This window comes from Prosopis cineraria, unplaced genomic scaffold (genome assembly GCF_029017545.1).
Source record: "Prosopis cineraria cultivar Desert tree isolate PC_DT_omini unplaced genomic scaffold, ASM2901754v1 PC6, whole genome shotgun sequence".
NCBI lineage: Eukaryota > Viridiplantae > Streptophyta > Magnoliopsida > Fabales > Fabaceae > Prosopis > Prosopis cineraria.
In genome coordinates this window covers 4400358-4472446 of record NW_026555337.1, presented here as the reverse complement: position 1 = coordinate 4472446, position 72089 = coordinate 4400358, and the positions used below count along the sequence as shown (strand labels likewise).

The 72089-nt window shown below is 32.9% G+C and overlaps 4 protein-coding genes across 6 annotated transcripts; 1 reads left to right on the top strand and 3 right to left on the bottom strand.

Moving 5' to 3' along the window:
* Nucleotides 1-27139: 27139 nt before the first annotated feature.
* LOC129314388 (E3 ubiquitin-protein ligase PUB23-like) lies at nt 27140-28629 on the bottom strand. Its single transcript, XM_054957823.1, has one exon. The coding sequence runs from the start codon at nt 28523-28525 to the stop codon at nt 27302-27304; it is 1224 nt and encodes a 407-aa protein (XP_054813798.1). The 5' UTR covers nt 28526-28629; the 3' UTR covers nt 27140-27301.
* A 3919-nt stretch (nt 28630-32548) lies between these two features.
* Nucleotides 32549-34804, top strand: LOC129314615 (probable RNA 3'-terminal phosphate cyclase-like protein). Of its 2 annotated transcripts, none has more exons than XM_054958094.1 (6): nt 32549-33117; nt 33228-33377; nt 33596-33774; nt 33840-34018; nt 34118-34334; nt 34443-34804. In XM_054958094.1, the coding sequence occupies exons 1-6, from the start codon at nt 32919-32921 to the stop codon at nt 34650-34652; spliced, it is 1134 nt and encodes a 377-aa protein (XP_054814069.1). In that variant the 5' UTR covers nt 32549-32918; the 3' UTR covers nt 34653-34804. The 2 variants fall into 2 exon arrangements, with proteins under 2 accessions (XP_054814069.1, XP_054814070.1); XM_054958095.1 differs by having other exon boundaries at nt 33843-34018; nt 34443-34799.
* Nucleotides 34805-35584: 780 nt separating this feature from the next.
* Nucleotides 35585-39402, bottom strand: LOC129312477 (uncharacterized). The gene is made up of 7 exons (XM_054955115.1): nt 38987-39402; nt 38649-38731; nt 38477-38542; nt 37793-38041; nt 37327-37488; nt 36591-36680; nt 35585-35931 (listed from the first exon to the last, which is right to left on the bottom strand). The coding sequence occupies exons 1-7, from the start codon at nt 39259-39261 to the stop codon at nt 35741-35743; spliced, it is 1116 nt and encodes a 371-aa protein (XP_054811090.1). The 5' UTR covers nt 39262-39402; the 3' UTR covers nt 35585-35740.
* Nucleotides 39403-44918: 5516 nt separating this feature from the next.
* On the bottom strand, nt 44919-49499 carry LOC129313430 (BEL1-like homeodomain protein 1). Of its 2 annotated transcripts, XM_054956520.1 has the most exons (5): nt 49242-49499; nt 48073-49093; nt 47109-47482; nt 46912-46972; nt 44919-46123 (listed from the first exon to the last, which is right to left on the bottom strand). In XM_054956520.1, the coding sequence occupies exons 2-5, from the start codon at nt 48976-48978 to the stop codon at nt 45407-45409; spliced, it is 2058 nt and encodes a 685-aa protein (XP_054812495.1). In that variant the 5' UTR covers nt 48979-49093; nt 49242-49499; the 3' UTR covers nt 44919-45406. The 2 variants fall into 2 exon arrangements, with proteins under 2 accessions (XP_054812495.1, XP_054812494.1); XM_054956519.1 differs by having other exon boundaries at nt 48073-49499.
* Between the last annotated feature and the right edge of the window lie 22590 nt (nt 49500-72089).

The window sequence follows — 72089 nt, the reverse complement described above, 5'->3', positions numbered from 1 at the left end:
CTCATATTAGTATAAGTTGTAGATATCAATATGATAGAGGAAGATGTGGATGATGGGAAGCTACTAACATGAATATTCATTGGGGTATAAGCATCACTTACCAATATGATAGTTATGTTTTCTTATATCTCATCTTCAATCTCTGTTGTTTATTTTAAATTCTTTTTAATGGTTTCTTATATCTCATCACTTTCACATATCATTCATTTTTACCCTTGTTATTAAACCCTACGAGTACGATATCCATCCTCTCTCAACTCAATAATCTTTACTCGATCGCCAAATCAAATTCCTTCTAAGTCTCGGTTAAGGAAGATTCTTGGGTAGGAACCCTAACAATAGAGGTGTCACTGATCTTCAAACACCCTAGCTCAAGTCTTGGAGAGAAGCTTAGGAAGCTTCGCTACATGCATTATCTGTCTTCTACATGTTTGCATTATCGGTTTAGCCAATTGACCATTTTTTTCTTTTTTTCCCCTTTCAATGAGGGGTAGTATTGCCATTTCTTTGTGAAGTTTAATATCAAATCAATATCCCTGTCTTACAATGACACGTTAGAAGTTCAAAAGCCTACTTTTTTAATAAGTCTGGTCCAAGGATTTTCAGTGAAATTTTCCCATTTTCCTCCCTACTTCCTCCTTTATCTATTTGTGTCTCTCTACTTTTCCTCCCTCCTCTCCCTCTCTCTCTGTGTCTTCACACCACCATCATTGTCCAAGAAGCAGCTTTACTCCAGGATTAGCACTTGGTGTTCCTCTGACTCTAATGCCTTCTAGATGGATCATGTATGCCCAACTAGCCATATGGCTGCAACTAACAAAACTCAAGGCTAGGTTATCAGCAGTATCAATAGCCTCGATCATATTAATCCAATCAAAACTTTCATGGTTAGCATTTACATAATAGGTCAAGTAGAGTTCCTCATAGGAGAACGTCAAGAATTGCTAACATCATTGAAGCCATGTAAAATGTAGATTTCCTAGTTGTTGACTCTAAACTCGAGAACCATGAAGAGATCTTCAACACAGTGTGTGGGTAGTTGAGCGACTAGACAAGGACAACAAGAATGAGCACAAGCGATGGACAATAAGCACTTGTAGGAAGTCTAAAGGAGAGCTAAATGACAAGTCAATGATCAAGAGCAAAGCAAGACTGCACAAGTTGAGCTGGGGCGCTGCAGAGAATATGAAGAAAGGGGTCAGAGCTTAATTGATCAATGATAAAGGAGAGCACAACTTTAGCAACATAGCAATAAGGGGTCATCAATTGAGCTGGCTCATCTTGGCAAAACTAATTTCTGGAGAAGAGGAGGAGGAGGAAGATGAAGAGGGAGACCTAAGAATTAGGGCCTACTTAAACTTAAAGTTATGTTTTGTTAGGAAAAATAAAAAAGGGTGTCGCAAGACGTGTCAGGGACACATGGTTTCAAAAGGATGGAACAACCTGACTTTTAATCAAACGGAGGGAATTAAGGCTTCCTTACAATAGTTCACCCGGATGTGAGAATGTGAAATGAAGAAAAATTAATGTAGATATAGGAAAACAGAGATACATTAATTAAAGAAAGAGATGGCAGGCTAAGCTGGCTATACAACAAAAAAATAAAGATTAAAACTACATAATAAAAGGAAAAATAAAATAAAGCAACAGACATAGAGTCTGAGACTGATAGTTTGTTGATGCTGATAATAATTATTGAGAGAGGGCTCATCTATTTATAGATGATATTGACTTAGTGCCTAAACCTCATGATCACCAGTTCCTTGAATTTAGGAACCACTTCTTCCATCATGGTTACTTATCATAAGTGAAATGTGAATGGTCTTGACTTAGTGGAAAAGCTTCATTAGTATTTTCTTTTAATTATTTTAAAGCCAATTAAGTTGAGTTGAGCATTCAAATTCACAATTTGGATGCAAATATAGTTTTACTTTAAATTAACTATGGGAGTGAAGATGCTCTGAGTTGGATTGGTCAAAGTTTAAAATATACTAATTATAAGTAAATGGTTCAAATTGCCCCTAGACTTATAGTTTAATCTAGAGTTTAAATTGCACATTAACACATAAAAAAATAAACAATTGAAAATCCTAAGTGCTCTCTTGAAAATATCACATGATCTTTAAAGGAGCCGCAATTACATGTTCACAATTCACTGTATTTTTATAGTTATGAGACTATGACCTCATATTTTATGAGGTCTAAGGTAAACCACACAATTTTTCTCTTATTAATAGTGCAATTTTCTAAAAATTTAAAAAGATTCCTAGGTAACGAAAACTGAATGAGACAATTGATTTTGCAGTATAAATTTGTAAATTGAAAAGGATCATATTTGGAAGCTTCGTTCCATTAAAGCCCAACATAACGACTCAAATTAAATTAGTTGCTCTATTAGATGTCGGAGTATTATTAAAAAGAGTTAAAAGGTAAACTTGTCTCTAAAATATATATTTGGGAGCGTTTTTGAGTCTAAATTCATTCTTGCTGGCCGATGCAATATTTACATTTAACTTTTAAAAATGGTATAAGCTTATCCCCATCACTAATAAATGTTAATTTTGATCACTAATTGATTATAGAATTATAGAAAAAGACAATAAAAATTACAAAAAAGGACCAAGAATTATTGTCTACAATTTTGGGTCATTTTTTATAATTCTTCGTACTGTTTTATAACAATTAATAGTTTAAGTTAACTTTTGTTAATAATATAAGTTATATTGTACAATTTTTAAAAGTTGAAGAGAAATGTTGTACCAAAAATAAGTTTAGGAGTCAAGACATTTCTAAATCTATAGTTTAGAGTAAAATTTCCTTTAACGCTATTAAAAACATTATATCTATAATTGATGAACATTTTTTAACTTAATAATAATTTAGTCGATATTTTATATTTTTGTTGTAATGTTTGGTGACTCGAGTCTCCACATTTCTTTAGATGTACCGCGGCCAGTATCTGCCACACCGAATAAAAAGTTTGACATTATTTTAAGCATCTCAAAGTCAATGGCCCTTTAGGCTAGCGAGTGACACCCAAATCGATCAAATTGTGGAATACAGATCAGGGAAGAAACTCTGGTGCATACTTTATTCTCCATAAAAAAAATCTAATAACTAATGTTAATTATAAGAATTGAGACTCTAAACACGAAATCAAAAGAATTTAGAGGCCTAAAAATTCAATTATTATACTATTAGAATCACTTACTGTTTATAATTAATTCGATTTGTTTGCCCTCTAACTGGATGGATCTATTCGAAGTTGACTCAACAATTTGTAACCTCTTACATTCGAGAATCCGAATTTTGCTTTTATGTGTTCGGTTCTTTGCTCGCCAATCACATATAAACGTTTAACAATTTAAACAATATTATGAATGAATTGGGTAGCTACTGTCTTTGGATGATCGACTAGCTATTGCTAGCCTTTAATTACTTCATGTTCTTTTGGCCCTACTCATACCTACGCCATATAATATTTAAATATTCACAAACTATACAAGCATAAAAACATATGTGTGGTAATGAGTGATCTGATGAATTAAAAATTAAATTTAGCAATCAAAGACATTGGTTTATATGGTATAATACTTTAAATTAAATAATATTGTAATGACGATGTTGGTTATTTTTTAGGATTCCGTCAACCTACGAGCTAAATGTTTCTCAAGTCATAAAAGTATTGGATTAGCACGCATCATTAGTGGACCTAATTTAGAAACACGGAAGCTAAATTGACAGTGGGAAACTTTTTGACAATTATTTTTTAATTAAGCTTTGAAATAGCTTAGTATGGTGTTTGATGACCTACACATTTGGATTAACAATAAATTTAGGAAAGGAACAAATGCTATATAGTGGTCTCGCTCTTGGGTACTATATGTACATTTATTTACAAGCATGAGCCAGATAATTAATTAAATATTGATAAACATAATTCATTTATAGTGTCTTTTTTTTTTTTCAATTCATTTATAGTGCCTTTTCACTTTCTCTTTCAATTTCTTTATTTTGTTCCTTTTTAAATGTCAGGGAGGCTTCGTTTAATTTATATAATCACTCTTCGGCCAAGAAAAATTATGTAGTAACTCTCCTATTAATTTAATGGATTTGTAATTAAAAACAAGTGTAGTATTATATTTGATCTGTCACCGTCCAAAAAGACAATGGAAGATTGCGTAAGAGTGCATTCAAGTTAATTACATTGGTTTAATATAGATGTGAGATTCTAGCCATGATGAATTTGTTCTTCGGATATACCCGCAGTCCACAGAAACAATTTTTTTTTTTTTAAAAAAGAGAGAATAAGCGTTACTTTTCATTCTGAGAATTTCGAAATTACATATGTAGTTTATAAATTTATTCTGTGTCAAGGAATTTTTACTCTGCGAGCACCATTAAGCTCCCTTAATTTACTTTCATTCCCGACAAATATATTCTCTCTAGTACTCGCTTAATAATCACAAGTTTACAAAATAAATTGTCTCGTACTATACTACTATTCTATAATTTTAATTTGTTTAGAACTTTAATATTTGATATGAAAATTAGTAAACACATTTAATATGGCAGCCCCAGCAATATAGAAATGATGCTAAACGCGTTTCATGACTCCTAAGAATTTGAATTATGCACTAAAAATTTTCGTCGTTTATGCATGCGCATAAATTACGCACAGCTCAGCGCTCTCTCTCTCTCTCTGACGCTAAAAAATGACTAAATTACTCTCTCCAGTCTCTTTTAAAAATAAATATTAATGACTTTATAAAAATTAAGAAATTAAAAAAGTTAGTTAATATTTTCAAAATTTTAAAATTACTCTCAATTTTTTTTCCTAAAATATCTATAGAGCCAACAACCATAAGATTAATCTCTCAAAAAATTTAAGGTTTATTTAAAGGATTGTCTTTTCTTAAACAATTCTCTTCATATACATCTCCAATAATTGAACTTTGACGTGGTGCTTAAGGGGCAAATTACTCTTAATGTTTATTACGTTGTTTATATATGTTGATAAAAAAGAAAAAGAGATGAGATTGTTTTAATTTATCGTGTTTTAAAATATCAAAGCAAAAGATAATTAGTGAAAAAATAATTTATTAGATAAATAATTTCATAATAAAAACCCTGAAGAAAGTTGGCCTCATGCTGTAACGGGGTATTGGGAACCTATGAATGTGGGAAACAATGTTCAAAATGACACATAAAACATATTTGTTACTATTATGTTTTAAATTGAGCTCAAATTTTTTGGGTTTGCAATAAGTTTAAATTACTTGATTTTGGACTATTTTACTATGATAAAATTTATTCTACCAAAGTAGTAGGTAGTTAAGTTATAAATTATTGGTTTTAAACATTTTAACCACAGCAAAGACATTTACACTAGTCTTTTTTTTTTTTCTACTATGATTAATCCTTTTATAACTGTAGTTAAAGAATTTAGTGATTGTATGGTAATTAAGGAATTATTCCTTAATCACCATCAATGTTTTTTTTATGTGTTGAGATGATAGGAGCAATATCACACATTATCATTGCTAGTAGCTGAAGGGAGCATAGTACTCTTAACCAATATTTTATCATCACATTTAGCTAAGTCATTGCTAAAGGCATTAGTTGCCTTGCACTTGCTCTTTTTGTAGTTGTGGGGTAGACATTATATATATTGCAGTATGTTATTGCCATTAAAGTCCAAAAAACATACTAAATTACTCACAAACCAAAGCAAAACTAAACACCCAGGCAAAATACAAAATGTTAAGACACAATAGCACAAAATGCGTTGAACAAATATTGAAGGACTAGGATCTATGACTTGGAGATCAACAAAAACAAGAAGCAAAAGTAAGATTGAGGACTAGATAATGCCAACGGGGAGTAGATTGAGTTTGCAGCCTCAGGCACACAATGAGTGAAGGTTGAAGTGTGCTATCATAGAATCATAGTTGGATTTGATAAAGTAGAGGGCTTTGTCCTTTAAGATCGATCTTAGAGTACATGATGACCGATAAAGCAAGGGAACACTACCACTATCATAGCCTTGGAGTCAAAATCAACTAGGGTTATAGAAGGTATTGCGGTGAGCAAATAGTAGAGTGAAGGTTGAAGATTAAAGAATGAAAGAGTTGTGAATGTCTCAATCTCAAATTATAAAATTTGAAGTAAATTAAGAAATTTAAGATTGTATATATTTTTTCCTTCCCGCTCCTTAGCAAATGTGGGCTACATGTCATGTGGATTAGGTTTAATTTGTTAGTCCAAGTCTTGTCCAAGTTTGGAAGAGGAGTCACGGTCAATCATAAACTCTTTTAAATGAGATTGTTTGAGATTGATTTATCATTTTAGAGACCTAGAATTGCAAGCTCAACCTTTCAATTACACAAGCTCAAATGGATTGATTTGATGAGCTCTGCCCATTTTAGAAAAAGGTAAGAAGGGGAAAACAAGGACAGAGACAGAGGACAGGAAGAGAGCAGCCAATAAGAGGGAGACACGTCTAGGGGAGTGGGGAAAGGGTTGGGAAGCGTTTGAATAGGGAAAATAAAAAAGAAACTGCCAAAAAAAGGGAGACCAATGGTAATGGGAGACGAGGGCATATGGTGCTGTCTCTAATAGCCCATTGCCCCATGATCACCTATATCTCTATCCACTATTACTCAAATTCAAGATGCCCCTCCATATATTAATCACCTTTTAAAATTATAATTTAATAAAAATTATTTTATTTTAAATTAAATTTTTAAAAATATTCTTGAAAAGTAAGAGAAAAATAAAAATAATATTATATTATTTTTTTACTTTTTACTTAAGAATTATGTTTAAAATTTCACTTATTTTTATTTTTTATATTTTTATTATATTAATATTAATAAAATTGATAATAAATAATTTATAAATAAAATTGGAGGGTGAAGATGTCCACGAGCATGAGGTTGTTTTCCTCTGGGGTCCGTCTCATCATTAGGTCCAGGACTAGGCCATAGAGCAATCCCATTTCTTAATTTGAGGTCATGCATTTCCTATCTGCATTGCCAGAAAAAGCGAGCTACTCTCTTCCACCATATCTACTGCTCTCCTCTCCTGCACTGTTGACAGTTCATTTTTTATGATTATAAATTCGAGGACTTTAATTATACCAAAATATTTATTAAAAACCTAATTTTCCTTGATTTTCTGTTTTAAAACTATACTATTATTCTCCTTGGATTCAAATTAGTTTGAAGTTTATCTGCCCATTAATATAACAACTATTGTTATTGGAAAAAATCTATTAGTTTCTATCAAGTGCCTTGTACCTTCAGTTTGGAATTTGTGCGATCTCCTGCAACTGCTGCTTTCAATAGTACCACGTTACAGCTGCAAACCATACTCGTGTCCATCTTACTTTTCCTGACTACATGATGAAAGTCACTAAAGCTAACAGTTAATTGTCGTATTATTTATATGATCTTATGTTTCCCGACTATATGATTTTAATTTGTCTTGATCAATTGGATTATGACAAATATATTGCTATATTTAGTTAATTCAAAGGTGATTGCATCAAAATGGGCCCCAAATACATTGGAATCAAATACGCCTGCGATCTTTTTTGACCCACCTGTGAGCTTTGATATATATTTCATCTCTGGATCTCCCCACACACTCACATTTCCTTCTTCGCTAATCAACATTTCTCAATCGAGCACTGCCACATTTGTTTTAATACAAAATAATATATTCCAAAAAAAATCATGAAGTGGGCCACATGCATGCATGAATAGTGGAAATTTCAGAACCCCACGAGCCGAAGAAAAGGAAATGCGATAGCGGAAAATCTCAACGAATTTATACAAAGGCTAGCAATCCAACGAGTATACAAGCTTTTTCTTTTTATTTATCAATCAAACAAAAAAGTACAGCATCACCCTGCTGCTTATCAATTATGAAACTTTGAAAAGCACAAAACCGACCAAGGACAGGAATAATTTATCCTTTCAAATCCACATAAAAGAACGTAGTCACGTACACACTTGAGCCATTTGAGATGTAAATTTTATATTTATAAAAAAAAATAAAAATACTCATAAAATGACTGTTTAAAAATAATGTTCAGTAACCTTTAAGTGTGAAAAGAAATAAAAATACTTATAACATTATTTAAATTAATATAAAAATGGCTAATTCATAAAATATCTTTAACTTTAATTGTTTAGCTATATTTAAACATATGATTAGCTTATTTTAAGCTAACATGGAAACTAAAAGATACATGGCTTCTTTGTCACCGAGATCAAGAACCTCGCCGAGAAGCAGAACATGACTAGCTAGAATCAAAGCAGAGGAATTGACCAAAAAAAAAAATTCATACAACGTTATCTCTAACAAAACGTCTATATTCGTTTACTGGAATTTCGATCACCCAAATGCTCCAGCCAGTTTTAGAGCTAAAAGAAAGAGCCAAAGGGTTGAAAGGAATCACTCAGAAGTGAACCCCAAGTGTTTATAACACCATCACTTCCAAAGTTAACGCAGCCAAGTGGTGAATCAGGACATTTATTTCGAGTTCAAGGGCTGCTTTCAAAACCATACTGAATCTATTCTCAATAAAAGGAAAATATAATGTTCACCAGAATCCCACCTGAGAGGCAACAAATCATAATGCTTGCGAATATTGGACATGCGCTTCTCCGGCAACTGGCTACCTGGATGAAGCTGAGTAAGGTTCCGGTTGACACTTCGCCGCACAACTTTCTGAGAATTATCGATGGACCTAAAAAAATCGAGTATTAGGGGTAAAAAAAGTTTCTCAAGATAAATATTAATTATTTTTTAAAATGTTTAAAATTTAAATATTTATTTTTTAAATTATTACCCCTCCATTAATTTAAGATTATAACATATACATAAAATTGATTATTTTTTAAAATACTTAAAATTTAAATATTTATTGTTTAAATTATTACCCCCTCCATTAATTCAAGATTATAACATATACATAAGATTTGAATTAAATAAATTTTCTAAGGGAATAAGTGAGCTCTTTTGAGGAGAAAACTGAATTTTTTTTTTCCTTTAGGAGTGGGGGCAGTTAAAATATTTAGAGTTATTATTTGAAATTTTTTTCTAGTCTTGCGGGGGCAGGTGCCCCCATAGGCTCTGACCTTGGTACGTCCCTACTAGAAAGGAGGTATTGGGTCATGAGAAGAATCCAAATTAAGCGAGTTCGTGAATGGGGTTTTTGCTTTGGTGACATTCCGACTTAGCCTCTGCAATTTCTTTTGCATTTGTGAGGTCTCCTTTGGTCCCCCAGTAGTGAAAGAGCTCTCCAATGTCATTTTGCCCTCAGGTATATCCTGTGTCCTCCTCCACCATTTCCTCGTTTGTACTGGCACGGCTTGATTGGCCACTCTCGATGAAGACGAAGAAGCAAATGTGGGTCAGATCCAGCTGTGTGGGAGCCGAAGAGTGAAGAGATTAAAAAATCACTGCCTTCTTGTTCTAGTTTTTCCTCTTCCCTTGTTCCGTCGTCAGGTTCCTTCTTCTTCTCTCTTCAAGCAGCAACGTTGCCCAAATTTCTTCCCTATGCATGTCCTCGCCCTTTCTGCTCCTTCGTCTCTGTCCCAACCAAATTTCTTCCCCGTGCATGCTGTCGCCCCTTTTTAGTTCCTTCTTCTTCTCTCTTCAAGCAGCAGTGTTGAATGATGTGAAAAGATCGAGAGGCGGCAACATGGATGGATAAAAGCCACCTGGCATGAACTGTGAGGCAAATTAACCGACATCAATGGCATTTTACGAATTAATCGCTTTTGTACCAACTTACGTAATATTATAAGTTATTTTTTTTATTTTAAACTACTAAATGTTTTTAACTAACAACTTTGTAGATATTTTTTTTCTCATTTTTCCTATATTTATATGTACATATTTATGAAGTAGCTCACCTATGACCTGATCCCCATACAACCACATTTTTTTATAATTGTTAACACACAACTTTTACATTTAAAATCACATAAAAATATTCAAGACACTTTGTTTTTTGAATTCAAAAAGAAATTTTTTTTTTTATGAAAATAGTTGAATAGCAATATTATATGGAATGGCGCTATTGCTCATAAGCTAATTGCTGAGAGAAGTGAGTGAAAAATAGAGGGGATACTTAACTCAAAATGGCGCCTCACATTTGTGGGTCTCCCATTTTATTATATATTAATTATTAAGTTAATTTTATTCAATATGAGACTTAACTTCCGACATTGACTCAAATCCACTCACATTTATACTTCTCAACAATTACCACTTTGCATTAATTAGTTTAATCCTTGTTTGGTACAAATCATTGAGTTTTAAAGGAATGAGAAACAAGGGATGGGGTAGAGGGCAAGGGAGAGAGAAGGGACGAGAGAAAGGAGATGATAGAGGGCAATTTGATTTAAAAATAATTAATTTCAAGATTGATTTTTCTATATCAAGACACAGTGGTAGTATTGAATAATTCCATGTAGATGGGATTGGAATTAAATTTCCTACTACCATATACCAAACATAAAAAACTGGTACTAACCAATCCTAATCCTACTTACTCAATTCTTCATACCAAACAAGAGATTTGGATCCTCTCAAAAGCTGTTCCCTCAGTGTCCCTCAGGCGGTGGGAAATTCTAGCCCTACAATTTATGTTTAATATCTCATATTTTATCACATCATCTTATATTAAAATAATTTAATTTAAAAAATAATTATTTCACAATTTATTTTGCTACTTTAGATTCATATTTTATGCTAATGAGTCAAAACTTATTCTAAAAAATTACTCTGCAAATTTTTTTAAATAGGCTTTTATTAAATAAGTTAAGTTAGAGTTTGAATAAAATAGACGATAGATCCCTACAGTTAGTCTAAATAATCCTAAAAGCTTGTAAGAACTTAGGCTATGTTGGTACATAGCATTAAGGGCTTAGGTCTAGGACTGGCATTGGGAATGGCCCAATTTAGTATGTTTGGTATAAGGCATTGATTCTCACTTGGGTTTAAGCAAACCTACTTAGGAAGGATTACTTAAACCCACCTCCCTTTTAGTATTGAGAAACCAGTCCTAGGATTGAAGAATTATTGGACAAAACTATCCTTGTTCAAAGTAATTTCAGACAAAATTGCCCTTCTAAATTTTGTCCAGATCTCCATTACTGTGCATCACAAAAAACTCAATCTTCATCGTTGGTGATGACCTTACTCCATCAATCTCCATCATTCCATCATTCTACATCATTGACAAAGTCCCCAGTTTGTCAATCTTCTTCGATCTCCATCATTCATTTAACATCCAAGAGATTCTACCACACAGCAGTAACAATAACAAAAGCATGATTAAAAATTAGAAGAGCAGCAAGGAGAAGAAGAGGGGGAGGAGGAAGCAGAAGAGGGAGCAAGGGCATTTGATTTGACAGGTTGAAGAGGAAGAAGATGACGATGAGAAGTGGTGAAAGAGAGTGGCGAAGAGTAGAGGCAGAGGTAAGGGGAGACGATGGTGAGGAGCAGTGAAGGAGAGTGGCCAAAAACCAAAGGCAGAGGCAAGATAAGAAACGGTAAAGAAGATGAAAACTTGGGTTAGATGAGGGTTGGGTTATAATTTTTTATTTTTATTATTTTAAAGGGTATCATTGTCTTTTGCTAGTTTATGTTTAATTATAAAATAAAATAAAAATAAGTATTCTCTGCGAATATTATTCCATACCAAACATAATTTTAAAGCCTCATTCTTGTTTTCACTCTCAGTACCAATCTCAATTCCAATCCCTCTAAATTGAGGTATGTGTATCAAATAAGGCTTTATAGTCTAGCTTATTTAAACTTTGACTTGACTTATTTAACACATATCTGTTTTTTTAAAAAAATTGCAGAGTAGTTTTACAGAATAATTTTTTTAAAATTATTATTTTTTAAAATTAAATTATTTTAATTTGATATAATCTGGTAAAATATGAGACATCAGACATAAATTGTAAAGCCAACATTTCTTGCCGCCTAGGTACACTAAGAGAACGGCTTCTGAGAGGGTCCAAATCCACCAAACAAGACCTTACAGAGTTTTGTGGTGGGCTGGTGCCCAATCTAATTTGCAGAACGTTTAATTAGGAGTTTAGCTTAAATCATTAGGTTTTAAGAATTTTAAATACAAAAGCAGTACGTGATAGTTAAATTAGGATACGAGTCATTCGTTTTGGGCACCGTGTGTGATTAAACTAGTTTGGAGATAATTATAACTAACGAGACAATGCTAATTTCTTTGACTAAGACCAGTTGGTAAACTGGATTTCCCCTTGAGACCTCCCGATTAAGAAAATTATCATTAACGAGGAAACTCTACACAGAACATGATTAAAATTCGTAATTATCAGCAGAACTGTGTGGCTTTCATGTTTCAGAGAAAGAAATAACTAAATCGAGAACAAAAGTCAGCAGAAGCACCTCTGCTTTGCAATATACTTTGTTGAACACTAAATTCCAAATAAAAATGAAAGAGAAGCCACAGCCGCCGGGAAAAGGTTCATTTGATGCAAAAGTTAAGGGGAAAAAAAATAAAAGGGAGATATTCTCTGCAAAAGTGCTGCTTTATATTAAAAAGACCTTTACTTATTTAATTTTATTACAACACACAAATATTATAGACACTCACACGTGTACGTATATTATTCTCACCAGTGACAAGATTTTTGGCCATTAATAACACAGTGATCGGAAGATCCGTTACGGCGATGAAAAGATAGATAGTGGGGAGAATGCCAGAATATGTTTTTAACTATCCAGTTTATTTCTCCCTTCCTTTGCATTTACATCAAATTGAGATGATGGATACTTTAGAAATAGAATAAACTCACGTACTATAACAAACGTATTTGCGAGTGTTTATTCATATATTTGTTGATTAAATTATGATATATGCATGAAAGAATACTTTCAAGTACCAATAATGTGTTGCTGATGACGCAAAAGAATTATATATCTGTTTTGAATTTTCTTTTGATTGATCTCTTTTCCGCTGTCATCTTTTCAGGATTACGGGATCAATCTATTTGATAGGTGAACCAGGGAATTAAACTCTAAGCTAGTCCATTTCAAAAAAGTTTTTAAAATCAATCAAAAACCAATAAAATAGATCTAGAGACGGATATTTATAACAGCGTGTAAAAAAAAAAAAAGTTTTCTAGATTCATCATGGGAAATGTTGTATATAAATTCAAAACATGTCAATATAATTTCAATATGTATCTTATTACAGCCAGAACAATGAATCTTAAACTAACGTTAATATATTTTATAATATTACATGTGGAGTTTAAAAACAAAGTGGCATTCGAATTAATTTCATTCAAAATAGTATTGTATGCTTGAAAGAATCTACTGTGAGTTGAGAGCCGCCACCCCTCGTAGCAAATGAAAGAATGCTACGTGGAGGTATGGTGGCGGTTGGATTTTGGACACACATGGTGAGGCCGAGCTCGGGTTATCGCTTTATCTGAGTCGTGGTCCAAGCCATGTTGAGCCTGATCGTTAGCCAGACAGCACCAGCGGTGGCTATAGGTTCGTGTTTTCAATCACGGGTGTGAACCGCCGCTAGAGCTATTGCCAGCCAGCCTAGCAGAATTTTGGTTTATTCTCACGGCTAATATCAACTAACCCCAAACTGACACGTACGCAAAAGGATCACCATCTTCACTTTTTCCTCTCATCTGCTCACTCTGTTTTTTTTTTTTTTTTTTTTTCTATTGCAAGGCCACCACAAAGTCATAGAGACTGAAAAGAATTAAGTAAGATCATTAGATTTCAAGTGTCTGTATTCAAGATTATGTACCTGATGAACAAGCTAATCGTCACAATTATTTGTTTATCAATAAACATGATTTAAAATTACAATTCAATCTTTAATAATATAATCTTTTATTCTTGTAACACACAACATTCTAATACATATAATAATATAGTCCGTCGCTATCTTAGGTCGAGGGGTGAAGTTAGGACCTTAATATAAGGAAAATTTTTTAATCTTTTCAAAATTCACCAAATCTCTTTCTTTTTTTTCTTTTGTTTTTATTTTTTCATTCAACTTTCAGTCGTAGACTTGCAAATAAAGTGAGTCAGTGAAAGACATTCAACAAGTTTACTCTTAATTATTGAATCTTCATTCTTTGTTATCTTTTTTTTATTTGTATTTTCAGAATGAGGATGATGCGAGTTTAATTTAATTAAATTAGTTTTTTTCTATTTCTTGAAGGATTAATAAATAATATTAATGTTTAGCTATAATAAAATTATGAGCTAATATTTATTAGGCTAAATTAAAAAATTAAATTTTATATTTGAGTTAAATGTAAGACTGAAATGAATTTAAAATTTAAAATATTAAAATAAAAAAGTATAAAGTACCAAAAAAAAGAGAGAGCAAACTGCAAAATATAAAAACATATACCTCCATACATGTTATTTTTTTAAGTGAGGGGGCATACTGATGAGAGATAGGTTAATTATATTTCAGAGATGGATACACACACTCCACAGAGGCATGCAAGTCGCACGATCGAAGTGCAGAATTCCACGTGAGAGGATTACACTGTGAGATTATAGCCTTTCAATTCAATGACTCTTATCCTCCCAGACTGTCTCTCATCAACTGTTTTCCCTTTAATTTATTCTCTTCACCGCCCTCCTTTCTTTTTCTTGTCTCTGCTTCCGAGCCCAGAATTAATTCCTTCTATATTTAGCTTTAATGTTTGTCTCCATCACTTTCTTTCTTTTACAGTGCCAATTACGAATTAATCCCCCCCTAATAACAATGAATTAGCTGGCATAAGAAATCCTCTCATTAACATATGCTATATTATCTTATTTAAAGCTTCCTTCAAATAACTTTTCGCCACTTCTTTTTTTAATTGGTATTTAATTTATGCTCTCGTTCAAATTCAACTTACACTATAGTTTATTCAAAGTTTTTGTGTGCGGTTTTGTAGTTATTATTCGATGATCTCATACTTATGCTACCTGCTGTTGGCTTAGCATAAAGAATTTGAGAATGGGATGGAGTGGAGGTTAATGAGATTTAACGTCCCTTAGATTAGAGCTGGAAAATAAGCGGAGTGACTGTGAGGAATTTCATGAACACGAAGACTGTGAAATCATGTGTGTAGAGATTATATAATATGAATATGTCACCCAATAGTCCAACATGCAAGCATGTGCAATGATACGCAAAAATCCCACTCGTTCACAAGAGATCAGAGATAGAGAGATGGAGTTTTTGGTAAGTATCACGGGAAACACCATAATTATGCTGCCATGGATGTAGGGGATTGATTTACTTGCGGCAGTTTTGCATTTCCCATATGCTATAGCTGTAATCTTTAATCTTTATATATATATATATATATATATATTCAAAAAGTGGCCGACATTTCGAATAAGACCACCCCTTTGCATTGCCTTTATTTCATTGTCACCCACATAAATATATGTTTTATTATGTAGCTAGCTACTATCAGAAGTACTCTCTCTATTTTTATTTATAAAAAAAATATAACTTTTAATTTATTTTTTAAATAAATAAAATTATATTTTTCAATAAGCATTTATTACAAACTCCTAAATTACTTGTCATAATTGTATTATTTATAGTTATAAGAAATAATTAATGAAAGCTTGATTAACAAAACTAATAAAGAGTATTTTAACCAAATTCTTTTATTTTCACACATAATTAATATAATTAATTAATTTTTTAAACTATGTAATACAATGTTTTTCTCCTCCAAATAAAAACGTGGGGAGTAGTATGTGAAATTAAATTACCACTTCATCTGTTCATTATTACTGGCCACTTTTTCTGAATTAAAATTCTAAATGAATTATTTATTTTTAAAATAAAATACTCTTTTCATATTTATTCTTTGTTAATGGGTACCTCAATTAGAAAATTTTATCAATTACCCTCCTTAATAAAAAGTATTTTTAAAAAATCTTATTAATTGCACGTTAAAGATACTCAAAATACATTATATTTTTAATATGATATCTAAAAAGTATCTTATAGTATTAAATAGGGAGGTAGTATATTACTCCCTCAACCTTAGTTATTTTGTAAGATTTTCTTTTGGAGTGATTTGATATTTCATATATAACATATTTTGAGAGTCATTCTAAAATTATTTCCTATTTCACTCACTAGATATCTTTCTTTCCCCCTGTTAAATGAATGATGTTTTTATTTTTTTGAGAAATGGAGTCCAAACTATATCTAATTGATTGTATCAATATTTGCAATTTTACTTAAAAAGCGTTTTATAAAATTGGACGGAGGGAGCATGAGGGATTGAAAACGAATAATGAATATTAGCGGTTGAAAATTAAATACCCTGGCTACGCATGCATGCATGTGTTGAGATATACTCCAATAATATAAACTTGGTGCTATTTCCAACGAACTGATGCTACTTGCCTAAATTGGCCATGAAAATGACTAGTTTCCGGTGGCAAAATGCTTGCGAAATCTCGGGCAACCTTGTGGGGGAAAAAGAACAGGACAGAAAAGACAGGACATGTGATATTCTTGGAATTGTTGGAAATTTAAGTCAGACAATAACGCAAAAGATATGGCGAAAGTTATGTAGTAATGGTGCTGTGAATTCGGGGAAACAAAATACTTAATTTAGGAGATATTATTATTATTATGGTCGAATTATTGTCCTCTTAACATTGGCCAATCATAATTAATTACTCGCAATGCTTTTGTCCTCTGGAGTCTTAACATTGCCGGATTATTTGTACTTCCCCAATGATTAATGTCTGTTTGGATGACATTGGCTTCACACGCTCCTCTCCAGTCATTTACAAATTACAACAGCAGGAGGAGAGCGGGATGGCTTAATTGCAGGATTATACTTCCAATAAATCAATTAATTATGTTTAAATTAATATCATTTTTTTATATTTGCTCATATTCAATTGAGTTTCCAGTTTAAAAGTAAAGGGTTGAGTAGTTACTCCCTTGATTCTATTTATAAATCACTTTCAGCATGTTTACAATAAGTTTTTACTTCTACCCTCTAATAATAACAAAAAAGAATTATTTGTAATAATTTTTTCTATAATTAAGAAGGGAAAAAAATAAAGATATATATAAAAAATAGTAAAGTATCCTATAAACAGGGTGAAAATTATTTTTCTTTCTCTACCCTATAAATAAGATTGAAGGAGTATCCATTAAAGATTTTTTTTAAAAAAAAGGTTAAAGAATAAAAATACTTTTAAATTTTTTTTCTAGAGACGCATGATATTTTAAAATTTTGTTTAAAGTGATTTTACCATAGAACTTTCAAAAAGGGTGCTTTTTCACCTTATTGTTAAAAATTGAAATTGTTGTGGGGTTTGACTTGGGGCATTGTTGACTCTCCTCCTTCTTATTCCGCTTCTCTGCAGAGACCCCATTACTGTTGAAGCTTAATGTCTATCTCAATTTTAGTTCTCCTTTTGACATTCTTCATGCCCCGCGCGATCTCCCTCTTTGCCATAAAGTCCATCGAAGAATCCTGATATTGGCTGGTGAAAGGCATCGTGTTCCACCTTGTCTTCCACTCCGATAGGCTCTTTGACTTTCAGATGGAGATGACAAGAATCCTAAGAACATTTCGGCTACTTGCTCCGGGAATGAGTGAGCACCACACAGGTCTGAGAAAGTAGAACATGTTCTCCGGTGGAAGTTTGAGGAGTACTCGAAGGGGAAGTACAATTAAGAGATTACGAGCTAGCGATCTATTCGAATAGGGGCTTGTTGTGATGGACCGAATTATGTGGAGAGAATAAAGGAAGCTGACGAGCTTTGAGTTCTTGACCAAAGTTCTTATGGATTTTAGTTGCTATACTTTCAAAAGCAATGCCAATAAATTGGTCCGACTTTTCTCGGAGTTTTTATCTTCTTTCCCTGAAAATTTCACACTGTCTTGGTTTGAATTGAGGTTCAAAACATTGCAATCTAATATATCTGTGATGGATCTTCTCATTGATTTGCAACTTTTTTTTTTCATCATACTTGATCTTCTGGGTATTGGGGTCACAAGCGGAGCTAGGTGCAATTGAGAGGGGCAAAAGCAACCCCTCAAATTTTGAAACCGCGGGTACTGAAACCATAATTTAAATTAGAATTACTTACTTATTCTACTTTTATACAATACATGTATTTAAAATATAAGAGAAAATTGTTATTATAGAAGCAACAATATTGACCTAAAACGTAGGTTTGAAATCCTTTATTTTCTTGACATGATGTATCAAATTTCGAATCATAACAAATTATGATTAATATAAAATATTTACTATAAGACCTTTTAAGTTATAAGCCATATATATTTGTACAATTTTTATATAATTATTTATTTTAAAAAATATATTGCACCTCCTAATCTCAGTCCCGGCTACGCCACTTACTGGGATATGTGGAAAATTTATCAAGAAATTTCTTCAGGATATTGCAAATTCAAGACAACCGGAAAAGTTTGGAAACGAATAGAATGATCAAAGCCCAAATGGGAAATCACTTTAACTTGTGGGTTCTCAAGATGAAAAGTATAAGAATTCAAACTTGTGAAGCTAGTTGAATTTCGAAAGAAGAAGAAGGATCTAGTTTTTGATAATGGGCTTGAGAATGTTGGAGAATGAAAAGGAGGAAGCCTGTGAAAGACGTGAGAGAATTCAGGGGAGGAAAAGGCAGAAGATGCTATAGTAAAAAATATCCTAATCAAACCTCATTTTTAACTGTCAATATTCTCATATGTAATTGTGGGCACCTTTTTTAAAAATTTTAAGATGACCTTGCTTCAAAAAAATTTAAAATATTAAGCATTTTTCGTGAAAAAGTTTCATGGTATTTTTTGTCCTTTGATCCTTTGAAAAAAAAAACTTATTACTTATACATTAAAAAGCTAAAAATATTATTTCTATCTTAAATTATAAAATATTTTTAGATAAAATTATATGTATCAATAAAGCTCATTAAATACACTTTCCAACATTTTATTTTTTTCAAAATAAAAAAATAAACTTTAAAAAATGTCCTACATTTGATACATCATTTGTGAAAAAATATTGAAGAGAGAAAGAGTATAATAGAAAGGGTAATGAATGTTGAAAAACCATTAATTATTAATAAAACTTTATTCTTATTAAAGTGTCTAACATTTTAAAACATTGCTTCCATAAAATGTGTTTTATAATATGAGATGGAGAGAGTATTTTTAAACATAGAATTTTAGAAAAAATATTTTATAATTTTAAATGAAGGGAATGCTAATTTATTTTTAAAAACTTCAGTTTATGAATTCAAGTAAAAACTTTAAAATATGTATAATAAACAATACATTGAGATTTGAAAATTTTATGAGCCTCAAATTTTCATGGAACTATTATGATTTTTAATTGCTGAACCTTTTTTAAAACTCTCACAGGGTGAATGATTCTTGCAGGTAAAAAAAAAATGCATAATACGAATTGGGATTATTCAACTTATTAGCAGAATACGCTTTCCGAAGAATAATGATTCATTTTGGTGACAACTAGCATTAATCTGGACAAGGGATCGGAATCCAGTGCACCCCATATTGCAATGATAAGCACGAATTCAATATGATCGATGTGCACACTACCCAGGTATAATTGGATATATTTTGGCTCTGGAATTCATAATTCACAATACAGTGCACATATGCCCGATGCGCATGTGGCATATGTGCATTGTATTGTGCGTCCTTTCCCATTTTCTCGATGGACTTCATGAGTCCATTGATTCATGTTTGTTTCTTAAATCCAACACTCTCCCAAAATAAAAAGAAGCCCTTATATTCCTTTTCCTGTTCACTCGCGCCATCAACATCATAGGCTTATCATCGGTTGAATTTCCAGCTTAATTGAAACATATGCACGTCCTTACGTTGTACTCTCTTCATTTTTATTCATAAGAGCAAATATTACTTTTTATTTATTTTTTATATAAATAAAATCACCTATTTCAATAAGCATTTATTGTAAATTTTTTAAATCGTCCCTCATAATTCACATTAACAAAAAATAATCAATGCATGCTTATGTTAATTAACATAAGGCATTTTTGTCTAATTTTTTTTACTTTTAAATATAATTATTATGATTAACTAACTTTTTAAAACTGTGTAATATAATATGTGTGTGTGTATGTATAGAAGTAGAGGTAGTAATAATTAAGTTTGAAAAATAAATTATACAGTTTATGAATTATGAACAATACTTGTTCTTATAAGAAGCGTTTATAAGCAAATACTAGCTACTGCATCACTGAGGTACACAAAAAAATATCTATCCATCACTGAGGTATACAAAAAATATCCACCCATAAGTCCATTGAACATGGGGGCATTGGAAATCGCGTGGTTCCATTCATTGAGAAGCACGCGAAGAATAGAAGCGTTACATGAAGTGATGACTGATGAAGGCGCAAGTGGAGAAGCGTGCGTGTGTCTCAAATAGTAAGCCAATATTTATATTTATACCACACACCCACCCACACGTGGCACTTGTACGGACAGATGAAAGGGCATTCAAATACAATTATGGCCAGCAAGCAAACGAGTTGATTCATGGCTTCGCTATTTTCCAACACGTAAGTTTACATCCCTTCATTGAATCTTCTGGGCATGGCCTGCAGGCTGCAGGCTCTGATACCTTCAGAACTTGATACGTGGATCTCCTGTTCATATCGCAGCTGTCTTTCCAGTTTTTGCTCAGCCGAAGTTCTCGTTTTCGCCTGGTCTACATGTGGATTGCATATATCTTCAAAGTTGGCTCCTTCTTCACAAAGTGAGCTAGCCTCTTCATCGCTTGTGTGTATGTACATTTCTTGGCCAGCCAAAATACATGGGATTTTATTTTTGAAACCTAGCTGGTACTGATATAGACAAAAGTTTTTTTTCATGTTACATGGCCAAGCTACCGACTACAACCGATCAGCTTCAAGTTCTCATTAAGTCAAAGCTGTTGGATATTATAAAATAATATTCATGAGTATTTTAAAAAATTATTATAAATTAATAATATTAATTGTTATTTAATTAGTTTATTTTGCAACCTGTATATTTAACCCCATCATCATCATCATCTAACCGATTTTTAATGTGCCAGCCACAGGTATGTGCCAGCCACAGGTACTAGCTTCGGAGCCCTTTCTCCTCGTCTATAATATTCATCTGTATTGTTGTCTACGTACTTTATGCTAGTTTTTGTTGTTTGTGTCCTTGTTAATTTTTGTAAGAAGAGTCTAATTTAATTTTAAAGAACTGCCACATGATTAACCTTGTGTGACGAAATAGCTTTTATAGATAGTATCTTTAACCACAACTCAAACTATAATTTTATGAGCTAATGCCAGCAAAAGCTATGTAAATGAATACTAATTTTAACTGTGAAGCACGTGGCGATCTGCTTCGAATCGTCACAGTAAATATGAAATATGTATATATATACACGCGTAGAAATCTACTAATCAATTAAAATAGTCCACAGCCAGTTAAATGCTAATTTGATTAAAGAAAGGTAGAGAAGGAAATGTGTTGGAAATTTCCGACTTTGTCAACACAGAATTTCGAGTAGAGCTATTGTTAAGTCCTTTTAATTGGCTGTGATTATATTGTATAAATGAATGTCAAAGCAAGATCAAGCAATTCAAATAAGTTGCGTTTCGAATTTGGTACAAACCTTCGAAATCAGCAGTGGTTTGGTTCCAACCAAACCCGTGTTAGCTAATAATAATTATTTCACGATGCCTTTGTGTCTAAAGCATGGGCGAGCTTTTAATGTTCTATATGTGTAATATATATTTTTTAACATGCCTCTTAATCAAGGGTGAATGACAATTAAGTCACAAGGGGCCATTTTATTCAACTTAAGTCCCAACAAATTTCTACATGTAAAGTAAGTTTTTTGGTCCATAAATGATATTTTGATAATTTGCAACTTTGTCTTCAAAATTTTATTTTTTTATTGATTTTGTAACTCATTTTCCTAATTTTAATAAGAAATGCAAATATAAATTATTAAATTTAAAAAGAACTATGTCATTATTTGATCATTTTCACAAATTTGCAACTTTGTTTTTCAAATTTGTAATTTTATCATCTTAAATTTGCACCTGGCTTTCTTGATTTTAATAGATTACACAAATAATCTTAATGATTCAACTTGAAAGATAACATGTTATTATTTGAATACTTCTAGGAATTTACAACTTTACTTTTAAAATTTGTAATTTCATCTTGTAGAATTTACCACTTATTTTTTCAATCTTAATAAATAACACGTACAAATTTTAGTGATTAAATTCTAACAAGTAATTTGGAATTTTGGCTTCCAAATTTGTAACCTTGGCCAACTAAATTTGTAACACATGATCTCCCTTTCTTATTGACATAAGTATATTGCATTATGTGAAATTATTAGTTAAGGAATTAGGGATATATTTTATATTTTAAAATTTATTGAAACTTTACCTGAAGAAAATGATCTCGTTGAGACTTAATTGTCATTGTTTTTTGATCAAACCCAGGTAACAAGCATTTTTCATATGTAACAAGTGACATTTCAAAACAAATAAAGAAAAACTCCAACGTTGAACATGGCATATCTTTCTGTAATGGTAATTGAAGTTTAATAAGAAGGAAAAAAGATCTATTAATTTAGCAATGCAAATGAGAAATATAGTACAAAATGTTATGAGTACATGGAAGATGAATCTTTTTATCAAGATTTATTAAATGATCCTTACAAGGTTATTTAATCTCTATCTTAATAACGTATAAAATGATGGAAGTCAACAAGTATATATGGTGCATTTTCGTTATATGTTGTTGGGCTATTCAAGGCCCAACCTTGATGCGGGCGAAAACCAAGCCCGTGATCTAACGAAAAAACAATGAGTTTAATGAAATTTCCGCACTTGTCTCCCTAAAAGGTTTCATTATTTGCTGGGGAAGCATGAATTGCAGTAGTTCCCTCCGAGGTTTAATTTGTCCGATGAGATGGGCCAGAGAAGGCAAAAAAGCAAGACATACATATGTGTGTGTGGGGTAAATTAGGAAAGCAAGACATGCAATACTTTGTTTAATTTGGATGAGATGAGGACCAAGGTACTTAGTGTCATGTTGTAATTTGGGGATTTTGACCGTTAAAGTGTTGTGTAATCTAAAAGAAAAAAATTTAAATGAGTTATTGTTAATCTAAAATGAATTATCGTTAAAACCTAAATAGATACTTGTTGATAAAAGATTAACTTAAATCAAGAAGTGTCCATTATAGCTTTAACAACAAATAACCCTTGATTGATATAAATTTTCTCCAATGTTTCTTAATTGATATTTTTTGAAGAAAAAAAAAAGAAAAAATTGCATACAGAATGGTTATATTTAATTTCTTGCCTAATTAGTCAAGGTAAGCTCATCATTTAAAGAATCTATATCAAAGACTCTGCAAACAAGAATAGAAGCTGGATGCAGAACTCTGTAGGTTTATCAACTAAGGATATGAAGTTCTAGATCCCCATCTCAAATGCATGTCTCTTAGACTAATTCCTCATCAGCCATTTTCCTAAATGACCCATCTCCATCCATCTAATATGAATTTCTTGAATGGCTCAACTAGTCTTGTTGTACAAATAGGATACTTCACGTGGATGGAATCTTATGATAGAGCATCATCATCCACATCTCCATCATTTGCACCAGACAGTTAGGATAGAGACTCAGACTTATTAGCTATTTCCGAAGCTAAAGGACACACCAACACCAAAAACTACTCAAGATATAGATCAAGACTTTGATAACGAATAGCTAGAAGAATTGATGCCACTTAACAACCCTGCAGCCAGAAAGTGTCAAAAGGAAGAGAAAAGTTTACTTTTAATTATATCTTCTTTTAAGCATTTGTCTTGTAGTTATTTTGTCAAAAGTCACTTTTAACTTTTAGACAAAGCAGTTTTACTTTTAGTCATGTCGTCCTACTTTTACTCTACTTTGTCTAAAATAATCAAGCATGTGATAAAAGTTTGTCTACTTGTAATCATGCATCCTCTATCTTGATCCTCCATCATGTCTATATAAGGAAGTTTCAGTTTGTTTGTAAGGCAAAACTCGTTTGGGAATAAAACCTGTGTGTTTCTCAATTATGTCTCTCTAAACTTCATTCTCTCTCCTAAAAACTTGATTCTTCAATATTCCACATTTGTCATACTAAGATTCAAGTATATTTTGCACTTGCCTGTCTAAGAAATCTATGGACCATTTGCAAGTGAGCCCATATCACTGTGCTTAAAAATCTTTGGATTAAAGTGACAGGGGATTAAAGATTCTAAAATAACCCGAGTTTATTTAAAAGAGGCATTGAAGGTGCTTTCATGGATTAATATATCTTGTAGCATTAAAATACAAGTATCTCTAAAATTAGGCACACATGTCCCGCCCCCTTTGGTTATGTTTTTATTTCTTTTTGTTTTTGTTTTATTTATTATTTATTATTTTTTGGGAGGGTGGGGGCGCCTCGTTTGCATTGATTTGATAGCATTAATTAATGCACCAACCAGATGAGCAAAATGAAATAAACAAACATGCCAGTGCAGACATTTTCTTGCTGACCACACACACACACACACACGAGTTTTCATAGTGTTAATATTCAAAGTTGACAGTTGTTTACAGCATAATATCGGCCTTCAAACTAAATTCAAAATCTGGGGTGGGTATAATTAAATTTTAAATGAGAGGGAAGAATTAACGTAAAAATATTAATTGAATACGTGACGGCTCATCGAGAGATTCAGATGTGTTTCATTCAAAAGGTTGACTTAGTATTCAAAGACGAGAAAGATCGATGAGTTGGATTTCGACGATGATCATGACCCACTAGTTCTCAATTTGCCTTTGCTCTTGCTCGGATCATTAACTGCGACCGAGAAAAACTCAACGCTCAGAAAAGTTTGTACTACGCTCGTAAGTCAAAACAGCGAGGTGGCAGACATTTCTTGTCAAACAAATTAATTAAATACGCAGTTTTCATAGTAAAAGTCGTAAAACGAACAATACACCATATACTTAAAAAAAGGGGGGGGGGCGAGAGATTGAAAGTAGAAAGCAGCTCGTTCATGAATGACATAGTATATGTATGACACAAACATTAAATAAGAAAGAGCGAGTTGGACCACGTAACATGTAGTAAATTCAAGTAGTAACTTTTGATACATTTTCAGACAACAAAATAGCTAGAGAATATATAGAGACAAGAAGGAATATCAAGCTATGGGTGTGATGAATATGTAGGCGGTTATACTTAGACCTAAACAAACGGACAAAATTGAAAAAAGCTAGAAAGGCTGAATACATGGCAGCTAAGGATGTTAACAAGAGTCAACGAAATATGCATTGAAACATGCAGGTCGACGTCGGTGGTGAGAGCTATATCAATTCAATATGGTCCACTCATGTATATCTCGTGCCACAAAGTTATGACTTCTGTGCACTCACAGTCAACTAGTTAAACCTAAGTTTGAAGGATTAATGTCATTATTAATTACCTGGTCTTATTGGCTTCCAACTTAATATTGAACCCAAAAAATTATCAGATTTGCTTTTTCATTTTATTAGTATTCTAGCTAGTTCGATATATAATATCCAACACTAAACAGATATCACAAAAACAACAAGCCTTACCTTCAGTTATTACAAAAGAAAAAATAGAAAAAAAGATAGATATGATCATCCTCCCTCCTAATTAACTAGGCATCCTAAAGATTAAAATTAACCCCAATATAATCTCTTGCTACAAGGCATAGGAAAAATATAATTATCAAGCATTTTAACCTAAAGAATCATGTCATTCACACTTTGATCAAATAAAATATATTAATTTTATAATCAACTTGACCAATCTTTATTGGTAAGCCTTACTATTTATAATCAAGCTATAAACAAACGTTTCTTTCGGCCAAAAAAAAAATTAAGCTATAAACAATGTTATTCACATCAAATTCCATGAAAAGTATACACCTACAATGTGGTTGATTACATTGGATGATATGTGTAATGTACAAGAACGAAAAATTTAAATTTTGCTAATTATTCTAAAAAGGCGGTCATCATCATTGATCAATATTCAATACTCCTTCCACTGCTAAAAAGTAAAATTAGCATTTTTTTTAACGTATTACACACAGGAATGCACAAAGATTAAATAAGACTGGGTTAACTATCAACCCAAGGTGCATCTGCTCATTGTCATCGCCCTCAAGGGGTATACAAGATCAGGTTTAATTTGATCTCGTCTAAGATACTAACGAAAAAGGAAAAAATAAAACAATACATTTTCTTCATTAAATTAACCTAATATAAAATTATATTCTCTTAACAAATCATATTATATTAAAATTTACATGACTTTATTTTAAAAAAATTAGTAATTTTTCGTTATATTAAAATAATATTAAGTTCAGAGATAAATTTAATTCTTTAAATAAAAGTAAAAGATTGAATTTTTAAAAATTTCCATGATAATAAATCCATTCATTAGATATGATATATCAAGAAAACTGATATCATAAAATTAATTAATATTAACAAAACATTAAAATAACATAAAAATATACACCAAGCCAGGCATTGGAAACCAATTCCTCTCCCAATAGGCGACTGCTCCTAACAGGTTGCCGAATTGATTGAACACAAAGCCTAAGCTAATTCGTATTCTCATGAATCCAACTAACATGTGGATCATATACGCTTGATTCCCACTGTATCATGTTTAGTTTTAACCATGCTTCCAGTTCACTAGGTGGTTTAAAATTGCTCAGAAGTTGCGTACACACAATCATTATTCTCATTTTTGGTCTTGAGTAACTGATATTGTCTGATCAAATTAATATGATCTGATTCAGGATTTCGTCACGCATATAGGAAAAAGGAGAATCGTCCATCAGCAATTAAAAGCACGTGCGTTCCTCAATATGATCTGTCAAACAATTCACGCTGGTAGATTTGTCTTTGATCAATTCCCTTTTGCCGTACTCGTGGGTTGTACTTCCCCCATAAGATCCGATGATCCATGTCTTTATATTCTAAAAGTTGTTTCTTGATTATAATTCATTGAAAACTAATAAATTATATCACAATAGAGGAAGTAGAAAAGAGAGAGAAAGAGAGAGAGAGAAAAGGAAAAAGATGATCTAGATTCTATATTCTGGAGCTACCTGGTTTTCTGTTAATCATCACCTTTGGTGCCCGGTTAACAGATAAACTTGAATACAGGGGGAATTATTCCAAAGCTTGGAGTGCAACCTCAGTATCGATCTCGCTTTCTCTTTCAAACTCGGTTCACAATTGGCTTGAATCACCATGCAAAGCTTCGACACTGCTCCCACCCTCAACATTTCCAAAACAACGTCGTTCGACCCGGAATACCTCGCCATCAGCCACAATACATGAACGGTCCTGTCATCCGTCGCCGGAGACACCCTCAGAACCCTCTTCGACGCCACCGCAATCCCCGCCGCGTGTGACAAGAATTGTTCCCTCCCGTCCGCACAAGAGCATAGCTGCGCGAGGAGGTTAAATGTAAGCTCGGTTATCTTCTTCTCGGGTTTCTCTAGCTCAAGCTCGATCAATTCACATACTGCCCTTGCTTCCACTATCCTCGTCCTGTTTCTTCCTAAAGGACACGTTTCCATAAGAATATGCAAGGCGGACTTCAAGGCTTGTTGTGAGATTGATCTGTTTTTGATCACCCTTGTGATTTCACTGAAGAATTCGGGTTTCAAACCTCCTAAAAGTGTTGAATCCACGAGCTCGATGGTGGATTTTAACACAGGCATTGCTTCGTTGATCAGATTGACGTTGGTGTCCACGTGGAGCTGGAGAATCCTAGTCAAAGATTTGATGAAGTCGATGTTTTGGATGACCAGAGGCTTGATGGTGTTGCTATTCCAGAGCAGGCGTAGAATTTGCAGAGATTGTTCGAGGGAAATAGTGTTGTTACCTAACTCGTTGGAATTTTTTGTAATCAGATGAACCATGGACTCGGCCACGCCAGATTCCACCATGCACTTCAGGTTCCTCTGGTTTTCTGTGGCCAGAGCATGCAATCTCTCCAATGCGGATTGGCACAACTGGGGAAGCTGGAGATTCCTGACCAGTTTCTGGAGGAGCGTCTTGTTGGGAGGGGATTTAGGGGTGGGGATGCGATCGACGCCGTGAGCGGCGTTTTCCGAGCACCAAGCCTGGATGAGACGGCGGAGGGTGTGGTTGGGAGTGAGGTCGGAGCCTCTGGGCAATGGCTGCTTCGTGACAGGACACTTGTGGTCTTTGGCCTTGAGCAGCCACTGTTCGATGCTTTCTCTGTCGTAGGTTATGCCGGTGAGCGTAGTCACAGGGTCCTTCATGATCTGAAGTGAAATGGGACAGACGAAATACTGAGGAACTTCGATTTCATCCATGGATGATCAGAGGGGGAGGAAGATGGTGAGGATGACAGGAAGAGGAGAGAGGAATGGTCTGGTTTGGTTTTGTTGGGTAAGAGAAAGCGGCTGTATAATACATCAAGGTTGGAACTTGGAAGGGGGTTTTTATATGCGTAATTGGAATATAATAATATTCCTTGATTTTGGAGACGACTAATGAGAAATTCGATGATCCGGTGTATTCACAGCCCACTGCCTTGATCTGCTTGGCCAAGTCCGCCCCTGTTCTGATTAAAAATTACCAAAAAAAAAAAATCATTATTTATTTCATTATTTTTAAGTTTTTACTCACTTCTTTAATATGGGGTAGACTATAATTTAAACATTAATTTTTATTTTTTTATTCTACATTTCAAAAGATAAATAAAGATTGATGAGAAAAACATAAAAAATAAATTAGTAAAAAAGAAACAAAAAGTATGAAACTCTAATATCATTTTTTATTTTAAAATAATAGTATAATGGTAAAGAATGTTGAAGTAAATAGAAAATGTTGTATGAAAAAAAAGACTACTAAAAAGTAAAAGAGGCACTATATTATCTATAGTTCATTAAGTAAAAATATATTAATTCAATCAAATAAAATATTATATATAATTATTTTTAATAACCTTATTTTATTATAGAATGCTTATTTAATTTATTGTATTTTCTTTTTTACTATCATTAACATTTTAATTAAAAAATAATAATAAAATTTCTTTAAAATATATAAATGATAATTTAATCTCTTAAAATGTTACAATTTACTTAAAGTCCCAAAGACTTTTGTAACAATTCAAACCTATGGTACCCTTCACTTAATTTAGATTGGGCCCACCTCTTAAGAGGCTCAAGCCAACTTTCCCTCTAGTGATATGGGGGTTATTCTTCACTCTATTCTCACAGGGGTCTTTTAGAACCTCTCGAAATTTAATCCTTCAACTTTTACCATCATAATAAAGTTGAGGCTGAATTTTGTACCATTAAACCAATTTCATTAAGATGATAAAGGTTGGAGAATCGAATCCCAAGAGGTTTCAAAAGATCCCTGTGAGAGTGGGGTGAGGAATAACCCCTATACCACTAGGAGGAAAGCCAACTTAGGCCTTATGAGAGGTAGAGGCCCAATCCAAATCAGGTAGGGGGTGCCGTAAGTCTGGACTATTATAACTTTTTCGTCAGTGATAAATTTATACAAATTACCAAATTCTTAAAATAAATGATTCATAAATTTTATTTAAATATTCTCAACTTTTTTTCTTATATTCACAACAATACAATAGCAAATAAAAAATTTAACATAGTTGTGATTTGTTGTTACATTGTTGTGAATATAAGAAGGAATGTTGTGAATATTTAAACAAAACTTATGAATCATGTACTTTCAACTAGAATAATTTGATAATTTATATAAATTTATTAATAATAGAAAATTTTTTAGAGATTTTAAAAAAATTATGACATTTTGAGGGACTAAATTATCATTTATAAATTTCAAAGGAATTTTATTATCATTTTCTCTATTTTAATTTTAATTAATTTATATTCAATGTCATCTAAATGTTATATTTTTATTAAATGGACCATGAATGATGAGGTGCATTGAGAGTAAATTTTTATTCAGACCAGATATATCACATCATTTGTGATTTATCCAATTAGAATATCCCAATTTATCTAAATAATATTTTGTATGATATTATTTTAATTGATTTTATTTTTACAATACAATGTATATTTAATTGATTTTATTTTTATATAATATTATTTTAATTTATATTTAATATTATTTAAATATTATATTTTTATTAAATAGTTCTGCCAAATAATTTGTGGTTCTTCTAAAAATTTCTCTACAACTAATTTGATTTTGTTAAACAGAGATTGGGGGCGGTGGTCAAACCAAGCACCAGAAATGATTTGAAAATCATTATTAAATAGGGCATTTTGAATTCCAGGTGCATGAATTTCCTTGGAGTGCATTACATGCATTACCACATGGCACAATGTTAGTGGCGGATATTTACGCCTAGTGGTGAATGCTATTGGGGGCGGGATTGCTCTTTGATTGTGCTTCTGACCACTAAATTGGAAGCTTCCGAATCAGGGGCAAGTTTCAGGCTACAAAGGAAGGGGAATTTTTGCACATATTTAATATGATCAAATAAAAATGATAATTTAACATTTAAAATACTTTGCAATGTGGTCAAATTAATATTTACATTAAATTAAAATGATAAAAATATTCATTTTTCTTAAAAATAAAATCTCATCCTCATTTTTGAATTTAAAATATATTCTGTTCATTAAGTTGATGGTGAAATATTCAAAAATATTTAAATATTGAAGCAATGCATGATTGTAAATGGGTCACAATTATAATAATTTAATTATAAGAGTTTTGCTATTATCTTATACGAGTTTTTTTTTATTTGTTTTGAAGATAAAAAGAGAAAATTGATCTCCAATTGATTGTAACTAGATCACATTTCAGGATTTTCAAAATTTTCTTCCATAATTTTTGGTTAATATGTTTTTTACAGTCATTGAGCCAATTTACTCAAACAAAAATTGGGAGCTTAATTAGTTTCTTAACATGCATGTATCCTTCACCCACATAGGAGGATCATACGTGACAAATTTGCGGTCCCTGGTTTATTTTTGGGTCTAAATAGCGTTCAGATATCATCGAAGTGCGCTGGCCAATAATTTGGAGTTTGCATATCAAGCAAAACTAACTGCTTCCGTTTATTGTTTTCGCCAATTTTAATATGTGTTTAATTTTTTAAAAATTTTTGAATAATTTTGATCTAATAATCGTAATTAATATACAAGAGCTTAATTCAAATCCATCCCTCCTATCACGCCGTTGAAATTTACTCTGAATTACAGACATTCTAATATAGTCAAAATTTACAGCCAAAGTGACTGTACAATTGAAAAGGGGGAAAGAATGTTCATCTTGTTACTTTGTTCGCAAAATATAGCTGCTGACGGTTTACCTTGAAAAAGGCGAGTCATTCCCATCTTTCCTTGTCAATTCTCTCTCTCTCTCTCAACTTACTATTTGGTTTTATGCGTATATTACTAGCTAGTATTTAAAAAGAAACACAGCTCATTTACTTTTAAATCAAAATTAAAGGTGACGCATACGCGTAGCATGTTAACTGGAAGCAAAAATTAAAGAACATGTGCCACTTTCTTTTCTTTTTCTTTTGAATAATTCTTTCTGAACACAAAATCAAAAGAAATTAAAGCAGGAACTCATATCCTAACCCCTCTTTCTCTCTCTATATATCTATATTCATGTGAATAAATTTAAAACACAGAGAAAAAGAAAAACGCTCAAATTTACTTTATTCATATGCCCCACGGCCCCACCCAAGAAATTCCGCCCACTAAACTTGTCTGGCCCTTTTCTCTTTTTTATTTTGTCTTTTTGCTTTTGCTTGCTTGGTGGCTTTTTAACTGACAAAATATCAAACGCATAACAACACGAATCTAGATGAATCTGAAGTTCTTAAATCTAATAAATTCGAAGGCCTAATAAATCGGAAATTCTAATAAATCTAAACCTAATCTAAATTATTTTTTAAAAGATAATCAAAAATTGAAATTCTAATTAAAATCTTAATGAAAATTGAAAGATTTAGATATTTAGACTTGTATATTTAACATATTTGTTCAATTAAATTAAAACAGGTAAATCTAAAGTTGTTAATAATATAAATAACAAGAGTTTATATTGTTGATCAATGAATAATATATAAAAGGCGGTCATTTAATTGAAAAAGAGTATCTTAAAAATATAATACTAATTAGTGTATAAGTTAATCATAAATTAATGATGAATCTTCCTGATCCCTCATTAAATTCTATAGCTAATCTGTCTCATTTTATCATAATTTCATAATAACTTAAAAAATAAAATTATTCCAAACTTTTTTTTTTCCCCTTTTTGTGCGGCAACTTACATTGCCAAACCCTAGGCCATAGCACTCATGCTACCAACTTTTACGATCTTCACCTTTTTCCTATTCGCCACGGGTGGAACAACAGCTTGGACGTTCTTAATTCATTGCTCGTGGAATGCTACGATCTGATTGAACATCGAGCTCCTGCAAGAAAAGCCTAGGACCTTGCTCCAGGTCCGCCCATTCACAACATCAATTCCAAAACGACTCAGTTCCAATCTCAGAGTATCAGTCAAAGCATGAAGATTCTTGACTCTTGAGGTGAATTAAGAATTAAAAAGAGCAGCTTTGCAAGCAGTGTAAGCATTATTTGTCTTAATTCTTGAGGTGAATTCCTTGAAAGCCTCGACCTCTTCCCTCAACCGCCTCTTTGTGTCGTGGACATTCCGTCATCCAAGTCGGTGGAGTGTCTGATGGGGAAGACTTACAGGAGGCTAAAGGGAAGCCAGAACTTGAGGCAACGTCTGGTTCTTGCAACCCTCTCGTCCACTCCAATACTCATTGAGAATATCCGCACAGACGATACCTTTTCTGGTCTTAAGGAATACGAAGTCTCCTTTCTCCGCTTGCTAGAGAAAATCTGCAATGACTGCTACATCGAAATCCCAAGTGGTAATTAATTTCAGTTTTTCTTTGGGCCTATATATGTATTGTTTTTAAAATTCTAGGATAGTGGATTCAACTGGCCACGTTGGGGCTAAATTTGTTTTATTAACGTATAGCTACAACGTTGAAGTACAAGCCTGGAATCGTGATCGGGGGGAGTCATCTTTATCATGATTGTGGAGTTAGTCGTTCCATTGGTTATTTTCTGGAGCCACTGCTCGTCCTTGCTTTATTTGCTAAGAAACCACTCACTATTAGACTCAAAGGTAATTGCAGTGCCTTTTTAAATACGTTGCATGACCTTATGATAAGGTATACATCATTGTGTGATATTTAGACCTTCGACAATTGAGTGCTGGTTGATCTTAAGACATTGGGTCTAAATGGACTGGCATTGGCATAACAGTGACTACAAAATTTCAATTTTCTGGCTCTTGATAATTATGGTAGCATGATACACTGTTGATTGATTATATGTTAATAGGAATTACAAATGATTCTAAGGATCCTTCAGTAGATACTTTTCGTTCCACTACTTTGCCCATATTGAAGCTTTTTGGAGTCCCTTGTGAAGGATTGGATCTTATAATAGAGTCTCGCGGAGTTCCTCCGAATGGCGGCGGGGAAGTTGTCTTGGCAGTTCCCATTGTTCACAGTCTAAATGTAGGTACATTAATTTATCTGTTTTATTTTTTGAATTCTTTTGTGATCTCAAGTATTGCTCCTAGCAGGCAGTTTCCTGGACCGACGAGGGCTTGATTAAGAGGATAAGAGGAGTAACATTTTCAGCAAGAGTAAGTTCTCAGTTTGAAAACATCATGATTCATGCTGCCCGTGGAATCCTCAATCTTCTACTCTCAGATGTACACATTTTTACTGATCACAGAGTTGGTCCACAAGCTGGAAAGTACGATTTCTTTATTTTGCATTTTAGTAGTATATTTCATAGACATTGTTTGATTTGATGACACGCATGACCCTTTGTTTTGGGCGATTCGTCCAATAGATCCCCTGGATATGGGATTTCGCTAGTTGGGGAGACCACTTGTGGTGTCTTCATCTCTGTAGACACCACTATTTGTCATGCTCGTGCTGGAGAAATTTGTGACTTCACAGATGATAACAAGACTGACCTCGTACCCCCAGAGGACGTTGGTCGACAAATCGCCTTTGTTTTACTTGAAGAGATTAAACTGAGTGGAGTAGTAGATTCAACGCATCAGGTTTGTGTTCTTAATTATATAATGTCCCTTTTTCAATCCTTAATTTTTATTTTGTTTTGCTTTATGATGTCATCTACTTGGTTTTTGTTCTTTGGATTTCATTTGCAGGGCTTATTGTTTCTTCTTTGCGCACTGTGTCGACAAGATGTCTCCAAGATTCGCGTTGGAAAGTTGTCCCAACATGGGATTCAAACACTCAGAGAAATAAGGGATTTTTTGGATTTGAAATTTATTATGAAGACCGATCCAAGGACCGAGACAATTATTCTTAAATGTATTGGTTCTGGCATGAAGAACCTTTCGAGAAAGCACTCATGAAGCGAACAAATCTTTTTTTTTTTTTTTAACCAGACTGCGGAAAAGCAAAAAATGAAAAATGAAAAAACCGTTAGATCTGCGGACTTTGGAGCTCGTTAAACAAGAAAACGAACACACGTGGTATGCTGTGTATTTTTTGAAATTTTTTTCTTTGCGTATCTGTAGAATTACATCAATAACATTATTTCAATATTTTATGTATTGACAAAAGAAATAATTTTATGTTTTCATTTTTATTTTTTAACATTTCTATCAGTTTTCAAATTTTAGGCCAACCTCAGCTTGACCTAACTTTGTGAATACTCCGAAGTCCTATCAACCATCGCTAAATGTAAAAGCCCACCACTTAATGTTGCCACCATTGTTTGTTGTGTGTGTGTGTTTTAATTGGCATTTGCCTTGTATTGTCTATTGATGATGATGACTATAGCCAACCACTGCCTGTCAATAGCCATCAGCCCAGTAGCCCACCACTATCTGACGTTGACTATTGGTATACTTAAAGCTTGTTATCAAATTAATTTTTCCAAATATTTTATTTTAAATTTTATCATTACATCGGTTGAGCCAGTTGAATCATTTCACGCGACATTTTCAATTCAATGTTCAGTGTACAGTCTGATTTCTAAAACACTCTTGGTAGTATATTTTTAAACTTAGAAATGTTCATATGGTATATGCTTAGTTTAATGTTACATTCAATTACCTTTTACTTAGTTACTGTTTTAGATTCATAAAAGATTGAAAAATTTAATTATTCATATAATAGACAATTTATTTTAAGAGGGGCCTGACACCTCTGCTTTTCCCATGGATCGACTTCGGGTTCCAAGCAAATCCAATCTTGGATGTTAAGACCAGCTAGTGCATACATGTCAACTCACCGACCCAAATTTGACTTAGAGGAGGAAACGTAAAAGAAAATCGAGGCATCAGCAATGAGCTATACATTTTCGTAATACCAGGTCACAGGAAATTATGAGCTATTAGCCCATTGTTTCAATCACTATCGTCAACAAGCTACTTTGCACTAGCAAGAAACAATATCGCGCATTGATGAATAAAGGAATTATAAGTTAAAAACACTTTTAATCATCTCCCCAAGCCTCGTCTCTCAATTTTTGTCTGGTAACTATACGGTTCCTCCTCGCATCTTCCTGCCTTTTCAATTCTCGGGACCCAAAGCCTGTGGATGACAATTTTAACCCCATTCCCTGGGCAATCAACCTCTGCGCTGCTTGAGCTGATGTTTTCGGTCTTTGCCTAGGAGGTTCCAGGTCTGAATGAACAAGCAGAGAGGGAAAAATTGTTAAGAGCATCCAGACTAATCATCAAAACATAATATAAGATTTATAGCATGTCACATTATTTACAAGCCACAATATTCATGCAACTCATCTAAGACTTTGTACAATGTACGGAGTCCACAGGTTAGCTGGTCTTAACAATAGAATGACGAGCAGAATCAAAACAACTGATGACAATTTTTCTTTGGAAATTTAAGATGATCTTGAGTGAGCTTCCGTATCAGCAAGTGTAAAGATTGATTGGACAGCATTACCCCCAAAATGCTTTCATGTGAAAAGAAATCCAATAAACGAAGTAGGAACTGCCTTGTTTTCAACTATGTACCACTAAAGAGTTAAACCAATTTCGGACAGCAAAACAAAAATATTTCCATATGGAAATAATCCAAAAGCTCAAAGCATATTATATTATACATGAGGTTTATACGAATATTTAAAAATACCAGAACAGTTCTACAAGATGGTTTTACGCGGTACCCAGGTTCTGAATTTCAGAAGTTAATGCGTCACTCTTGCACAAAGAAGCAACCTTTCGACCCAAAATAAAAAACAAAAAACAAAAAACAAAAACAAAAACAAAGAAGCAACCGTATTTTGACCACATTTAGTAGAAAGATAAAGCAGTCGGTACCTCTTGCTTTAATTGAACTAAGAAGTGCATCTTCCTCATCGAGTATCCTCACAGTGAATGGATAATGAATCCTGTTAAGGGCCTCAAGAGCTGCATCATAATTATAAATTTATAATACTGAGATTCTCAGATACCCACACAACTTTAAATTTTATAACGAAAAAACACAGTCCCCTAAACTAAAGCATCAAGAACAGAATGAGTTCAAGGAAACCATTTTCTTTTTTCTGGGAAAATAACAAACATCAGCCAACCCCCCCCCCCGGGGGATAACATCAAATTATAACACATTGCATTACACAAACCAAACAGCCGAGGATGAAAGGCACCAGGAAACTAAGAGTACTTGTGCAGGTATAGTTGTGCCCCTTCTTAAAGAATCTCATTCTCAAAAACTGCCAAGTCAGTTGATTGATCACTTCTGAATGAACTATCTACTTCAGCAGAATCATGCCAATCTTGCAATCCAATACCTTCATACAGGCTGTTACTATTGCTGACAATTTTTATTTGCTTTATAATTAGTAGACATAGCAATGTCATCAATGTCATCTAAGAGATGACTACAGTTAAACTGTAGGGAAACAAAGGTTTTCAAGCCTCTACTATTGATAGAAAGCATCTTTTTATGTCTCTACTCCTCTGTCACCAATCCATAATTGACCAACCATAGTATACTCAGTCACTCTAATAATATAAGCATAGGTGCATTTGACCACAATGATATTGTAAATACCAATTGAAGGCGTTCGGAACACTGCAAGTGCAACTGTATCATTGACCCAGCGAATCACAACTCCGCGATCTTTGAAGTCCTCAAAAAGTTTCTCCAGCTCTATTGTCGTAGTACTTGGCAAGAAGTCAGCCAAAACAAGAATATGGCGGGTCCCATAATTTGCTGGATCAAATCAAATATTAAACTTTAAATGTTTTGAATATGATGCCTTGAACATACAGAACATAACTAGCAAAAGAAATTACACTGTAAAAGAAATATTGAGAACCAGTGTCCTTGAGGAATTATAACTATGAAACTAATAACAATGTTAACATTCAGTGAGTATCAAAATTTCAAAACAAACGTATTTCTGTACTGCAGCACAAAAATCAGAAATATAGGCATACTAGTTTAAGATCTGATATTTCTGTAAACACATCAGTAGGTTTCCTCAGGTTATTGAAATGCCCATTCTGCCACTTACAGGTTCCCATATCTCTCTTATCTTCTGAATAATGGTGAGCCTCCTCATCCTCGACATCAATGACAGAGTTATCAAGTAACTGATCACTGTAAAGTTCACGTTTTTCATAGGAGAATGTTCCTCTTCCACGCCGCTTTGGGATTTGACCTTTGGTGTTCTCTAATTTAAGATCTGATACTCCAGATAAACACTGAGCAGATACTGAGGAGAGCAGCTCATCAGGTGAATGGTCTGCAATTGCTTCCCAATCTGTATTGTTTCACAAATTCAATCATATTACATATGCTAACACCTTTAACATAGAATACGAACAAATTGTATGATAACTTCTTTCCTTAAGCATATAAAGGAATCATAAATAAACCAGGAACTAAAACTATAAAGTCCTCACCAAAAAAAAAAAAAACTATATACCTGTTTGAAGTTGGAGTTAAATTGTGTACGAAACAGTGAGAAAGAAAATGACTCAAAGATCAAGATTCTTCCTATTTTGCTCATTATTCTATTAATCTGAGTTTAGAATTCAGTATTTTTTTGCATACCGAAACTCAATCTGCAATTATATAGCCATGTTTAGTAGAGAAATAGGTTGATAATAGCATAAGCCAGAAGCAAACGAAAACAGCTAAAGCTAAATCATGCAACAGATTGATAAATAGCCTATACAAGATATTGCCAAAATACCATCATCTGAAGAACCATTGCCAGGGGTAGTCTCAGCAGGAATTTCTGCAGGCTTTTCAAGAGGTCCTTTAAGAAAAAGGAGAATTCCAATCACTAGGCATATACAAGATCACTAAAATAAATTTTACAAGTTTTTCTTTGGGAGGCTAAAAGCTGACAGATTAGAACATACCATAAGCGGACCCCCCATTTGATGAATCAAAAGAATTGTTTGATGATACTCCATTTTCCGAGTCTTTCACAGTTTTAGCAGCCCTGCAAATGGAAATACCGTCCGTTTAAAAAGAAAAAGAAAGAAACAATACCATAAAATTTCTAGTCTTTAAAAAGATAAATACTGTGATTGTTCGGTTCAGTTCTACCAAACAAAAGTACCCATATAATATAACCTCCCTCCCTCCCTCCCTCTCTTCTTCTTGTTTTTTTTTTTCACAGTTCAAAATTAAATGCTCCAAAATCAAACCAGTAAAGGAGGGGGGAAATGAAAAAGAAAGAAAGTGAGAGTAATACGCAGGAATGTGACTTCGGGCAGCTCTATGCTTGAGGAGGGAAGCCCGAGCCTGAAGGTCATCAGCTTTGAGAGATAAGCCTTTAGAGGAGTAAAGTTTGGCTAAGTCAGTGAGAAGAGACGCCAATTGAAGCTGTGAAGGTTGTTGGGAAGAGCTTAGGGTTTCGAGATTGGGAAGCAGGGATTCGAGGAGAGAGATGGCGCTTTCAGTGTCTCCTTTGGCCACAAGGTCTTCCACAGCTTCGCTCCAATTATCCGGTAATCGCTCATCTTCCATTGAAGCGATGGCTTCCACCTTTGCTGCTCTTGCTTTGACAGAAATTTTCCTCTAGTTCTTCAGAATTTCAAGATCCAACCCACTTCAAACTCATTTATTTGAGATAAAATTTTAATACAACAAATTCATCCCGGATTATTGTGGAGAAATAAGCTTTATTATTTTTATATTTAATTGGGACTAGGATTTGCGGGGTAGATCACATGTAAGGGCTTCAGCTTGAATGATTTGATATCATTTCGATTATATTAACATGGATTTTGTCTCAATTCAAAAACAATGAAGGACTTTACTGGGTAGAATAGAAAAAAATTTTGAAATGGAACGGTATACAGAATTACTATCGAGACAAATCTTAAATATTATATATATTATTTTTAATTTTAAAAATATATATTAAATATATTAATATAATTTATACTTATATTAATTATATTAATTATAATTTCAAAACTTACAATTCTTATATAAAGTTAAAGTTTTTTACATTGATAATTTTAATAATATAAAATAAATACAATAATATCTTTCTTTATAATATATCAATTACATTAATATATTTTATTCTTATATTTATCTATTTAATAACTTTTATTTATATCATATTTCTTATTTTATTTTCATAAAAATAATTAACTTAGCATATCTCAACTAAATTAAAAGAACAATAATTTAATATTGTGTTTGACTTGCCTGTTGTTATTGCTCTTATGATCTAAAGATTATTTATAATTGCTATCATAATGTGTAGTTGTAATTAATATAATTTAATAATTGACTTTAAATTATTGTAATTTATACACTTGTCTTGTTTTAATTTTAAACTTAATAAATCATATGATTTAAAATTTTAATAAATATTATTATCTAAATTTTTTTCTAACATTGTTTGATTTATCGAAATAAAGAGACGTTCCGATCTTATTTCAGTCCCCTCTCAATTTCTAACAAGACGGGACGACTTTTGAAACGAGATGGGACACAAGACAAATATTTAGTTCTGGTCTTTTTTTGGAGAACGGGCACGAGACAGGAAAGTTTCAGTCTCATTTCATCACGTGAACACCTCTAATCACATGTAGTGCTTTATTGACAAACTAAAATTCATTCCTATACATGACGTAGAATATTATGATCTAATCTTAAAAACATTAATATATTACATATTATTACAATAGTTTTTTAATTTGTTAAGTAAAAGTTTTAACCTATACTATTTTTTATTTATTTAATATAAATTATTTATATATTATTTTATTATTTTAGAATAATTATGTTATTTATTTAAAACATGCAAATATAATTATATAACAACTTCGTACATTCTAATATATAAGAAAACGTGTAAAAGTAATATGTCTCTCTTTTAATAAATGAAAAAAGTGATAGATAAAAAAACTTTAATAATGAGAAAATAAAATAGAACAATTTAAATTTTAATGGGCTTTTATTTTATTTATAAAAAAAACGTTGGATGTTTAAGAAAATAAAATTTATATTTTATTGATGTAAGTTTTATTCATATAACACCATCTTATCGAATCGATTACCTTTTATCTTATATGCTCCAACCCATTATTGCATAAACATTTATAAAATGAAAAAAAATAGAAAAAATAGAAAAGAAAAGAAAGAGAGAGAGAAGAGTTGCTCAAGTGTAACAATTATATAATAAAAAGTGTATGACTCTATCTAATAAATGAGGGATGTTAATTTTTTATTTAGTTCGACAAAAGTGGTGGGAAGAAGGAGATATTTTAGTTTGATTTAAAAATATAGACAAATAAAATTATAATATTTTAAAAGAGAAAAAATGAAAGGGAAAAAGAAAAAAAATCAATTAAAAACTTTCAACTATATTTATGTATTTTTTAACACCAAATTTATCAAAGCATAAATAATATATTAAAATGATGTCAAACATTTAGATAACACTCGTCAGTCTTTTTATTTTGTCAACTACATGCATAATAGAAAAAAAATAGTAGCAACCTGCAATTCAAAATTAATTATCTCTTGCAAATTAAAAATATAATAAACAACTCGTTTTATTTGATAATTTTTTTATTATGCTGCATGTTAAAATTATAAATAATACCTTATTTTATTCTGGAATCTTTCACCTCATTCAATTTAAAACTTAATCGAAATAATAATACAAAAAAATATTTAGTAATTTACTATTCATGAGAATTGAAAAAATTTAATAACATACTATAGCTCGTAACTTATCACCCCATGTATAATGCATTGTTATAAGTCATTTAAAAAATCTAAAAATAAAAATGTAAAATAAAAAGATAAATTAGAAATCTAAGAATTTCATAAAATTTTAAAAAATAAAATAAAAATGTTAAAAAAAAATTTTATGTTGTTAATTTTTAATAAATACATTTTACTAATTTATGATTAACAATATTTTTAAAAATATATGTTCTTGAAAACAATAAAAATATTAAGTGTAATAGACGTGCAAATATTTTAACAATATACTATAACTCGAAATTTATTACTTCATATATAATGTGTAGTTATATGTCATTTAAAAAATGTAAAATAAAAATGTAGATTAAGAAATCTAAGAATTTCATAAAATTCACAAAAAGAAAAATATGAAACGCAATTTTTTATGCTGTTAATTTTTTAATAGATATATTTTAATAATTTGTTGTTAAAAATATTTTTAAAAACGATTTCTTTAAAACAATAAAAATATTAAATGTAATAGCTTTTTACTGTAGATACACAGTAAATAAATTTTTTTTGTACATGTGATTCACTTTCACGAACTGTTAATTGAGAGAGATATAGATGATAAAAAGAACCAAAATAATGAGGTAAAAGGCACTTCAAATGAAGTGATATTTCTGCTGGTAAAAAAATAATAATTAGGTGATATTTCTCAATTAAGTGATCTTGCTTCACCAAAAGGGAGGGGGGGAATGAAGTGATGTTTTAGAAATGGACTCTTTTTAAGTAATCGGAAAATGGGTTTTATTCCAAGCTTTTTTTTTGTTTTTTCCGGATGCAATAGTCAAACTTGATATTCTTAGACAGAACAGCGTGGTTGCTGGTCTCTTCATGAAAGGCCCAATGGGTAAAATCTTGGGCCAAACAAAAGTCCACCTACAAGCGTGAACTTGCCCATCCATTCCACTATGACAGGCTCTTTAATCCGTTCTTGATAGTCAAAACCACGTCTTTATTTCCTCTTCATTGTTCAAGTCCAATAACCAAATCTACTAATTTTTTGTCGAAGTTCTGTGTTCAATACAATGATTTAAAAACCAAACAGTCGAATCATCGATTGAAGTCATCAACAACTATGTTTTGATTAAAAATTTATTTTCATAGTTGAATTGAATTGGATTGGAGTTAGGCTACTATTAAATTAAAAATCAGAGTTGAATTAAGAACTAGAATAATTTTTTAAAAAAATAGACAATTTTAAACATAATATTAAAAAAACTTTAAAAATAAAAAAATTTAAAAATTAAAAACTAACTTTATTTTTAGACAATTCACATGTATAAAATATAATTTAAAATTATTTTTTATAAAGATGTTTGACAATTATAGATGTAAATATAAATACTTTTAAGTCTAATAATATCTTATTTAAATAAAATTTACCTATATTTAATAGGTTAAAAAATTATAATTTATAATATTATTATTTTACAGTCATGTTGTGTCATTTTATTAACATACTATGGATTTTTTTTCTTGTATTTATTTTACACATACATTTAATATTATATTTATTTAATTGTCATTGGTTTGACCATTGGTCCAACCTAATTGAACCATACAAACTGTGAACCATTGGCCTTTCCAATTCAATATTCAATCCAGTTTTAAAAACATTGGTTCAATATTAATATTAGTGATAATTGTCATGAATCAGCTCTCAATTAAGTATTATTAACTTAATAGTGTCATGATAATACTATTTAAAAATAAAATGTTAAAAAATTAAAAATTATCAAAACGTCAAAATAAATATAACTTGCCTTGATGAACAAATATATATATATATATATATATATTAAAAGTGGTATGGTAAATGGTGGCTTATATAATCAAATTAGTGACACCAAAAAATTGAGAATATCTGTGTTTTCAAACCCGGATTGGCCGAATGTTCGAACTTTGCTGAAAAATGAAGGAGTTTGATTCAATCATTTGGCCCATTCTAACAATTAATCCAGATTAACCCGCTTTGACTTGAGTGGCTTTTGAAGACTCGAAATGATTTGATCATTTTGAATCTTTTTATTTAAGTATTACTTTTTATCTAATTATTATGTTACCATTTTGATTATATGGTCTAATCAGTTAAATTATGAAAATCATGACCTGCTAACCTTTTTAGTTTATCATCCAATCCGCTTTAAATCAGATGCTTCGTCCTGACCAAAATAATATTAGATGCTTCATCATTTTGCCCAAGGCTATAGATTCTCGCATTGGTAGCTACAATTTTTGTCGTTGTTTTCAATAGTACGTAAAATCATTTTCACCCGTCACCACCGGCTGTTTCACTCTCTTCTCTCACAAGCGTTGCTCGATCTACTCTCTTTTCTTCTCTCAATGTTGGATTTTGATTGTTGTCAATTATATTTTTCTGTAATTATCTTCATAAATACCACCCTATTTGTCAAATTGTCCTCATTGCTTTGAACGAAAATGTCATATAAACTCAACCAATAATGTTAACACATCATCACCACATTGACCAACATGCACCCGTCATCAACACCTGAAATATTATTAACTAAACTAAAACAAAATACTGAGATTTATGAAAATATATGTGCAGGCAACCAATATTTATTTATACGCTACAATTTACTATATATTTAATGATACATTCAATATTAAGATTTGTTTGTAAAACTAATTAGATTTTTTGTATTTCAGACTTCCCCCCGTGACAACAACGTTACCTCAAATAAATAATTAATTTCCAATTTTGGAAAGTGTTTTAATTTTTATCCTCCTGTCTAATTTAAGTTCAGAATTGCGCGCCTGATGAATACGTTGCTGTGTGCCACAATGGAGTCCAAACAAACAAGTCTATCATTTTATTTGCTAGGTTTTATCGCTTCAGGCCATTGCACAATGAGGAGAGAACGATAGAATCAGTGGGAAGGGGAGGCCCTAGATAATCACGACGTGCATTTGTCAAGATTTCATCTGGTTAACTTCTGGGTTTGATTTCAAATTAAAGTTTTTTTTTCTGAAATATCTTACACATCAAGAGATAGACCTCGTTTCTCTCTTAGGAGCTTATTTGGACATGTCCGTTATTATCTTAAGCTTCCTTTTGCTGCCTTACCATTATATTTATAACCCATACATATGTGCAAGGACGAGATTTACAAATAATAGTTAATAGTTAATAGGTAATAGTCAATAGTTAATAGTTAATTTGCATGCATGCAATAATAGGGGTATTAAACCTCAGTACAAAAACACGTTCAAATTAAAAGTTACGTGCATCGGTATTAATTATATGTACCTTTCATATCAAGCCTCACCTTTACCGCCATCTCCAGAAAGATCATGCTCTAAAACAAAAAAAAAATGTCCGTTATTTTACTGATACAAAAAGCCAAGCCTTTATTGCAAATTAATTATATATGTACCATTCCTTATCCAATTTGAAATCATGCGATTTATTAAACTCAACTACTGGCTGCATAGATATCCAATAACACATCCAGATACAAAATACAATATATCCTTCCCAGAATTATAAAATCCTAAGCTACCTTAACAATGAAACTGAACTATCAAGCTTCCCCTCCTGCAAACCAAGAGATCGAATATTATGACGAGTATACCCAATTACCCAAAAGACAAAGACACATAAGAAATGCCGTTTTCCCTTTTCTTTCCTTTTTTTTTTTTGTTTTTTAATTTCTGTTGGGTCGCTAGCTAATTCTTCTGCTAAGTTAATGCCCACAGTACTTGTGAGAATAGCCCCCGTACAGTACTACTTAAGAATCCAGTCATAGAGAAAAGACAGAAAAATGAGACCCAAAATGGGACAGGTCTTCCTTCCTCAGTCTCTATCAAACTGAAACAGTATACGATGCTGCTAGAAACATTCGATCAGGGTCAAGTATAGAAGTTCTTCTCAGGTGACGAAATCCGGCAACAACTGGGCTGCAAAGCTCTTTCTGTTCTGATGAATATCAATATTCTCATAAGTGGTGGCGCCGGAATGCGAAGGAGGAGGAGGAGCAGCAGCAGCAGCAGCAGCGTTAATGGCACAAAGCTCAGTCGCATTATTGGTTCCCAAATGTATATTGTGGGAGAGAAACCCATGTTGAGTGGCAGAGAGAGGAAGGCTGTCACTGTGAGGGAGGCCCAGAGTGAGGGAAACACCGTTCCCATGAAACCTCGGAGCTAAATGCTGTTCAGAAACGTTACTAACGTTAAACCTTCCAATGTCTTGCATGGAGAATCCTCCATAACCCTCGTCACTTAATAACGGGTTATACCCATCTTTAATAAACCGGGGCTTCATTTCCACGTCCACCGAAACGTCGCTAACTCCCATTGTTGGATTTGAGATGTCGTGTAGGGAACTGGCGGTTTGGTTGCTGAACGTTTGATGATCTGGTTTTGACTGGAGAGCTTTAATCTGACCAAATGATGATATAATATTAATGGAACCTGGTTCTTCGTGTGCTGCATCATTATTTCCATCCTTGCTTGATTCTTTTGATGATCTATTCGTGTTGTCCTTGGGGCTGGACTCATTGTTCTGCTCCTTGGTTTCTTCCAAGTACATTTCTTCTACCATTGGTTTCCAGAGCCGAACTCGAGCATTTATAAACCAGTTCGATACCTGCTTTCAAAACGTGTATATATGTATATAATCAATCATGTCACATGCCTCTATTTGCCATGCATATCGTCATTAGCAACATCTACATATAACTTATAGCAAGTCTCATTTTTTATGAATGGTATAGCTTATCTTTATGAATTTCGTGCATTAGGTTGAGATATAGCTGTTAGAGATTAAGCAAGAATAGAAGAATAAACTTGCGCAAATGTTAAGTTAGATCAAGTCTCTCATTGTTCTTTCCTTTTCATCATTAAGAAGGTATTCTGTATATTGCCAATTCTATACTCTAATGCATTTTTGTTTGTATTAATTTGGTTTCAATACTTATCATAAGGTAAAAAAATATTTAAAATAAAATTCTGGGAAGCATTTTGGAGGAATGTCGTCATGCATTTTTATCTTGGTATTTAAATGTCACGTGAGTCCCAATTTTTGAAGCTGTACTGTTTATTGTAAATTCTGAAGAGGAAAAAGTGAGAGAGAAAAGCTTTAATAATAGGCATACATCCATTATTTAGGTCACTCTTTTCCATAATTAAATAAAAATATCATGACAAAGAATTCCAGGAGACCATAATGCATCGAATATATAGTACTTTTTATGGGACTTCGAGTAAAAAAAAAATTACGGAGATCTAGCGTGTGTAAAAATTGAATTTAACTCCACCTATTGTATAAAATATAAATATACCTTTTGTGAAGAACTTTTAATTCTCATGACCCAATAGTGTATATATATATATATATATATATATGTTTGGTTTGATATATAGAATGGAATATACCTGGCTGCGAGTAAGTCCAGTTTGTTTTGCAAGCATAACTTTATCGGAGTCCTTGGGATAACTGCAGACGAGAATTGTAAGAAAGTTAAAGCAATCAATCATTAAATCTGTCACCTAAAAATAACAAACAAAAGAGTAGAGAAATATTTTATTGCGTTTAGTTGCACACTATATATACAGGTCAATGAATTACTTACGGGTGAAGGAAATGCTCAAAAAGCCAAGCACGAAGAATGGAGACAGCTCGTTCAGGCAAGCCTCTCTGAGGCCTCCAAGCGCTGTGCTGTATCATTCCGAGCTGCTGCAGAGCTCGCTGCTGCCGGAGATGGTGGTCCACGTAGCGGAGCCGGGAACCCTGTACCTTGGCTCCTAAGTAATCGTCCTCGCCGAGGCTCTTGCTCGTGGCTTTGATCTGGGAAGACACTGCATCCTTAAGGCATCGAAATTGCTTCGAAATTGTCTCGAGTGCAAGTGCTGTGTATGACTTGGCTGCACCGTATCCCGCTGCCTGCTCAAACCAAGATATCACTATCTGCATTTGGTGCCTGTACTGCCTGTACCTTTGCTCCACCTGCAAAACGTTCCCGACACAACTTTGCATTTTATGCTTTATCCTCAAGGATCTTTTTTTTTTCCTGCACTCCTAGAGATGTTGATGTATTAACTCTTGATGACATGTTTTTGGTTATATGAATAGTTAAAGGATCAAACTATATATTTACTACCTCTTTGTTACTCTTTTACTTCGATTTTTCTTAATCAATAATGGGGATACTGCTTGCATAGTTCTGAAATCAGACACTTGTGACCAAATGGGCCCCTAGCGCAAATTATTATATTCGCCGGCACTCAACAAATTACTTATCTTATCGTTTTCCTTTATTCATGACTGTAATAAAATAAAAGCACAATCATGTTCCTTTCTATTTTATGCGTTCCAATTTTTTTTATTTTCCATGCGTTTATATATCTTTTTGATCTATATTATATTTCTGAGTTTACATGGCCAAACCCTACTTAAAAGAGATCTTTTTGTATTAAATATAACACGATGGTTTATATTATATTTAATTTAAATATTACATATTTTATTGGATCACATTTTTCATGTCATTATTCATGTTTTGATGGACCAAATCTAACAAAAGCGATGATATGTACCTCATCAAGCATGGAAACAAGCTTGGACTTCTTCATCTGAAGCTCTTGCCGCTGGGCGGTGCTGAGTTCACATGCTTGCTTGCCGCCACTTGAACCATCACCGATATTCCCGGATTCCGATTCTGACCTATTCGCTCTCGTCTTCTCTTTATCACTGCTCCTTTCGATCTCTATGGACGCCCTTTTCTCAATCCCCTTTCCCACATTCACAACTTCATCCAGAAGCTCTTGCGCTGCCTTCAGGTACTTTGACCCCAAAATCACGCTCTGCATACTCGAAATTCCGTTCGACACCGTTGACGACGACGGAGAGTTCCCCAGAATCTGCATATCACTACCACCGCCGATGTGGCTAGTCGGCGATATAGCAGAAACTCGGGATTGTCCCGGAACATCGAGCTCACCAGAAAGCGACCTATTATAAGCTGTCTGCTGCGACGAAAGGCTCAGTGACAGGCCTTGCTGACTAGGCCTTCGGAAACTGGCAGTAGCCGCCGTGCCTGAACTACTGGGTGCGGTTGCCGACACTGCCACAGGCGACGACGGTGTTTGATGATCAATTATAGAACCCCACAAGTTATGAACCCGAGGCGCAGCAGTGCTGGCGGCTGCGGTGGCGAAGCCATGGAAGGCAGAGATGTCAGAGTTTTCGGATCCGACCATGTTGGTAGGGATAACGCCGAGCAGGTGGTGGCTACGGGAAGGAGGCGGCGCGTGGGAGAGGTTGAGGGAGTTGCCAGAAGGGGCAGCGTTGGGATTGAAGAGAAGCATGTTAGGGGCCGCGGGGTGGTGAGAGGTACTGTCGGAGTAAGGTATGTAGGTTGGATTCATAAGGTAAAGCGTCTGCAAACCATCCCCAGAAGGTTGGATCTCAGAATTCCCGCCATGAAAGTACGTGGAAGCCATATCTATGTCTGTCTATATATATTGTCCCAATCAAATTCAGTGTCTCTACTCTCTCTGTACGGACTTTACATGCCTATTGGAAACTCAATTCCCACACCCAGCCAACGGGGTTATCCTGAAAAGCAGCGGATCGAAGATTTGTAATTTCTGACGCAACAAACAGACAGAAGAAACTCAGATTTTGATGGTGGAGAGAGACAGAGAACCGAAAAAATAAAAGCAAGTGATGGTTGAAGGAAGGAGCTGAGTTAGGGTGTCCGTACCAGAACAGACATGAAGGTGTGTTTTGTAAGAGAGAATTGAGCTTATATGGCGCTCGAGAGGGGAAGAAGGAAGGTATGGGGTTCCTGTCAAAAGAGTGCTTTTGTTTTCAGAGTGATTGGGTTGGGAGATTGAGGGGACTTAATTTGCTTTGATGGCTCTTCTTATCATCAACAAAGCTTCAGCTGCTCTTCTGCAGTTTCTCTCACTCACTCTCACCCCACAAGTGAAAATTGACTATATAAATTCCCCGAGGCAGACAGAGCCGAGGGTATATCTGGTATGTTGTTACCTAGCTTCGTCCTATATAAACTATCTTCGATGGTTAGCATAGCGTCCTGCGGTGACTTTTATATTATCTTCGGTTTCCCGTTGTTGTAAAATTATATCATTTAATTTCTCTGTAATGGTACCTCCTACCTGGCTATTTTATTATTAAAGGGATTTTACTAATCTTGGTATATATTAATTAAATTAAATATCTGTAAAAAAACATGAATAGCTTAAATACTAGCTAGACTGCATAATATTACATCTTATCATTATATACATCATCATGAATTTAAAAATTTTACGAAGTGTGAGATACTGTTGAATAAAATATTCTTTGACTATTAACTTAATTACGTCTCACACGCGCGCGCGCATATTGAGAAACCATAAAAATTGTGGTTTACTTTATTTTATCATTATCCATGCATATAAGATACATATTGTTAATTACTATTACTAGAATTAACATAAAAATTTATACCAAAAAAGTGCAACGTAATTTTATAAAATGATTTTATGTTCATGTATTTTTTAAATAGAAAAAGAAATCTGTGTAATTTGAAATCCATGTAAGTTATGGTCGAATAAAATAATAATAGACAGCCAGCAAGTGATTTTCGCGAGTTTAGTTGCAAGCTCGTAATTATGCTTTGATGCATCATATCTTCCCACGTTTTAGCGTTCGGTTGGCGCGCGCGCGCGCACATATGTGTGTGTGTGTGTGTGTGTGTGTGTGTAAGTAAATAGCCTCGAGGACCTAAAATGTGGCCCTGCACTCCTTCTAGCGAATCAAACAATCCCAACAAAACAAATAAAAGAACAAATTATAATTATAAATTCAATCACAATTTGATAGTGAAACTAAGGAGAAAAAATCAGCGAAGTAGAAAAATGGAAGAGTGGGGCAGGATTTGGAAGACTTGAAATAAAGCAAGACAAGGAGGTCGGTCTTCTTGATTAATTATAGTGCGTACTGGTACCATCAGATGTTTGGTTTAACTGATAAGGAGATTATAAAGGTTTAACAAGAAGTTTCAAATTCGAGCCTTATAAATACAGGAATGTTGCTAGTAAAATTTTCAGCCAAAAAGATCTTGTCATGGCTGAATCCAAATTATTCTAGGTTTGGTTAAAGTTCTATCATCAACTCCACACAGGACATGCACAAAAAACACCAGGTGTTCTATGAAAAAATTCTACCCTTGGCTATAAGTCTATAACCCAACCTCATTGCATAATTTTGCTTATATACTTTTCTCATCTCATCTCTTTTTTTTTTTTTAACTCTTTTCTTGTTTTTTAGTTTTCGCTTTCTCCCTCTCTTTTTCTTTTTGCTTTGTTCTCGGTGTTGGATCCAAGAAGAGTCATTGTTATCTTCCCTTTAGGTGAAAAAGAAAACTAATCACATAAAAATTATAAATAAATAAAGACAAAGAAAACATGAATGAAAAGGTTTTGACGCTTTACACTGTGTATATTAATTTCAGATTTTCAATAAGGATCACTGAAATTAATTGCTTGTGGCGCATATAGCCACTGATAACGTTAATATTATGCACTACACACAGACACCACTAGAGCACTAATTACAACATGTGCCACACGTATATATGAGTAGAGATAATACAGAAGAAGCATATCAACTACAACAATAAAATTGTCCCCACAAGTGTCTGTGTCACTCATGAACAGTCACACCCACCAATCAATTCTTATCCTTCCTTTCGACAAGATTTTTTTTTTTAAGTTGTACGAATGGTAAACCATCACAGCGCGGCATTTAAAAAAAAAAAAAACTCTATACAACAATAAGCGAGCTGACAATTCAGTTATCGTAAAATTTGCTTCTTGTAGCTTATTTAACTTATCATATTTTAATTGTTTTTCCTTTTTTCTACATGCCTATGAATTTTAGATTTATCAAATAGTAAATTTGTAGTTAATTAGGCAGCACTGGACTAGCTATTTGCCATTTCTAATAAATGGATTGAGAAAAATTTAAAGGCCTATATAGCTAGGATCCAGAAAAATAAATTAATGGGGACATAATTTATATACAAAATAAATATCAATATTTTTATAAAAATAATTTGAAATATCTATTAACTCATATCAAGGGTATACGTTGATAAATAAATACTAAAGAACAGGTCATAACACATGCTATTATAATAACATAAAAGATTCTCTTTATATAAATTTTTTTTATATCTACTAGAATTATGTTTTTTTAATTTTTATTAAATACAACCTTATACCTCCTCTATATGCATAGTAGAGAATTTTTTCTTGACTCAAATTTTTCATATACAATTTTTTAAAATTATTGCTCTTTTATTGTAAAACTCTTACTATTTAAAGTTATAAAACAGATAAAATTTGAGATAAATTTTCTAATGGGATAAGTAAAATTATATAAGAGGGACAAGTGAAATTTGAGGGCATAAATGAAATTTTTTTAAGGGGGAAATTAAAATTATTAGGATCATTCTAGGTAATTTTTTTTTTCTTTTGGATTGTCGGGGCTATTGCCCCCACTGTGAAGGACGCAGGTAAGTCCCTGCCTATATATGAAAGCTAGATTCATTCATTTTTTATAATTGAATAGAACAATTGTCATTTTGATAATTTATGATGAATAGCATGATTTTTTTACAAATTATATTATATATTAACACATTGATTACTATGCATTCTAATCATAGGTCATTGGAATATTTTGCTCTCGCAGACGCCACTATCACTATCCAGTGTGAGCCTAACGAAGCTAGGCGCCGTAGCTTATTTTGCGTAATACTTTAATTTATTTTCTCACTCTCCACATCTCATAGCACAGAGTACGATCATACAGTAGTTAATTGGGGTTAAATATCTGCTGAACAAGAATTAATATCACTGTGAAAGGGATCCACATAGGTTAAACATATGAGAGTGGATGATGACTTCAGCTCCAATAGCTTGACAGGTGTGATTTCGCTTTATAACATGGTAATAAGCATCGCTTTTAATTATTAACAGCAGATATCTAATCAAGAAGCTAATTAAGACAAGGAATCTATACATTAGCCATCATTAAAAAGTGGATTAAACATTAAGAGAGGCTTGAAGAAGGCATCTGCTGTGGCATAATTTTATCTTTAGAACTTTCAAAGATAATAATAATCACCATGATGGGCACAAGGCACCTTTTGTCATCGTTCCATTCTTAAACATGATTTACCTATCGCTCTCAATCTCTCTAATTAATTTAAATTAATTTGCGCCACTCGTGAACAAAAGATAATTTTTAGTCTTAACATAATCACGACTGTGCATGGATGTGATATTTCTGAGTTATTATCAATGATTTCTAATAACGTGATAGTGCGTTATATAATCCAAAGCTGAGTCGCCATGCAGTGTTTCGAAACATTTCTTTAATTATGATGAAATAATTATTAAGTATGGAAATATTCTACTAGACTATAATTTAAAGATTGAAATAATTAGTCTTGTTTATTGAACTCAACCGCATAGATATAATTTTTTTTGGACCAGAATATAAAAAAGTATATCCCGTACAAAGTTATTTCAATTTAAAGAAATTTCCATACACTTAGTGTATGATCATATCTCAAATAAGATTATCTCAGATAAAATAACATATGATTACATGGATGGCAGGATTATTAAATAAAGGAAAAACATGCATTTTGGCCCTTGCATTTTGCTTATGTTCTGCTATAAATTTCTATACTTTTTTCGTCGGTGCTTTGGGTCTCTGCACTTTCATTTTTTGGTATTTTATGTTCATCTAAAATTCATATATTTTGTTCATTTAAGAATCTAAAACACCAAAAAATAAAAGCATAGGGACTCAAAATATTAAAAAAAAAGTACAGAAACCTATAGCAAAATACAAGCAAAGTGCAAGAACCAAAAAGTATATTTTTCCTTAAATAAATTAGAGTCTTAGTTTTTTCAAATCACAAATCACTTTTCATTAAAAAAAAAATGGCGCGAGAAGCATTTCTTATCTCATAGAAATTTCAATATTTTCTTGCAAATTCTTTTCAAGATTTTCTTTCAGGGGTTGTGTGTATGTAGCCCTTTGGAATATTTATGCGGAGTCCAACCGGTCCCCGAGGAAAAATACCCTAAAAGAAATTGTTGATTGATGGGCATACACAAACGCGAGCGAAGAGAGTAAAATAGCCTTGTATGTTCAGATTGAATGAGCTGACAAGGTTTATAAATTTTGCCTCTTGTATGTGTTTATGTAATATATTCGTTAGAGAATGATGTGTGTATGTGTGTGTAAACATATGATCATGTATAAGCGATGATGATTGATGATAATCTACCTTTTTGTCCCTGCCGTGAGTACCGCTTCTGAGGTTGATAGACGTCAACCTATTGAAAACTCAGCCCTGATTCTTGTTATGCCAAGTCACTATATGCCTGATCTCCCTGCCGTGAAATTAGTGCTGTTCTTGAAGAATAAGATCTGCAAATTATTAGTTATAGAGATTGGATTTAGTAGAAAGGATTACTCCCTTGGAACATGGTGAACCAAAATTAGAATCTTTGTTGGTAGATATGTGTTCAAATTTAGTACCTGACTATATTTCAAATAAAATTGCTTTCACTACTGTCAAAAAAAAAATTTCAAATTATCATACACCCCCCTTTCATGATTATTTTGTTTTTATTCACCATTAAAATGCAAACTATACGGCGTAAATTTCATCAGTTGGTTTTTTTTTTTAGGAATTGTCATAATTAAGTAAAATATTAAGAGTTTAATCCCCCAGCCGACAGTTTATTATTTATATCATCGTGATCATCTGAATTTGACGTAAAACAGACATTGAAATTTATCTTGAATTGCGGCATAATTAAAAAAATAAGGGCCTGTTTGGATACCCATTGAGACTCAATTCTAGGATCAAAATCATGGTTTTGTAAAAGTTTATCCAAACATCCTTATTTTACAAAACTCCATTTGGTTTCGGAAACTTTATTTTAGAGAAGCTGAAATTTTTTTCATTTGCAAAACTCCATTTGGCTCCTTTTTTTTATATCATTTATTTACACATTTAAAATTGATTCTCAAGAAATCATCCAAACATATTCAATTTATCAAAATCAATTTCTAAAAATTTATCCAAATATCATCACGTTCTAATAAATAATTTTTTCTATAATCAATTTTTTTAATTGAAATCCAAACACACCCTAAATCAGTATAGTTAGAAAACCTAATTCCGTATACATACAGGTCATTCTCAACGTGGTAGAGTACTCTCGAGAAGTTACAAACTTACAATTAATATGGTGTTTAGGTAGCAGGCAATATGCAGTGAACTTGAATTCACAATATTTTACACGAGGCAGCCGCAACGTTCATTGACAATAATGAGAAATGAATGAAGATATCCTACTAGGCACCAGGAGAGTTTGAAATCCTCAAAAAAAAAAATCGCATATGCGTGCTCACTCTTGAATTAATTAGTTGTTAGTTATTAGTTATATATAACTGATCTTGCTTTAATCTGGGAATTTGTAGGAAGGAGTGCAATAAAGGATGGCAAAAAATGGTTAGCATATACTGATGGGTGGGTTCGTTGGACCACGTCCATGCAAGATAGTTGTTGGCTTGGCTCATTCAATGGCTACAAAATGTGGGTCTTTTGCATATGTGGCCACGTCGCTTTCATATCCTCTCTTCGCACGCAACCTCTCTCTCTGCTTTTTTTTTTTTTCCCCTTCTCTCCTGATTCTCCGTGAAATTATTAAATTTGTCCTCTCCAAATTCCACTCCATCAAATTAAGCCCCTTTCGGGCACAATTATCAGTCTTGTATCCTTCACTTTTCCCCGAATCAAAATATACTATTTTCAACTGAATTCATGTACCTACACTCATTTACCCTAATGGTGCACCGGGATTAATGCAGATTTGAATTTAAATTTGAATTTGATCAAAATTCTGAATTTGCATATACAAAAACTTATGAATTTAAATTTGATCCATTTCTTATTATAATTTTTTTATAATTTTAAATTCACTTTGCAATGTAATCATTTTAAACTTTCAATTACTTTAGACATATATCGTTCTTTTCTTGTTTTTATTATTGATGTCTTTATGACTTTTATATATTTTTTCATTTATCATTCTAACATCTTATCGATTAAAAAATATAGATAAACTTATCATTTTTAATTTTTTATTTTTTAATCTCAACTCATCTATCTTTATTTTAACTTTTTTTAAACTAACCAAATACAAATTTGTAAACACCTAAATTCTAGATGTGAGGTTTGAAATCTAAAATTTAAATCTAAATCTATCAATTCAAACATTATATTATCTAAAACAATTTTAAGCTGAATCGAACAATTCTTTTTCCATTATGAAACCTGTTTAAGGAAATTCTCTCCCTTCGTCTGTTGTATCTCGTCTTAGTTTAGTTATAATGTTTTATATAATTATTTGTCATCAAATATTATTAGGTTAGATTTGAATGTTATTATATTTAATTGGGGGAGGTTCATTTTAAAAAGGCTTAAAGTACCCTTTTGTTCTTGTAAGTTCCTTTGAGAAACACTGAACATCCTATATTAGCAAATGTAGCATTTTTTTCTCTAAATTATTTTTTAGAAAAGCAAAAATCTCCCTCCATAATAAAAAGTACATGCTGCCTAACTCTCCTCAAAGGAAAGTACAGGACAAAAATGTACTTTAACCCTATAAAATATGCAAATGATAATGAGATATTGCAAAATGTCACAAGCCTTCTCAAGTCCATAGGAACCTTTCAAACATCTAATGATTTTTTGTAAAATAGCTAAAATACCCCCTATTTAAAATAAAAAATTAAATATTAGTGACTACTTTAATTTAAGTGTTTGGCCAAAACCAAAAGGGGTATTGGGAGGCGTGCCAAAAATTTGGGGTCTCAAAAGAATAAAAAAACTTAAATTCTAATCAAACGCAAGGAACCCGAGCTCCTTTACTACAGTTGACCTGAATGTGAGAATACGAAATAAAAAAATAATGTATATGTAAGAAAACAAAAATACATTAATTTAAAAAAGAGGTGGCAGGTTATGCAAGCCATAAAACATAAAAATAAAAACTAAAATTACATGATAAAAGAAAAAAAAAAAGTAGCAAACGTAGAGTTTGAAAATTTGACTAGTAGTTTATTTATGCTAATCATGTCTCTTGTTAAGAGAGGGTCCTTTATTTATAGATGATCCTAACTTGGTGCTCAAACTATATGATTGCCACTTTTCTTGAATTTAGAAAGCACTTTCTCCACCATGACTACTCATCATAGGTAAATGGTGGAGATAATAGCCTAGACTCAGTCTTGATTTAGTGGCTAAAGTTTTATAAATATTTTTTAATTATTTTAAAGCTGATTAAATTGAGTTGAGCCCGAATTTCCAAATTTACAATTAGAGTACAAACATTAAGTGATAACTACTTTTCTTTCGATAATAACTAGACGATTAAACAATCAATTACAAGTTTCCTTATACATTCATTGAAGTCATAAGTGTTATAAATATCCGTGACTATTTTAGTTTAAGCAATGAATATCCTTCTGACAATGATCAGAATGAAACAAGCAATTATAACTTTTCTTCTGCAAAAGGAAATCATTACTTAAATTAAAGCAATAACTAATATTTACTTTTAGATTAAATTAAAGTGCATTTTCATCCATATACTTTCCTTTAAATAACATTGGGCACTTCATACCAATAAGTGAGCCTTTTTTTTCATAAATTAAAGGGGGATTTTTGCTCCTTTGAAAAATGATTTAGGTAAGAAAATGCTTCACTTATTAATATAAAATACCCAACGCTCCTTGAAGGAAAGTATAAGGACAAAAATGCACTAGAATCCTTTTAAATATCCTTATATTTATTATCTATATGATGGAGCCAGGATCAAATTAATATTCGGTTGCCCTTTATAAATTAAAGTATTTGGATTTTCAAATTTTGGATAAATCATAGGTTTATTTTTTTATTGCTCAAAAGTATCTTCTAATTGAAATTAATTTTATTTAAGATATAATTGGACACTAAATGTAGATATTTCTCCCGACAAGAATTCTAACCTGAAAGACTAGCCACTTCTGCCAAGTTTATTGTGTTCAATATAAAAAAGTAATATTAAAATAAAATTGTTTGACCTGATAATTAAAATAAAAATTGAGAAATAGATTTTCTAATAAGTTATAATAAATATAGTTTCAGGTCCAAAGCCAAGGTTGGGATTTTTCATTCTTGTCCCTGCTTGAGGTATATAACTAGCATATTACGTACCCTGCACTTTTCTTAATTACCACCGTAGATTTCCTGTACTTGCGTCACTAAATAATTTTTAAAGCTTATCTAACATCGTTAGCTGATACTACGTGAAAGAAAAGCTTTAATTGAGTGGAAGACAAGGGAAGTAGGATTACCACACATATCTCTCGGTTAGGGAGAATGGCAACCAAAGAGTGCTTCACAAGAAAGTTAACATTAAATCAGAATCTCATCACAGCTTAAATTCTCAAATTTATCATTCATTTTCTCACATTGCAGCATTAAAATTCTTTAAATAATCTTGATTTTATATTAACCTTTTTTATGAGGTCCTTAGTTGTTACTCTCCATATTTTCTTTTGTTTCCTTTTCTATTACATACAAATGTCTTCCTATGTGAGAGATAATCTTATTCAAAATATAGTTGAGCACACTAGAACACTTTTTTTTTTCGGCTGGGATTCAAAATATGATTTGCCACCTTGTTTCTCTTTCTATAATTGATGTTACACTATAAAACATCTAGCCATAATTAACATATCAATATAAAATTTACTATAATAATCATATTATTTATAAACTATGAATGTGATACAATTTATTTAATAAATGCGTAAAACGCATGAACTTAATTTTGGGTCATATACTGTAAATTCATCCTTACGTGTAAAAGAGTCTCAATACTTAAATATATATATTAAGTCACTTAATTTAAGTGGATCAGGCTCTAGAACTTTTTCTGTTGAGTACCAGCCGATTTGAGTTTCATTCGAAATTTCGGACACCAATAGGTTCCCCGCGGCCGATACACATTATAATAAGATAATTGTTAGTAAAGGTTACTTGAGGTAAACGGAGAGCTCACATTTAACTAATTAAAAGCCAAAATTGAATTAGGCATCATCATCATATTGATATTAATTTGTCCAACATAAAAGATAACATGGACCATAGCATGAGAATCAGCCAAGTCCTTGGCCACATGTGACTTGTAATACGCACACCATTACACCAACTACAACTAGCTAGCTCTGTGTGTGTGTGTGTAATTATATATATCAACGACAAAAATAATGGATATATATATATATATATATGTATGTATGTATATATCATGCCCAAGCTACGCGGCTTCGGTCGCATGTTAGGCGGTGGAGGGCCAAGCCAGCTTCAATTATTGAGCTCCCTGTGCTCACCAAGATCGCTAAAACAACCAATAATGCATCCGAAAAAGTCCTCATTAAGCTTTTGGAATCAAACAGTCTTCATCAACATTGCCAACTTGTTACCCCGAGGGCCACGCACACAAGTAACTAACACACACACACACACACACACGCATATATACACAATTCAAAAGCAAATAAATAAATAAAGGCACCACCTGACAAGTCTCTTAAAAAATGACCCACACCCAATGGTATCTATACTATACATTCTCAAGTTGGTAATTCGAGTCAAACCCAATGGGTTAGCCCCAACTTCTTCTAGATAAAGTTAGAGTCAAGTTTAATTATATATTAACTTTTTTTAAAAAAAATGATACTTTAACCTCAATTTAAATAAATTTAATTGTTGAAATTACTAACTATATATGTATGCATGAGAAGTAATTTTGGTCAAATTTGATGGACCAACTCGAATTCAGTTAAAAAAAGTTATAGAAAGACTTGATTATATGATTTTTTTTTAAAATAAGATATTTTAAATTTAATTTAAATAAGTTTAATTCGAATCAGTTCAATTTGTCAAATTATTCGAAGTTGTACTTGTACATGCAACTTTTCTTGTAATCAAGTTAGGAACCGCTCGATTGGATAAAAAGCTGACGAAAGTGCAGGAATGATATCTCCGTTAAGATGAAGAGCTTTCCCTGGCTACTACTTTATGGGAAGTCACATATATAAAATTAATTAACGTAGCCCCGTATATATTTACATGAACGGTGAATTATGAGAGCGAAAACACCAAGTCATCCCGCTTAAACTTTTTCCATAGCGATCCATCGGTTTCTTTTTAAAGTCAAAATGTCTTTTTAGTGAGTGTTGGTTATAATTATTAAGTCCAAAGTTGGATAGGCACACTATATACTACTACTGCACAATTATTAATAGCCTTGACGTTGAAATGTGGCTGATGGTAACTCCTCCATGCCCTTGTCTTTTAGCATTCGTCGTGAATAATCTCTTTTGTATAGTCTTTGCGGGAGGCCGGAAGCTGCACGAGATTTTGATGGGCGACGATTCAGCAATCCCATGTTCAAAACTTGACCATATATCCATCCTCGCTTCTTAATTTAATTCTGATAGGAAAACGGCATGTCGGAAGATCAAAAGGCACGGGGTTTAGATTGGCAATTACAACTATGTGAGGAATGAGTACTAGCTGTGATCACCACATAAGTGGGGGGAGAACAAATAGACAAAAATAACAAAAATATACTATGTTGACTTAAGTGCACTTATACTTGTACATGCTAATAATTTATATTAGACTTTTCATATCAACTAAGTTCACTTGTATTTGAACATACTAACAATCTACTCCTTCCAATCCCTCTTATAAGGCCTTTCAATTATTTCACTAAAACCAAAGAATATTAGTTAACTCATTAAACATGTCTTGAAATGATTTTTTTTAACTCTTACTAAAAATAAGAAGAGAGACATATACAGTTTATGATGAGTCATAAAATTAAATTCATAACAAAGATAAAATTAAAAAATGGAAGTAAATAACCCTCCATATGTCTCATACTCTTCCGTCCTGAATTAAAAGATAAATGTGGAAGTATTTTAGTGTCATGAAGTGATAGTGCTCTACAAAACAATTGGACAAAAATAAGATTTGATTAATTGTACGTACTCTTCTAGTATCACCCTTCAAGATGGAAAGAGAATTGAAATGATTATATTGTAGTGATTAAATGTGTAAATTTAAAGTTATATAAAATGAAGAGTGTTTTTAAAAGTTTATGATTCTATTTTGAAAATATAAATTTATAAAGTGTCATTATTAAACTTTATAATTGGTATGCAAAATTCTATATCAAATTACTTTATAAATTAGGATGAATAGAATATTAATAATTGTTGAATTATTTTTTTACAATCGAATGTGCCTATAATAGGGAGTAAATATTCAATTTCACATGTTTGACGATCTTCGATTTTGTCTAGACGGGTAATTGGGTAGATCACTATATGTTATTGCGCTTGTTGCTGGTGGGTCCAGATGATCGACATGCACCCATCACACTGCTACAAGCCTACAACTCTAGCTAGGAGTCATGGTCAATCGAAAATCGATCACCCAGCTAGACAGGAATTAAAAGAAGAAACCGGGGAAAAAAAGAGAAGGAAAAGAATCAGAGGTCCATTCATGAACTAATGGGAGATTGGCAGAAAGATCGCCGTAAGTTGCTATCTGTAATCGATAAATAAGGCTTTCTAAATTTTAGATAAACTGTTTGCATCAGATATTAAAGTCTGTTTCTCCCTTACACGCACACGCACGCAATCTCCGTTGGTTCACCTCGCATTTGGGCACTACGTATGTACGTACATAAGAAGAATCTTCACTTTCGATTTATTTTAGGTAAGGAGTCACTGGTCGCCGCTTACTTGGATAACTAAGCAACTTCTTTTTGTTCCTCGTGATGTACAAATTCGAGTTGATATTGCAAACCGCACGAACAAAAAATTATATAATGATAACGGTGCATTTATTGTGCTGTTCCGTGATGGGCTTCTCTATCCCACAGTACCAACACCTATAAAGTCTAATTAAACACACATTCATGCGCGATCGATACAAACACAGTTTTGTATATAAAAATAGTTACAAACATTAAAGAATTTTAAAGATATTTGGTTTAATTTGTGAATTAATGGCTCGTGTGTACTCATATGAGAGAGAGAGAGAGATGCATACTCCCCAACGCCCAACTCTGTCGCCTTGGAAAGAAAATATGGACGAAATCCAGTCGCCCGTTCTTGAAAACAAAATGTTAGCCTTATTATATGGAACGTCACGCATGCATTGAATACATTATGCTATTTGTACCTCCAATGCCCGTTACAGGGGCAAGGTGAATGAAAACAATATCACATCTTAATTTAAAACTATAATATTAGAATTATAGATTTCTTATTATATATTATCCATTAATTAAGCTCAACTTTTTTTCGATATGAAACTTTATACATTAACTTAAGTATACTTGTATTTGGACATCCTATCCTAATATATTCAAATGCAAATTAAACAACATAATATTAATGAAAACCGCGTGACATTTTAAGTTGCACCCTAGTACTACTAATTTGATGTGCAAATGTTTAAAGACTCTAAAAATTATATTCGATTGGGACCGTTTATTTCATATGCAGGCATTAGCCTAGTTCACACCAGCATAAAGCATTAATTCGAATAATACATTAAATCAATGTAAAAGAGTATACTATTCTTTTAAGATTGTACAAGAAAATGATTTGAAGTGGGTAAAGCTTAAAGGGGACGACAACGACAATTATGATGCAAAAGAAATCAATCGGCCAGCAAAAATTAGAAATCCTACCACACAAATGGCTTCTCGACTCAAGGACACATAAAATTTGGATTCTCTATATATTTTCTCTCCATAGTTGCTTCCATACTCAATCACATCATTAACGTAATTAGTTATTTGATTTGATGGTGTAAGATTACTAATTATGATATTAAAATAAATATATTATTCATTTAATAACTATCAAAAATAAGTATTATAATCTTATTTTTAAAAGCATTTAAGTAATAATAATGAATAATGTAGTTATTTCAATGTTATAATTATCAATCTCACATCATTAAACCAAATAAACAATTAAAAAGAATGGATGATATTAAGTATAGAGAGGTCTATCAAGATTTGGGAGAAGGTATGTAGAGGATCTAAATGGATGAAACATGCGTCACCATGACGAGGGAGGTTGCAAGTTCAATTCTTGGCGGGCTGTGTGCTTAAATTGTTCCATTAAAAAAATTTAAAAAAAAAATCCTGGGATGAGAGTGCCAATCCAACGGCCATGAGTGATGAAGTTGGTGGAACCGACAATAGAGGCGCGCGCACCGCGACATATTCATTAATCCTCATCGTTGTTATCCCAATTAAAATAGCGGTTTAGACTCAGCCACGCTTTTTAAACGCACTAATTAAAGGATATTAAGAGCGATAAGTGGGCCCCATGCTATCCCCACGCGCCAGCTATCGCATAGTTCCCTCCGCTCGCGACTTTCCAAAAGCCTTTGGACTTTGCTCTATAGACTCGGGTCCCACATTGTACTAGCACAAACACGTGTCGCAAGAAAAGCAAATTCTCAATGCAAGCGGGTCCCACCAGGGACACAAACACGCGTCGGCTTGCGAGCATGTTGGCGTAAGTGCGGACCCACAGTAAGATTCGTGGAACGGCCCCCGGGTCCCGCGGTGACCAATCAACCGAAACTTTTTGGCTGCATGGCGTGTGAATCCACGAACCCTGGGACCATCGCGTTGATAGGTCAATGGTGTAACCAATTAACTTATTGTGATGTACCCAAAAGTAAAAGAAAAACTTCTTGTGGGGCTTCCAGTACAAATTTCAAAATTCACTTGTTATTATCATTATCAGTATTTCATTTTTTTTTAAATTTTGTTCCTGGATATCTTCTCATTTTCGATCCCATCCTTGTCCACCTGCCATTGGATGACGTGTCACGATGAAGAGACACTTCCTCGGGGCTACTCTTCCTCGTATTAAAATTTAAAAGCACTGACACATTAGTTATACTTGAATCCATCCTTCTCAGAAAATGATGGTTTATTTGATAACATCCCCAAAGAAAAGCCGAACAAATTAAAGGGACTAACAGGCAAATATTATATATGTTAAGTTGGTGACTATAAAGAACAGATGGTATAAATTATTATAAAGTTGGCACTATAGTGGCTTTATTGGAAACAAGAGAAGCAGGAGTGTGGGGATTTATTGAAGTGTCACCTTATACTCATTCCTCCAAAGGAAAAGGCAGAAAATGATAAGACGAACGGAACATTATAGTTGGATTTCAAAGGCAAAAGAAGCTAAGAAAACGAGTGGAGGGGAAAGCACTTTTAAATTATTCTTTCTAATTAATCCCCATGCTGTCATTGAATTCAAACCCATGTATATTGGAAAATGGCCAACAATATTGAATTGTGGCAGTGCCGGCGGGTTTTAAAGTTAAAAAAGATGCTCCTAATTATTGAATTTTATGTTAGTGCTTTATTATATAGGTAAGTATGGAAAAACTACTATATCCTCGTTGAAACTTTAGACAGTAACAGTAAGAGATAAACTATTCAGGATATTTCAGATCATCGCCATGCACTCCTATGGGAATATCTAGCGAGCAAACTTATTAGGTCATCATTGTCGGAAATTTTTCTACCTGTCTATATCACTTTAATTAATTATATGTGTTTATAATCTAAGTTTATTAATAAAAACAAATGTCAAAGAGTTTACTAAGAGGTCCTTTTTATATGTCTAAGTTTATTTGCGGGTCACTTTTTTATGAGTCACTTAATTTACATAAAAATATGAGCTGTTAATTTTTTTCCTTTTAATATTTTTTATGATTAGAATAAAAAGTTGCGTGTGAGAGAGAAAATATTGTTAAATGTAAAGCATTTAATAAGAGTAAATTAGAGATTAGAGATTTTTCCTCTTTAAATAATATTAATAATAATCATTTAATTATCTCTCGTTGATTATGATCGATAAGATAGTTATAGAAGTGGCTTCTATAGGATAGAAGGGAGTAATGATGATGATTTTGTAACATTAAATTGTAAAAATTTATTAATATATAGTTTTTTATTTCGTTTCTTATTGCAATCAAGTGTGTTCGTGTATTTCAAACTCAATTTTCTGAAATGTATAAACACTTAAATTTCATTATTATTAGAGTTTGCTCGAATGATTTGCCCTGAAAACATGATTGAAGGATATAGACTTGAGTATGCCTTTGACTATGAGATTTCCAATCTGGGACGTCGATGATTTATACACTCTTCATTTCAAGTGCGCCCGTTGCTTGATAAGCAACGCGAGTGTGGGACCTTATACTAATACAATGTATGTGGATCAAAATCAAATGTGTGAATTTACGTCATTCAAAGCTACAGTGTGTGTGTGTGAAGAGGGTCAACATAAAGAAATGCGACCAAACGAGTTTCTTGTGTAAGGTCATGTCATGTAATGTTCTTTGTCTACTGCAAGGGAAGCAGTGCACTTGCATCTTCTGTTCAGTCTCTGCAATGATAAATGCGTGTGTGTGTGTGTGTTTTTTTTTTTTTTTTTGAGCCAAGGAGAATCATACATACGTACGTACATATATAAATATATATATATAGGTGGAGTTTATCATGAGTAACTCCTCATTCATAAAAATCAGTAATGCTATATGCTACAGAGCAAATGCCTTTCTGTCATTTCAAAGGATGAAAGTGAGAGGGAAAATAAGATTGTTCCTCTAAAATTGTTGGTTGGTGTAATTAGTCTAATCATATAATGGAGGAAAGATATTTTGAACCAGCAAGACAAAAGGTACAGGAATGGGACTTTGAAGATATAGTGAAGGATGAACCAAGCAAAGGGCCGGTAAAACGAAAGATGAAAAAGAAAGTTATAATTATGAACGAAGCCTTACACGTGAATATTCTAGTGACGACCAGAAATTATTGAGCACATATCAAACAGTGATCAAAGGAACAAGAAATTGATATGGCTGATTGTTCCGCACATGTATATATACTTAGGCTCAAAAGTCTAGCCCCGGAGGAACAGGCGTCTTCTCAGCCTTTTGCTTTCCCCAATCAAACAGGCTCTTTCAGGCAAGGGATATAAAAGAGAGTAACAATAATATATAGCAATAATATCATATATGATATCTATAATATGATGACGATGACGATGATTGATAGACCTCTTTTTGGTGTCGGTTTAGGTGTTGTGTGGCAGACTAGCTAGAGATCTTGAAATAATTGATGAGCAGTGCTGGGTTCATGAACCTCCAAAAGTCTATAATATAATTAAGTGCGATTGGAACACGATGAACAGGTGGAAAATTGGTCAAGAAAGCCCAATCCGTCTGTGTGTTTGAAATCTCTCTCCCGTGAATTGAGAGTCGAATCAATTTCGGAACTTGACGGGTTAATATGAGAAATCACTCTAATAAAACCCTGGCATGTGCGGGGGCGCATATAAGCAAATATTGAGAGATAAAAGTGTAAATAATATGTAGGTGCATCGGTGACAGTGAGGAGCTTAAATATAGGCACCACAATTAGTTAGTCAGTGAGAAGGAAGAGATCGCAATTAATGAAAGGAGGTGTAGTTGTATTGAAGTTGTGAAAGCAATAATGTGAACGTGACGAGATGTTGAAGGGTACAGAGAAGTGGGCACATCAAAATCGTTAGGAACGTCGCTGTCGAACCCAAGTTGATCCAAAGGCCTCACTTCCCACTCGCACTAGTTTTTGTCTTGGTAACATTCTATTTTTCTCTTTCTGACACCCTCACCTGGTCGGCTATTTTGTCAGAGCTAATCCCCGTTCCTTCATTGTATTTCTGGGATTAATTCCTTGTTAATTAATTACGCATTGAGATTTCATCTGGGGTGCGGAATGATGACTTGAACGGTGCCTGTCACGTGCGGTGTTGAATGGAGAAACAGATCAAAGCAAGACCAACAAACATACCATGGGTGGTGATTCTGAGTGTTTCTGGAAGGCCTGTCATGCTCCGCCAACCCCAATACTTTTGACATTATCACATGCCTCTCCCTCCCTTCATGCCTTTCAATTTCATGATCTAAGTCGCGGCACCTTTGTCCCGTTTGGAGTGGTCACGTCTGTTGCATCCTGCATCCATTTATTCATTTATTTTCTTTTTTAAAAGGATTCCACCGACATTGCATTTCAAATGAGTGGTGCCTTGGGCCCATCAAAAAGGCCATTGGGCGTTTGTCTTTCGTTGGTTTTAGATTCTCGGCCCACATTCCCCCGAAGCCCACGGGTCACTTGGCAGGGTTCAGCAACAGCTATTTTTTAACTCATTTTTCTTCTATTTGGGCTTGTCTGGTAGTTAAGCCCAGAAGAATACCACAGCCCAGGTGAAGTGGGCTGACCATTTTACCAAGCATCCGGGCCTCTATGTGCAAACGTTGTTCTGTTGCATTCTTTTATTTGGGCCTTTGACATAAAACATTCGACTTATACAAATTGAGTCGCCGCTCGTAGTCGTGTAGGTATATCTTCTAACGTACATTCCCTCATTGAAAATTTTTATTAGACAACTTTAGAGTTGTTTGAGTTTCCTAACAATTTATATTTGCAGATGTCATTTTAAGTCTGCTATGCTTTTTAGCACAAAGAAAAAATGTAAAAGTGAAGGGAGAATGGGAAAGCAGCTTTATCTAACTGCAAACTGAAAAGGATTGAGAATGTATAGTAGGTAGAGGAGATAAATAGTTGACAGGGATATATATTGAAGATGGAAGGGAAGCTAGCTAGCGTTTAGAAATGTGAGTGTGAAAGCGTGTTTCTTTTTTTTAAAAAAAAAAATAGTAAGGCGGAATGGGAAATAATAATGTTGTTGGGTGCTTACTTGGATTCACAAATAGAAATAAAAGATGTGTTCCACTTTGACCCGTCTGTGTCTGTCTTCCCAATTTAAATTCCCTCCTTTCATTTCGATCAATACTTTCATTTCTCAACGTTTCCCGTCCCATCCCACCCATTATGTGCATCCCACATCATCTCTCCTTCAATTATTCCTTTTTCTGGCCCAAAAATTACTTCCTTCACCCAATTTCTCTTTCTTTTTTTTGTGTAATTAAGCAAACCCCATCAGCCATATATTCATTGTTTATTTTACCCGTAGACACTATTCGTGATTTATGAATAATTACAGCATATGTCACGTATATTATACAAAGTTGAAAAGATGAACTACATTTTTCACTACTCACAAATAACACCAGTAGTTAAATTTTTATATTGTGCACAGATAAGAAATTTTATATACGATATAGCTCGCTTTTTATATATATGTTACAGCTGAAGAGAATAAATCAGGAAAAACATCACTCTAGGTTCTCATATTATAATTGAGTTTTATTTTTAGTTTATATAATTTATTTTCGTTGTTCTTCATCACTTTTATTTGATATGTCTGCAACGATATAGTCAGTTTAATTTGAAAAATACCCACAAGGACTGTGGACTGGCCTAAACGGTATTTATTTTGCTGACACGAACTTGCCACTACTGAATTAGGTCATGATTTGAAAGAAACACTTTGAGCACGTTGAATTGTGATATATAACATGTTACTGAAATTCATATCGGCAAAATAAATACTGTCTCAATCGCGTCATGATTTTTGTGAGTGTTTTTTCAAACTAGAAAAATTAACTTTGTAAATGGATCGAATAGAAGGAATAAGGATCAATGTAAAATGAAAATGAATTACATGAAGTAAACACAAAAGCACAATTGAAGTGCATGGACTGGCATGATATTTTACCTGAATAAATATTATTAAACGATAAAGATTTAAAAAAATCCAATTATATTTAAAAGAGAAAAGTGGAGAATTCAATTTTCACTGCCCATATGAAAGTGAGTGAATTAATTGTGTCCCCTTGACCTTGGGTTAATTATTGCCCAACTATGATGATCACCTATCCTGCCGTCACAATTTTTTTTTTTTTGTTTGGTTGAATCAACCTCACAAAAATCATTTCAGTTAACAAGTCAAACAAGCAATAAGCTCATCCCCTACATCAGAAAAAAGAAAGGCTGTTTTGAATCCCTACTTTTAAAGCACACCTATGCTTTTTGTTGACACAATCATGCTCCATCATCTCCTGTTCATTTTTAATGTACATGCCTGCCCTCTACTTCTCGTCATATATCCTCTTTTACCCCCTTCTTCTTGGTCATCATCCCCCAGCATGTATATCAGAGTCCAACACCTCTTTACTTTTTTTTTTTGGGTAAAAAAAATGAGAATCTAATTGCTGAGGTAATAATATGCTCGATTCTCTTGCAGAGGAAACTCGATTACCTGCGTTTCTAATGATGGTTTTATAAAGAACAAAGGCTGGACTATGAATAAAGTTTAAGGTTGAGCCCTCCTCAAGGCCGAAACACTGATTCAGTTTAATAAAAAGGGGTTCTTCTGTCCCGAATAAGAAATATGAGGAGTGTTTAATTATGCATGTTCACACCAGAGATCATTATTAAAAAACAGAGTAAATTCTCAAGAGCCAATGGGAATAAAGCTTATGCGATAAGCATGAAATTAGTACGTCTCCTATTGTTGACCCATGAATGATTACACATGATCGATTTTCAATATTTCAATATATATAGCTGATGTGGTTTACCTCGCGGGCGGAGTTATTCAGCTTGCGTTGATTTTTTCTTCCAAGTTCGAATAATATAATATTTAGTGTATCTTGAGGCCTTAAGATTAATTACTCCAACCGTTTTCTGCTTTTTTTCTCAGAATAGTAACCATTAACTTCAGTCACTGTTCTTGTCTTCCCGTTCTTGGTACCATATTTAATGCGAGGTTGTCAGTGACAAACATTTTTTTTTTTGGCGTGTAGCAGCTGATATATAAATTCTGGTTAATTATAAAATTTGCATGCTAGGTATAATTTTATTTGGAATTATTATGATATATTTATATTTTTTTACGAATAAAATATTTAGTGAATGTTAGAATTGATTAGTCATGTCAGGTCGAGCAAGTTGCGTCCACTCATATGTGCCTCAAAATGTACCATGTGCTGGTTTATCATCTCTTATCCATTTCTTTTGCTTCTAATTAATGTCCTCAAAACAGCTGTGTGGTTGTAATCCTAGCATCATATTCATGCTTATCATTTTATACGACAATGTTGTTCCAATTTTTCCAAGTCTCCAGAAATATTTTTGTTATAACACTTCAATTATTTCCATGAATTAATAAATTTTGATATACTGCCAAAAAATTCGCTTGAGTTTTCATGAACTTTGCATGGCCTTGGACAAGTTACCGTGGATATACCTGCAAAAAATTGACCGTTCTATCTGTCCTTTTTTTTTAATAACAAAAATGATGACGAGGATGGTGATGGAATAAAGAGAATATATATTACTTGTGATTTAAGCAAATAATCTAGTCAGACAATCAGATACATCATACGTACCAAATACAAGCGACAGAAAAAGTCTTTTCTAATTTGCATGACATGAAAAAATGAAGTGAATGACTCAACTTGTTATATACGAGTTTAATTAATTATTAAGCAATTGAATAATTAGTTTGTAACTTTGTATATATAATGGCACACACAAACGCCCACACACACCCACACACACACACACACACACACACACACACTCTCTCTCTGTTATATCATATTCCTGATTCAAATAAAACGTCTGGGTTTGAATCTGATTGAAGTTAAACTTAACGAATTCCTTGAAGGGATTGATTACATATTTATAACTTAATCAAGGAAAGCCACGCGTGGACCCCAGAATTAGAATAACAACCTTTTTTTTTACCCTTTGCTGCGTAATTCTTTGTTTTGCCAGTGATGAAATATAAGTCAAGATGGAGTTCAAAAGACGCATCACGTAAGACAAAAACGTAACTACATTTAAGACTACCCACAATTTGAATGGCGTTGTAATTATTAACCAAAATGAAACAACACCATTGTATATATGCTTCACATTACTATGATCTTTCTACTTTCTCTATGAAATAATTTCTTTGGGACGGGTTTTCACTTTCACTCTCTCAGCTCGACGTTTTGAATGCCATTCCCCTTGTATATGTACACACACGCATATTGTGTTACTCTGAATAAGATATGTGAGTATAGGTTTGACTATCAAAAAATCAATCTTACAATATATATTATATATGCATGTGTGAGTATTGGTTTGACTATCAAATATTAAAAAGCAAAGAATGAAATTAAGGGCTTGTTTAGTATGCTAGAATTTTGGCCTTGAAATTGAAATGGAAATGAAATTTCAAAATTTATTAGCTTGGTGTGCTAGAAATCAATTCTATGTGGAGCTCAATTCCACCTCAATTGATGAAATTGTCTTCCATGCTAGGAATCATGGAAACATTGGCTCAAGTTTCATGGAATTGTTATTTTTGGGACAATTATACCCTTAGATATTTGATGTGTTGACAATTTTATTACAACTGATAGCCTCCCCCTTTGACCTTCATCTGGGTCTTTTTTTCCTACAACAAACAAAATTTGATGGCCTGCTCCTTTGAAAGAAAAATGGGTCTTTGTTGTTGGATGCTTCTGATCAATATAATAAGAAAAGGAGCCAGCCAAAAAGAAAGACCACCTAAAGTAACGATCTCAAGCTTTATCGCTTTCATCTATGGAACATCTCTCCAAATTTTGACAATTGCGTTTTTCAAAGATATAGGACCTTCGTCTTTGATGCAACCTCTAACCTCCATCATTGTCACCGATGGCAAGATTGAGAAATCCTTGACGACATAGGTTTTGGTTCATTTCTTCTTCATGGTGCATCTAGGTTTTGGGTGAGGAGGTAATGCACCACTGCTGTTTCCCAAAGACTTCATGGGGTTAATATCCATGATGGAGTTACGCTACTAGAAAAAGTTAAGTTGGCAACAAAATTTAGTGAGAACTTACTTAATTATTCCTCTCTAAATTACTACATTAGTGAGAAATTTTGTGAAGAAATTTTGTTTCAGCTTTAAAAAAAATTAGCAAGGAAATTTAGTGAAAAATAATATATTCCTCTATGATTTGTCTGATTAGTGAGGAAAAAATAGTGAGGAATAATATAATCCTCTCGTAATGGTCTAAATAGCGAGGGAATTGATGAGGTAATATGATCCTCTCTAACTAGCGAGGAATTAAAGAGGAATAGTCTTTCCTCTTTAAAAAGTTAATAGTAAAATAAATAATAATAATGAGAATCAGAAAGGTTTTAACTTATATTTATTTTTTTAAAAGTACCTATTTTACTAAAAAAATCTATTAGGTATATTTAAAAAATAATAATATGCAATGTCATTTTGTAGATTGGTGGGGGCCATAAATGAAAAATTGAAATATTAAAACGCTAAGTCTCTCTTTTCGATCTACACCTCTCTTGCCTTTGGTCTTTCTCACTCGACCACGTCTTGCCTT

Excerpts from the sequence above, each read along its gene's own strand:
- LOC129314388 (XM_054957823.1), bottom strand. The coding sequence starts at position 28,525 with ATGGATGAAATCGAAGTTCCTCAGTATTTCGTCTGTCCCATTTCACTT.
- LOC129313430 (XM_054956519.1), bottom strand. The coding sequence starts at position 48,978 with ATGGCTTCCACGTACTTTCATGGCGGGAATTCTGAGATCCAACCTTCT. Across the intron at positions 47,483-48,072 it reads TTGTTTCCATGCTTGATGAG|GTGGAGCAAAGGTACAGGCA; the intron begins GTACATATCATC and ends AACGTTTTGCAG. Across the intron at positions 46,973-47,108 it reads TTTGAGCATTTCCTTCACCC|TTATCCCAAGGACTCCGATA; the intron begins GTAAGTAATTCA and ends TCTCGTCTGCAG.
- LOC129314615 (XM_054958094.1), top strand. The coding sequence starts at position 32,919 with ATGGGGAAGACTTACAGGAGGCTAAAGGGAAGCCAGAACTTGAGGCAA. Across the intron at positions 33,775-33,839 it reads CCATTGTTCACAGTCTAAAT|CAGGCAGTTTCCTGGACCGA; the intron begins GTAGGTACATTA and ends TATTGCTCCTAG. Across the intron at positions 34,335-34,442 it reads TAGTAGATTCAACGCATCAG|GGCTTATTGTTTCTTCTTTG; the intron begins GTTTGTGTTCTT and ends TTTCATTTGCAG.
- LOC129312477 (XM_054955115.1), bottom strand. The coding sequence starts at position 39,261 with ATGGAAGATGAGCGATTACCGGATAATTGGAGCGAAGCTGTGGAAGAC. Across the intron at positions 38,732-38,986 it reads GCCCGAAGTCACATTCCTGC|GGCTGCTAAAACTGTGAAAG; the intron begins GTATTACTCTCA and ends TTCCATTTGCAG. Across the intron at positions 38,543-38,648 it reads AAATGGGGGGTCCGCTTATG|GACCTCTTGAAAAGCCTGCA; the intron begins GTATGTTCTAAT and ends TTTTTCTTAAAG.